Here is a 72089-nt window from a genome sequence, read left to right on the forward strand (position 1 = left end):
AAAATCTCAAAAAACATCTTGTTTAGCAATGCTTTTATCTCATAAGTGCTTCTTAAAAGTAATGCTCAAATAGCCCTTATTCACTTGTGACGGTCATAGTGTGGCATACTTAAATCTTGAGTGTATGGCAGATTATGTATGCATGACTCATATACTTTGATGTAAGTAAAAGTTTGAGTTCGAATAGATAAGGAACTGAAAGCTGGTGCGTTGGGTGTACGACTTTTGTAGTATGTAACGTCATTCACAATAGTGAAATTCATAGCCTAAAACATGGGTAAATGATATCTTCTCATTGGTATTGCATGGTTGATGAGAAGTAAACATGGCCATGGGTCATCTGTCTTTATGATGGATGACTTGATCATTATCTGATAGTGATTGACTTTTCATGGAGACAGATGTAATGGTTACCATGAGATAAAATAAGATCATATTGACTTTTCATAATGGCATTTCGTTAGGGAGAGCTCAATCATTATACTATAGTGGAATGACTTCGTGACTAAATGAGTTTATAATTAATAGGAAAAAAGCCAGAACTTAATTATAAATTATTTGAGCCCTAATTTAATATGTCCAATCGGTCACTTTGTTAGCTCGTTGAAATAAAAAATGAATTGTGTGTTTGTATCAAAATGAACAAAATGAATAGAAATAGATAAATGAGAAACATTCAAGAATAATTATGGTTTTCTCCAAAATAGAGAAATGAAATCATTTGGAAATGAATGTAGGTTTCTTAAAATAGAAATGGAAATATAAATAGAATTGTACATAGATTATTTAGAAATGATCGGAAGAACGAGTTTATGTTTTTGACCTATCTCAAAGCCTGAAAGTGAAAATAAATCATTTGATCATAATGAACATGTTGAGTGGTGAAATATTAAGCATATTTTCTCGGAAATATTATCAGGGGTAAAATTTTCATAATTTTTACCGGGGATAAAATTTGGATGAGAAAATTATTTAATATAAATATATTGAAGTTTATTGTGGGAAATAGAAAAACAGAATCAGGTTGGATCAAATAACAAAGTATTGGGTCAAAAAGTCCGAAAAGTACTCATAATTGGACCAGATATGAGAGAGACCCAAAATCCCCTCATTTAACATGAAAGGGCTGACAACCTAGTAGGAATACTAAGGTGTGCCGTCGACCATACTTCCACTCTAAGTAGGAAGTTATTTTTCTATTTTAAATAAACCACTACAACTCAACAAGGGTTTTACTTTCTCTTCCTATAAATAGATGACACCGATAGAGCTATTAACACAACTCTGAGAGATTGTTACTATGCTGAAAAATAGAGAGAATTTATTCTCAACTATTAAATATAATTTTCTAGAATAACAATTCTACCGGTTTCTATTAAAAAGAGAGAATTTTTGTTTTCACCCCCAAAAAGAAAAGAAAAATTTTTCTAGTTATGTTTTTTGATTCAATTGGTTCGAGCCCACACTCAAAGCAGTTCGTGGCATGAAAATAGCAGAGAAGATCATTTGTTTGAAAGCCAGAAAACATCAGTGATCCACTTATCTGAAAACACAGATACGATTTTAGTATAAGATTTATTGCTATAAATATCAAAAATTTTGTAACACCCTTTACTTGGTCTGGGTGTCGAACTCGAGTAATAGAATGTCACAAACAAATACAAACCATTTTGGTGATTTTAAATGATAATTTTGAGTTTGAATCTAATAACTCAAACCAATAACTCAAAACTATCCAAATGTTCATATTCAAATATACCAATATGCTTCCAATGACACCTCAAAATGTCAAGCCGAACATGTATGCATTCAACCATTCAACCATTTCACATTTAATTTCATGTTAGCCTTATAACCTAGGTACTAGAAATCTCTTTAAAAATTTGGCACCAAAAGCAAAAAGAGGGAAAACATTACACAAAACTGAAATGAAGGGTATACCAAAATGAACAGTATCCCCTCTGGCCGAATTTCCTGAGTGTCAAAGTCCACTTTCGGCACACCTCTCCTCTCCCTTCACTTCCCTTAATTTTCTCCTAAAATCTCTCCCCTTATCCCTCCTTGAATTATTCCACCGATTTCTCCTCAACTCCCCCAACAACTCCATTCAAATTCAATTCAAACTCCCTTTGGCTATGTTTCAGTCCAACTCTACTACCTACACAGCTCAAGCAGCAAAATAAATGCTCCATTGTGCAACCTAGAACTTGAACCTCAGACCTCACAATTACACAACACGCCACCTTGCAACTAGACCACAAGCTATTTTTGTGTCTTATTTTAACCACAATAATTTAAGAACCTACTATTTAGATCCAAGGATTTTATTCACTTAAATAAAAATTTTGCATAAGTCAAGGCTTGAACCCCTGACTTCTCAAACACTTCCAAGCACTCCTAAATCACTTAATAACTGAAGCAGACATTCATTTATGTCACTTCCTTGCACAATTAAATATTTATGTGCAGTCTCCTAATTGTTCCCTTATTTAAAACCTATTTCTTCTAGGCCTAAAATTCAGGCTGTTATAGCCTATATATATATTCACTTTAGTGCTCCTGTTTACACTATGGTGTCCCTATTTGCACTTTGGTGCCCTTGGTTGTACTTTGGTGCCTTTACTAGACCACGATACTCTCTGGTGTGGTATAAGTATCTGAGTATCGAATTACTTTTTCTATAGTTCATCGAGCTAATTTGAACTTGAGTATAGTTGATAAATGATATAATGATACTTGTTGAATCTATGTGAATGGATTGGATTGAATAACCTGATATCCTGTCAAATGTTGAATTACTCTGTGATTTGATATTTCGACGAACTCTTCTGTTACTTGTGAACTGTTATGTTAGGCTTATAACATTATATAATTTGTTTTAATTGCATACTTTTGATTCGATGTAAGTACATAGATTTTAAGTTGTGGAGTTACTAAGCTTACGTAAAGCTTACTCTATTATGTTTCCTACTTTCTTGTAGTTGGAATTTTGCGAAACAAGTTTATCAAATTATCTCAAGAGCTTAGAATATCAAGCTTCAACCTTGGTAGACCTTTTTTTTGTTTTAAAACTCTGTGATGTGGCATGTATATAGGCTTGGTTGTGAATGTGTGTTTGTGTTTAAATGGTGTATTTGGGAAGTTATTGTAATGGTTTATATGTAATGTTGACTTTAAAGGTTTATATGGTTGCTTTGATGGCATGAATGGTATATATGTCTAGATGATGTATTCCTAGTTTTGGGAATCAAGAATTAGTTTGATTATAGGTGATGCTTGAATTAAATGTTAAGGCATGCATGGTAAATAAATTTTTCTAGGTTTGAGATCTATGTGGTCAAGATTGTTAGGTGTTAAGGTGATTTTTGGCATGATTAAGGTGAGAATTGGAATGCTTAATATGAAAAAAACGTGCAATCATATTGTAGGCTTATATGCATGATTGAATTTTATGAATGGAGCATTATGGTATTAAATTTAGTTGAATGTTTTGGCAATATTTATAACTTGTTTTTGGTGGTGCCAAAATGACATATTGTTTAGGCAATATTAGGATGTTATGTGGCATGTCTTGACTTGGTTTTGAAGTATTTTGAACAAGGTTTCAAGTTGTCAATATGTATTTGGAAGTTATCTTAATGTTTGGCTTGATTCAATTACCAAAAATGGCAAATTGTTGTGTGACATGGTTAGCCACAGGACTGTGTGCCACTGGGAATTAGGTTGCATGTAGAAAACACAATTTTAATTTGTGACACGGTCAAAGTTAGTTACATGACCCATTCACATGGCTGTGTGACTTTTGTTGGATTTTTACACTTTGACCCACATAGCCTCAGTGAGTTACATGATCTAGATACATGGCTGTGTGACTTAATGCTACACGGTTTCAACTTGTCACACGACTTGACTACATGGCCATGTGACCCTTATTTTGCATTTTTGTCCTTCTTTTGTGTAAAGTTTTAAATCAATCCTTATTTGATTCCGAATTAATTTTAGAGATTTCGTAAGCTCAATTTAATCCTAGTCTTCTTTGAAATGCATGAGTTATATGATGTGTAAGAATTAATGATTATTTTAAAGAAATTTTGATCTATAAGCACTAGTTTCTATTCTATTAATTGCTATAGCATCCTATAATCTAATTCTGATGATGGGGACGGGTGAGGGGTGTTACATATTTAGACATTATAAACAACTCAAACATATCAATTCATAATGTTTCACATAAACTATCACAAAATCATATTTAATCAAAAATCCATAAGATTATACCAAGTATTCATAATTCATTTCAATCACATTTCTATCATCAATGTATAAAGATGTATCATTTACAATTAAGTCCTTTCAATGACATGTCAAATTGATGACCAAGTTCATTTCATCGCATTTTCAAGTTTCTAATTTCATTTATATCATTTCACTTGATAGAAAAATCTTAGATGAGACCTCCGTATGCTGAATTCGACCCTAGTCCTGAGGGTTATTTGTAAAGAGTAAACTTGGGGGTGAGCTTAAAAGGCTCAGTGTGAGTCTAAGCAAAAATAAGCATACAATCAGTCAATGAGGCACATAATTAATATCCAGTTTATACAATTTATCATGGCATATCAACATATGTATATGGCATGCTTAATGATATAGTGCAATAGTCCGCCACAGCTCGATGTGGTTAAACCACCAATAACAATATGCAGTTAAAATTTCCAGTAATATACAGACAAGTCACTAGTACTCCACAATACTCCGGGGCGCAGATATACTACTAAAAATGATTTTATGGATAAACCACCAGTAGCCCATAGAATTCCTCTGTCACCCAATCAATACCCGAACCCATGCAATGCAATATGACATATCAATCATGTAGCATATCATGCTAATCAGTAACGGTAACAATATCATTGACATACTTAACATGCTTTCAGTTTAACAATTTCAGTGGCATGCTTTGCATGCATCCAATAAACACAGTGATATACAGTGGCATGCTTTAAACATGTATTCAATAATAAATACCATGTCATACCATACAGAGAGCATACAATCATTGGTTTCCATGCATATTCACCTAATCAAAATAGAGCCTTTAAAGATTCGACCTTAACCGTTAATACTTACCTTAACCGACAACTGTTAATCCCACTCATGAACTTTTGGCCATGCATAAATGAACATGTATAATTTTTTAACATGCACAAAACATTATTTTTAGTAGACAATAAAACACCCAATGGTAAGACTCATACTTGATTACGCTAATCTAAACACTATCACTTCTGTAACTCCTACACTTGCGATCTTAATTAGCTCAAACCCAGATCTGTACCGAACAAAGGTTGAATCTTAAAAAAATATCCCCTTAAAACCAATATAAGGTTCGGCCTATAACACCCTATACCTAGTCCAATCGCCGAACTTGAGCTATAAGGTATTATGACAGTTAACTATTAATAACAGTCACAAGTTCAAGAAAAATAATCAATCAATCCATAAAGCATTATTAATACAAATATCCAATGATTTTAAATCAAAACCGAGTCTTAATCGAGCTTACTAAGCTCTTAAACAAACCAAAAACAAATCAGGACTAATTTGAAACATTTTTGAAAAGATAAGTAAAAAATGAAAACAAGGGTCACACGGCAGTGTGGTGCAATCACATAGTCGTGTCCCCAAGGCGTGTAACAGAGTGATCCTATATATACTAGGGTCACATGATCGTGTCACCAGGCCGTGTAACAGATTGTGGCCGTGTGGATCAACCTATACCTAAATTCAACAGCCCACATGGTCGTGCATTGCACCCGTGTATGGTTCACGACTGTGTGGTAGACCGTGTCACAAACTGTGTGCACCTAAACATGCGTTCTAAACCAAGCAACCACACCTAGGTTCACTTATGCTACAAGCCATGCCATTAACCATTTATCAACCTGTTCAAAAACCTCATAAATATGCGAAAACACAAAATGAAAAATACAACCTAAATGTCTAACCAATATTCCATCATTGGCACCACAATTCAAATATATTCATTAATCATTCAAGCATAAACACACTTAACATTTCATAACAATTCAATCATCAAATCAACATCATTTTTCCATGGCCACATTCATTAAACAAATTTCACCAATTAACCAAATACATAAGAAACAATCCAAATTAAGTAAATAGATACCAAGAGAGTTAACGGATAGTGTTATCTCCAAAGACAATCCAATCGACAACTTGAACCCGACAATCTACAACGAAGAAAATGAGACAAGGTAAGCTTGCTTAAAGCTTAGTAAGTTTGTATAATTAAACATGTCATACATGTCATTTAAAAGCATAATAATTGAAACTAACATACAACCTAATAATCCTTGGCATGTTTATGTTCCCTACCATACCCAAATGGTTAGTCATGAGCATATAGCATCATCAAAAGATGTAGATATCAAAATGCACATACCATTCACATTCAATCCATGAATAACATATCATACCATAAGATACATTTCCATTCAATTCATTAATTGTTTTGCCCGAAGAAATATAGAAAATTAACTTTAAATACATGAGATAATTTTGCTCACATAAGCTAACAATCTAGACATTAAGCATTACTCGATGTTTGTTCACACAAGCTATTGAGAATTTGCAGCAAATGTTAGATTCTAGCCATCAGTATGGATATCCATTATCGGTACATAGTACCTGATATTATAACGCAGACACATAGTGTCTAATAACTTTAATCATCGGCACATAGTGCCTGATAAACCCTAATGACATGTCATATGTATCTTAATCATTCACTAAGCTCACACGGGCTTTAAATCATATCCCATATTCTTTCCATCTTTACAAAATTATATCATGTTTAACTTGATCATATATATATTTCATATAATTATACAATTCAATTCATACATATACATTTGCCTTACTTTACAAATCAATCCTTCATTTCTATTTTCATTATTTACCTCAATACACCATGTAAAATATATATACACATATGTAATTTGAATTCAAACAATTAGTAACGAAAATAAACCTAATACAAACTAATGTAACACCCCTTACCCATTTCCATCACCAGATTAGGGTTAGAAAATGTTACAACACATAACAAAACGAAATCATGCTATATCAATTCATATTTCTCAGAACGATATTCATTTATTAATTATTTAATCAAAAACATGTTATTTATATATTATCGGAGTTAAATCGAGCTTTAAACCAGTTATAAATTAGATTTGAGCTTGAATAAGGATCAATTTATAACTTTTAAAACTCTAGATAAAGTATTGATACTGAATAAAGAAGCATCGATATTTTCTAACAAGTATCGATAGAGAAAACATTATTGATACCATTTTGGAATTTTGCTAGGTATCGATATCATTTATCAAGTTATCAATAAAAGTTATAAAGTATCGAAACTAAATTAAAAATCAGTACCAAATCTGCATTTTGCCAATTCTAAAACTGTTTATTTGGTAAAGTATCGATATTCTTAGTTCTAGGTATCGATACTGTTTCCCAGATAATGAAAGACTATAAGTTTAAAAGTTCATTTCATGCCCAAACCTATATCTTAGTTCAATACACAATCATCTATAAACTAAACAAACTTGAACATGGTACATTTCAATCTAGAAGCGCCTAACCAATGTGCCATAAGACACCTCAATCACATTGAACTTAACTATACAAACCATTAATCTAAGTTTGCATATATCCACCAATGTGCACTTAACCTAAAAGGTTAACCAAACCACATCTTTTATCAATTAGGGCATGCCTAATTCATTTCCAAATAAAACTTAAATCAAACTTAAATATGCCATTGTTTGATACCTAACAAAACCTACCATATCCATGTACATCAGTGTACCACAATTGCATAGATCAAAATCATCAACTAGCAAACATTGCATTCAAAATTCAACCATTACCTAATTTAGATCAATATGCCAGTTCCAACATGCCTTCATCACATCCACCAATATGCATATAATGATAACCATTATCTTAACACATTACATACCAACCTTTAAACACATTACAATTCTAACTTAGGACTTCCAATCCATCAACCTAAAATACCCTATATACATGCCATAAGGCCGAAATAACGAATCAAAATTTACCAAGACAGAAGCTTGATAGTGTGAGCCTTGAAGTTGATCGTTTGCCTAGTTTTGCAAAAAGTTAACTACAGAAACAAAGAAATAAGCAGAGTAAGCTTATTTAGCTTAGTAAGTTCATGGTTAAATCTAAACTGACTTACCTCATTCAAGCAATTGAAACTAAAAAACTTAGATTTAAAGTAACTTAACATTCAATTTACAGAATGGTGAGAATTGCATAGGATTAAATTATCATATAACTCATATTCATCATGAATTCATTCACGATAATTTATTTACTCATTCCAACAAGATCATTCATAAATGTATAATCAAAGTCATTCATATATATTCACTTAGGTTCATAAATATTTTTGGTAAACAATCACATATCTTAACAAGTCATTTGAGAATCATACACAAGTTTTGCAAGCCCGATGAACTATAGTAACATAACTCGGATACTCGGGTAACTACACCACACCTGAGAGCATCAAAATGCTATACGAAGACACCGTAGTGTAAACAGAGGCCCGATTGTGCAATCAAAGGCACCGTATTGCAAATAGAGACACCAAAGTTGAAACAAAGGGACCGAAGTGCAAACATAGGCATTGAAGTGCAATCCTTTACAAGTGCACATTCTAATCCTATTGGCATGCCAATCGTATCCTAATCGTTTACTACATTCAAACAGACTTTTTAAACATAATTCATATCACTTATAAATTAGAACATTCCCACTTTATCCATAGACATATTATAATTAAATCATGTCCATTCAGAAATACTATGCATCATTGATAGAGGATTGGAGCAGAGGAAGCAGATCAAGATCGAATTCAAGTTGTTTGACTCGAAAAAAAAAAGATTTGGATGTGACCTGAAAAAAGAAATAAATAAATTTAGAAATAAAGAAAGCAAAAACAATAAATAAGAAATTTAAAAACTAAGAATAAATATTCAAAATAATAAATAAATAGACAAAATTTAAAAGTGGGAGATGGAACCAGTAAACCGATGGAAATGATGGATAGAAGGATAAATCTTCAATTGAAACCTTTGAGATATAAATCCCAACAAACTCAATTAATGGCTTTAATCAACCCTCCAAAAAATAATCCTTGGCAAATTAAATGGTGAAGAATGACTTCCCACGACTCCTGGAAAAAATTCGAGAAGAAAACTACTTCTAAAAATCATAAGAAAAAAATCTTGCACAAAGAAACAAACTCCTAGATAGACCTATCTCGGCCCGAAGGCCCACCCAAAAAGCGGGAGAGTTTGGATAAAAATATAAACCCGAAAAATGAGCTTGGGTAAAAAATAAGGGCACGTTTGGTTCGTTGTAATGAAATAGAGGCGTAATAGGTAATTCAATTGTTTGGTTGAATGGAATGGAATAGAGGCGTAATGGTATTCTTATGTTTGGTTGAATGGAATAGAGGTGTAATAGCATAAGGAAAAAAACTAAAATGACTAGAATACCCTTAGCATAATTTTTTTTAGGTAGATGATTATTGTTATTGTTATTAAATTTTAATAAGATTATTAATATAAATAATAAATAATTTAATCATATTTAATAAAAATTATTATTAAATATAATTTAATAAAAATATATAATTTAATAAAATTCTTAATATTAAATATTCTTATATGAATTTACTAAAATCATAATATATAATACTATAAAATATAATTTAAAATAATTATTATTAAATATAATTTAATAAAAATATATAATTTAATCTAAAGTTTGAATGTGTATTTACCTAGCAAAAATCAACGAACTCTCGTGTAACTATAACCTAATAATATATTATGTATAATTAATATTTCGTGACTAATTAATCACATAGAGATAAATATAGTAATGAAGAATTTATAGTATACGATTAAAATGCTAATAATTTATAGTATACAATTAAAATATTATAAATAAAATAATAGTAAATGATATATAAGATAAATTAACATATAAATAATTCATATATTTAGAAGGAATAAAGATAAATTTAGTGTTTATATTTTTGTAAATTCATATGTATTTTATATATCTTTATTATTTTGTGTTTTTTTTGTTTTTCCTTGAGATTTTCTGTTTATTTTGTATTTTATTTTTGGGAATTTTATATTTTTTATTTATTTTTAATAATTTTTAGATTTTGAAAAAATTTACTGTATTTTTTATTTTTCACCTACTTTCTGAATAGAAGAAACCACATGGAACAACAAAACAAATTCTTTAAAAATAGTTTATTCTTTTTTTATGTATATTTGTTCTTGGTGGCTAAATTCTATTCCAACTGTTCACATGTTTTTTCATGCCTCACTCAGTTCCTTAGTACAACAGCAATACGTAGGACAGATGCATTTAGAAGCAAATTTATACTAAAAGTAGAATTTGGATGCTATAGAATAGATGCCAAAAGATTTACAATTGTAGGTTTTTCACTTCACTTGAATCTAAAAACACAAGCAATCAAGATTTTGAACTTTGCAGAAAAGCTCACCAATCTCACAAATAATTTACAAAGTAATGGAACTGGCATAAAACACACACGTACACACACATCTTGACAAGAAACCAAAACATTTTTGAGATATTTACAAGGGGTTAAAAAGAAAAAACTGTAGTAGTAATTCATTGGTTACATGTTGTCGTCCGTATTTGCGGTCCGGAACGGCCAACAAATCGAGCAAATCTTGAACCAAAAACCTTTCTCCTTCTTTGGTGGTGCTGCCTTGGTATCCCTTTTGGCAACGAGATCAGCCATGAACTCAACAACAGCCTAATGTAGAAAAAAGTAGAATGGGTTAGTAGCTCATAAGAAATCAAACAGGAAAGGTCCCAGCAAGTTAAATTTGTAGCCAGATTAGCATTACCTGAGCACCCAATTTGATTACTTCTCTTGGTGGAACTTCCAAGGGAGTCTCATCAGCTCAGAAAACTCTCAATTTCAACAATAATCTGAAACAATTGGGTAAAACTCTAATCTAGTTGTCACTTATGTTCAACTCTTCAAGCATCTCAAGGTTTCGAATTGATCTTGGTAAGGCTCTTAAATCTGCAAAGTTCTTCCCCACATTCAATTGATCTCAAGGTTTCCCCACATCTCAAGGTTCAAGACTCCCTCTTACTTCACAATGTACCTATTAAAAATTATTGTAACCTACTTAAGTTCCATGTAGAAAAGGAAAAGCACAAGAATAAACTAGAATTAAAGCTGGATGACAGAACATTTGCTTCTGATAGAAATATTGACAACATCAAAACAGAACACATTCAAATTTATGGATTTTCTTATCCCAAAAGTTATAGTTTCAGATTAATATATCAAACCTAGCAGTACATCTCTCAAATCATATATTAATATTCAATATAAGAACTAAATTCACAACTTACACAGAACTAATAACAAAATTTTAACCTACAAACAATGATTTCATGCTCAATTCACGGCTCCAAAATATGAACAATTCTTAAATGAATACAACTGTAAAACAAATGGCCTTGGTTACAACATTTTGGTCTTCCCCAAAAATTTCAAGAACCCTACCTATATATGGTTTTCTAACACAGCTAAACTCCAAAAATTATATACTAAATAAAGACAGGATGCTATCACATTACATGATTACATAATTATGATAAAAAGAAAAAGTCAGCCCACAAGTTGATCATTGCTCTCCCTTCCAAATATTCACTACCCTCTGTCCCTCTTCTTCATTTTATAATACTGTATTTTTTTATTTTTTTTATTATTAGCTACTACTCATTCCCATTCCAAAATTTCAATTTCATCCTTTATAATTTTTTTGTAGGTTTTAATTAATTATTTTAAAAATTAATCAGAATTTTCAAAAAAAAAAATTTGGGGTTAAATAAAAGCGTTGCAACAGTTGTATATATTTCCAAAGGGGTTCTAATTCTACATAGCTTCATACATACTTTTTTCCTTTCTCCACCCTTTTAGCAATTACAAAGAAGTACAAGTCTTTCAAAAGAATAAAATACAAAGTTAGAACTTACATATTAATAACTCCAAACAACATTTAAATTATCATTCTCCACAACAAGAATGCCATAATAAGGCTTCAAGATACCTTTTACATCTTTTTTGAAATTTGGTTTCTACTGAATTTCAAATCCTCTCTTTTAGCTTTATGTCTAAATTTTATCCTAGATTCATCAAATTAAGAAATTAGATTTAAGATCCACAGACTCTAAAATGGTATACAGTAAAACCAATATTTTCAAGTTCATTGGAATTGATTTTGTTCAAACACATTACATGCTTAAGACTAACTGCAGGCAAATTAATATCCAATACCTTCATGCCTACATACATACATGCATACATAAAAGTAGTGAACGGCTAAAATTCCATATCCATTAATAACCTATTTCCCTGCAATCACTGATTATCTACCTGGCCAATAGAACTTCAAAAACATTGACAATATATAGATATACTGATAAAACGACGAATAAGCTACACATTATAGGTATAAAAGATCACAAAATAATACATGAGAAAAAAAAGTGAAGTCTCTAACCTGAGAAGCTTTGACCAGAACCTGAAATGGGAAGAAAAGAAAGGATTGGTACAATGTTGAAACAAAGATCAAATGCTTGAATCCTCAAATTTATAGGAATGGGCTTATGAGATTTAAAGAAAACATGTTATAAAATGCTCTACATTTTACTTTTCTAAAATCGTTTTGAAATTATTTTTTATTCCATTAAGGAAAAATTAACATAAATGAAATGGAAAATTACCAGATTACTGTTTTCTCTTCTTTTTTTTCTTTTTTTCTCCTTGTACAGTTGTTTATCTCGCATGGGTTGCTGTTTTTTTTCTCTTTTCTGGGTTGTTTTTTTTTTCTTTTATGGGTTGTTGTTTCTGGTGAAGTTTTTATACTGAAGAGATGTTTTTGTGTTGCTGTGGGTTAGGATTTGAAAGATGATAAAAATAAATTAACAAACAAACAAAACCCTAAACATAAGAACTTACACGGCGATGCAGCAGAGGACTGTCGATGGCGATGTAGAAGAGGACTTTCGATGGCAATGCGACAGAGGACTTTCGATGACTATGCGGCAGAGGACTGTCGATGGTGATGCAACAGAGGACTGTCGATGGCAATGCAGTAGACGTTCAGAGAAATCTAAGGGATTTGCGGATTTTGATTTGAGGAAAAAAACTATGGGATTTGGGGAAATTTTTAGGGGAAAAAATAAGGGGTTTTGGGAAACTGATTTGGGGATAAAAAATAAGGGGAGCGGGTGGAGGTGATTTCTACGATTAGCTTCTGTTGATGTTGGGAGGGAGAGGGTGGAGGTCGATTAGCTAATAGTTACTTTTGGCAGGAAATACAAATCGGCCCTTAAGCAGAGAATTTTGGGAATACCTCAGTAATGTAATAGGCCCGTAATACCCTATTACACCGAACCAAGCACACGATTGGGAGGGGCTCACGTAATAGGGTTGTAATGGCTATGCCATTACACCCAACCAAACATGGTGTAAGGCTCGCTTAGTTGAGCCTTGGGTAAGCCTTTTAAAAAAAATTGCTTTTTTATTACTATTTTCTTATTTTTTTAATTATTTTGTTCCTATTTTCTTGTTGTCTTTTCATTATTTTGATACTATTTCACAATTATGTTCCTATTATTTTGTTGTTATTATTTGGATATTGTATATCTTTTGTTTGATTTTTAATTTTGTTACCTATCTTAGTGTTATTTAAGTATACGTATTTTTTAAATTTATTTTCATTTTGTTGGGAAACATTTATTTGAATGTTTTTAGTATTTTTATGTGTTATATATTTTTAAAATAATATAAAAAAATAATACGGGTGGGTTAGGCCGAGCTCAGGTTTTAGTATTTTTATCCGGGCCGGGCTTGGACAAAATTTTTGACCCATTTTTCGGCCTAGGCCTGGGCCTAGCACACGGGTCTAAAATTTTGGTTGGGCCCAGCTCGAACCCGGCCCATGGACACCTCTACTCTCAGAGTTGAAAACTTTATTAATGAAAAATAACCGTCTGCTTAATGAACAGTGAAGAAGCCTTTATATTGGTTAGCTAAGTACATCCAAATAAAACTTTAAAGTATACTGAAACTCTAATTAATCTAAACAAGAAGTAGTTTTAAACTAAACTTTCTTGTTTGATTAAGAAACATAAAACTCCTAAACAACTTAAAATACTTAAAGAATATCTAAAATTCAGAATAAATAAATAATAAAACAATAAAACCTAATAAATACAACATTGGACTCATATATAATAAAAATTAAGCATAAAAATCGAACCCAATATGATTTAAACCTGAATTAAAAGCCCGAAACTCGTAATTTCCATAATAATCCCATCCAAAAATTCTGCTCATGCAGTTTTCACTAAAACGGTCAGAACTTGAGCTCTTGAACTTAAAGTTGAGATATTCAAAGTGCGTTTCGAAGGTAAAAGATAGATATTCGAACTCTATGCAGACATCTAAACCCAGAAATATATGGATCCCATTCGAAGAGTTGCCGCAAATCGATTGATTTCCCAAACTTGAAAACTGGCAGCTTTAGTGAATGGAATTTAATAAATTTCACCCTATCCGTGCATATATCAATCATATTTCACAAGTATTTAAAAATTCTCAATTTAGACCTTTTTTACCTTAGCTATCATTTATAGTCTGTCAATGTCAATTCATAAAATCACCAACATATGTATATATATAAACATAATTTAAAAAAAACCAAAACATATGAATTCATTGCAATACACTATGAACTTACCTATTATATTCGGCTAAAGAGTTGATTCGTAAGGACTATTCTATAATTTTCCCTTTTCCCCGATTTTCCTCCGTACGGTTCAATTCTTGATCTAATAAAAATTAAATTCAACTCATCAAATTCAAATTCAAATACATTATCATATTCATTTTTATGCATATGACTTATAAAATTTTATTTTACAAAATTTCCCTAAACTATTACACTTTGTTCAATTTAGTCCCTATAACCAAAGCTATTTAAATTTTCACATTTAACCCCTAATACTCATAACCAATTCTAACATCATCTTGAATCAACCTTCAAACACTTGGAATTTTACAAAATTTACAAATTAAATTTTACATATTTTTATATTAGTCCCTAAACTCAAAACTAACAAAAATTATTTTACAAAACAGTCCTAATTTACAACCAAGTTTTAAAAACCATCATTTAAAACCAAGAACATCTAAAAACCATCAATGAAATGTTTCAAAACCCATAACATTTTTACGAAATAATCTCTGGATTAGATAGATGAAGTTACAATGATCTCAAAAACATAAAAATTACTAAAAACGAACTTAAAGAGTACTCACATGAAAGGGTCGATTGAGCTTGGATGAAATAGCTATGGCTTCTTTCTTTCTTTTGTAGTTTCAGGTAGAAGAAAGCAAAACATGAGGATGATGATTTTTGTTTTTTGTTTTTATTTTTATTAATTTTACTTTTCTATTTTAATAAAAACATAACATTATAAATCACTAAATAAACCATGGACTTACGGTCCATATCAATATAATATGGCATAATTTCAATATAAAACCTCCCACATTTACTAATTAAGCCATTTAACCAATAAAATTCAATAGCGATCAAGTTTTACATCTTTTACTATTTAATCTTTTTTCTTTAATTAACTATTCAATAGCTAAAATTACTAGACTAGAACTCAATTGAACTCTATAATAAAATTGAAAATATTATAAAATAATATTTACTGACTCAATTATCAGAAATTGGGGTTTCAAAACCACTATGATGTTACAACTTACCTAAACGAAACAGCAATAGACACCACATCGAGCACTACTCGACGACTTTTTCTTTCCCGTGGCTATCGATCGGTCGGTCCATTTCTTGATCTATGTAACAACCTAAACCTGGCCTAGACGTTATGGTCAAACCTAAAGAAGTTACATTAACTTGTATGAAAAACTAATTTAAAATCTAGCGTAGAAATCGTGTGATCTGATATCTTAATTTAGCTAAGCTTGTATGAGTTTTAGGAAAATCTCAAGTTTGAAAACACATATTCTACAACATGATCTCTTGAACATTTTACTTATAAAAACAATAGAAACTTTCAGAAATTGCACTCTAACTTTAGTAGTCACATGATTTAAAAATATGAATTTTTGGAAAAAACGATTACATTGTTATTTAGGAGAAAAAAACTCATGTGCAGAACTTATTCATTTTACAGAAAAGCATTTAGTTTGATACTTAATTTTGCCGCGGATATTTTTAGAGTTTTTTTAACTTTTGAAAACTAAATTCTAATTTGTCAAATTTGTATGATTTTGCAATTTTATGTTTAAAAACACCCAAAAACTAATGAACAAATCAAAAACCTAAAAACAAAACCAAATCCAAAAACTTAGTCCAAAAGTCAATAGTCCAAAAATCTTAATTAAAATAATTCAAAGCATCTTATGTTGAAAACCAATCCGAGCTCCGGCACGCCGTCTGGTCCTAAACTTGTTGATTACATGAGAGAATAACAAACAAAGAGTGAACTTTTCAAGCTCAATGTATAACACATCCCAAGCAACAAATCAGAAATACATAAATAAACAACTACGTTTTTAGATACCGATTCAACCATATTCTCATATACAAATTCAGATGTATTTTCATAATTAGATATAGATGCATATTCAGATTCAGATACAAATGCAGACAGAGATCCTTACCCCATTAGCTACAAACCAACTCCATCCAACCAACCGCACCAATTAGGAATACAAGAGTCCATCCATCCAATCACATCGGGTCGTGGTGGTATGCCACTCATAAGGGTGCAGCTAAGCTGCCAGACATATATTACTGTTTAATCACTGAAATTGCAATAATACTGCCATAATACACTTCATGTATCACATATTAAACGCATCCCAATGCACATGCATAAATAAATTAACATATATATTCCATAAAAATATGTCATGCATACTTTTCATACGTAATCGTGCTTTCAGAGTTATAAGAACACAAATCGTACATATATTTTTCACATACCTTACCTGTATAACATACAAACACATATCAACAAATGTCACATTTCAAGTCTTCTTTAAGCAAAACGAACCCCACGGAAGGTCTAATTATGAATTTTGGAGTCAAACGGGCCAAAGTAAAAATTTTCAAAAAATGGGCCTATACGGCCTACCTAACCTGCCCGTGTGATCACACACGCCTATATGCCTCACACGACTTCACACACGCCCGTGTCATACACACGGTCTGACAAACATAGGGATGTTAATTGGGCGAGGTGGGTGCGGTAGGTGCTCCCACCACATCCATCCCCGCCCAGAATTTTCATCCCCATTCCTGCCCCATGACCCGCTGCGAGTACAAAACCCAAAACCATCCCCGCCCCACGACCTGTAAGACTAAAACCATCCCCACCCCACCACCCACGTGGGTCTCGAGAGCCACCTAAATCTGCTATACCCATCCCGGGACCCACTTCATATAATATATTTATAAGCATCAGTTAAATAAATATAAATCAAATATTTTATGAAATAAGAATGAAATATTTGTCCTCTAGACTCCCACCACATATGTGACATCGTTCCAACAGTTACCATTTAAAAAAAAGTTGTCACGACCCTTTAATTGGTGAATAAAATATAACTTCAACACGAGTTTTAAAAAAATCAGAAAATAAAGTCCTTACATAATATCCAAATACACACAATGTCTCAAATACATCATAAATGTCTTCAAATGCAACACAAGTGCAAAAATTAAATACTATTAAATTAATAAAATACTATTAAGATAATTATTAATTTAAGTTTTTATGAATGTTTATTTTTTAAATATGCTTATTATATTATATGGGGCAGGTGGGGATGAGGTTGGTACAAGATCATACTCACGCTTGCCCCACCACCCACGGCGGGCTAATTTTTATCCTCATCCCCACTCCACCACCCACAAAACCTGTACCCATCCCCGCCTAATTAGGTACGAAGTGGGGTGGAACCCCGCGAAACGTGCCCCATTGACATCCCTAGGCACACGGCCATGTGGCGCATACGGTTTGCCACACGATCGTGCGATGTTGACAGTGAGTTTTTTTGGCTTTCTTCCGTTCGTTATTTTTATAAGTTCGAGTCGCACACCTAATCTATTTTTTATGTCGATTCAACACTAGCAATTCTAGAACCTAAAATCATCGTTCAGAACAGACTAATTAGCATGATTTTACCAAATCCAACTCACTAATACGGCATAATCATCGTCAAACGAACTTAATTACTGAAAACCAACCCTGCCACAGTGAATTACTTACCCTTTCACCAACAATAGCTTCAAATTGCAATTAAACTGCTGAAGAATCACCACACACTTCACATTCTTTTTCTATCGAAAACCAAAATAATAATTACTCACATACCTTAAAATAGAAAAGAGCAACAATAACACCATTAACAAAATAATACGAAATCACTTACCTAAATCAGAACACCCCAGCTTTACGCTCAGATTCACACAACGACAATTGTACCCAAAAGAAGTGATTACCTTGGAAAAAACATTCGAATGACAACAATAAAATAGGAAAAAGAAATAGTAAATAAATAACTTTATCACTTGCGACGGAAGAAGAAGTAACAAAGAAACAAAAGGGAGTGAAAATAGAACCTAAAAGGGAAAAACAACAGAGAAGAGATGACAAGAAGAATTTTTGGTAACTCCAAGATATTAACTTGAAAAGAAACAAAACTCAAAGATGGAGAAAGAGAGGGGAAGAGAGTGGGACATTTTTTTAGAAGTTTTAGAAGATAATCTCTCATTTTCTTTGTTTTTAAAAAACTACCCACTAACTCTTATAATTATCAAAATCAAATTCTTTTCTTCAAAGTTTAAAACAAAAATAAACTCCACTATGCACACACATGATTCAAACAAAAGACCTCTAGGTAAGCTAAGGCCCTACTAGTGAACCAGCAAGCTCATTATTACTAATAGTTGAGCGAAATGAATTTTTAAGCCAAAAATTCAAATATAGGGGTTTAGGAAAAAATAGCAAAAATGCAAGCCAAAAGATTCAATCTTAGAACATCTCACACACAGCACAACACTAACCACAAAACCAGGTCACTTCACTTGTCATAATTCCCGCAATCTTTACGCAAAAATATGACGTGACCACTCTTTTTTTTCACTAACCCAATTTCTTCTAACCTAGTACTCTTCCCTCCTTAAAAGAATTTTGGCCTTGAAATTCCCATTGTCACTAGAATTACTTAACCATAAAATCTAAAATTTCACATTCCAAACTGATCAACATACTATCATTGCGCAACTCTAATTTCAATGCAAATCCAGACAATATGTCACTCTGAAACCAAACAATTTTTTTCTAACTAACAAACTTCCCATTCACTACCTCAAATTTTCTTAAGAAACTTTCTACAGAAATATCACTGACGATTTCACAATATCAAAGTCTTAGAAACTCCATGACAATTAAACACTTAAGTACAACCAAACACTTAATCAATGCATGGTACAATTAACATAGATCGCAAATGTACCTGTACTTCTGCCAGATGCATCTCAATCCTCTTGATGCCTAAATGCACAAACTAGTCCCCGATTCTCTTTTTAAGCTGAAGCTTGGATACGACTAGGAGAGTGTTATGAGCAAACCCTAACTCAGTGATTAATGGAACAACATCTAAAACACGTCCTCGTTTTCCTCAAGTATTTTACCGAATGATGCCTACTGCTGAAAGCACAAATCGAAACCTGACCTACACTCACAACTGCCTCAACTCGCTGAGTACTAACTATTCTAACTCGTATCCTAGGTCACGGGTTCAAGTCAACAAAACTAGAACTCCTCTCTAAGCAATTAATCTTTTTCGCTAACTTAGTCTCATTCGACTGAAGTCGCTCAGTCACAAACCCTCAACTCAAAGATACAGATTGGGCCCCAATGACCCTTTGTAAATCGGCAACCCTTGGGACACAACATTGTCCCTAGTTTCCTGATTACCACCCTTAGAAATGAGCGTCTCCACATTTTTGCTAATTTCCAGATAAGGCATGCTGCCCCGAGAAGAGGACTTGGCGTGAGTCACTTAACAACGTCCATGACGTCCTTGCATGCCACGACCTCAAATACTATGTAAACTAATTTTAATTCTCTTTAGTTCAAAAGTCTAAAGTTTAGCTTAGGTCATTAAAAATCCTAACTCTAATGTTCAGCAGAAGTGCTTAGTTATCTTAAAGCCGATAATGTTTTATTCAATAATCTCTAAAGTTCAACAGTCTAACTAAAGTATAAATAACCAGAGTACAAGTAACTTACTTGGATCGGTGTCGGAGTCTCAGATTCACATTTTCAAAACTTTAGTAAATTTTTGCACAAATTCACCTACATTAGATTTCCATAAATTTTCTTAAAAATCAGAAATTTCAAAACACATTATGCACAAAATTTTTAAACCCAAAAACCAAAGCCCGAGTTTTACAACTCAGCTTTGATACCACCAAATGTAACACCCTAAATCTGGAGAAGTTACATCAACTCGTATGAAAAACTAATTTAAAATCTAGCTTAGAAATCGTGTGATTTGAAATCTTAATTTAGCTAAGCTTGTATGAGCTTCAGGAAAATCTCAAGTTTGAAAACACCTTTTCCACAATATGATCTCTTAAACATTTTACTTATAAAAACAACGAAAACTTTCAGAAATTGCACTCTAACTTTAGTAATCATGAGATTAAAAAATATTAATTTCTGGAAAAACTCTTACATTGTTATTTAGAAAAAAAAACTCATGCACAGAACTTATTGATTTTACAAAAAAGCATTTAGTTTGATACTTAATTTTGCAACAGATAATTTCAGAGTTTTTTTAAGTTTTGAAAACTAAATTCTAATTTTTCAAATTCGTATGATTTTGTAGTTTTACGTTTAAGAACACCCAAAAACCAACAAACAGATCAAATACCTAAAAACAAAACCAAATCCAAAAACTTAGTCCAAAAGTCAAAAGTCTAGTGGGCTTGCTTCTGCCAAGTGTGGGCTCGTTGCGAATCAAAAAAATTTTCACACAAATTAGCAGTGGGGTAATTTTGTAATTTTGTAATTTCTCTAAACTTTTGGGTCAAGTTGTAAATCAGAAAAATATCTCTAGAAATTTTTTGGAATAATCTCTTCAGAGAATATTCTCTCTACAACTTTCTCTTGAATTCAAGTGTGTAAATAATGACCCAAGACTCTCTTTATATAGGGAGAGTTTAGAGAGTTCAACTATGATTAAACTTAATCACTTTAATATTAAATTTATTCTAATATTTATAAAATAAATATTAGATTAAATTTAATATTAAATCTTATTAAAATATTAGAATGTTTATCTACAAGATAAATTTTTACTTGATCAAATTTAATTTTTCCAAAAAATCACTTAGATTTTCCAAATTAATTTTGCAAGAAAATTCTTTAATCAAATTCTCTAGTTGAAAAATTCTTTAATCAAATTCTCTAGTTGAACAATTCTCACAACCATTTAATTTAATTCCACATCGAATAAATCGACTCAAGTAAATTATTCCCAAAGTTGTAGAATTTTCTTCTGATTCAAATACAATCCAATCAAGCTTTTGTTGAGCTAGCGGAGGGACCAATCGGACATATACAATTAGGCTCTAGTGATTGCAATTATGTCTAGAAGCATCGTTTCGATAATTCGCAATTAATTAATCATATAGTCAATCCACAAGAAGTACCATGATTAAAAACTCCTTATTGTATACTCTTTACGAAAGTAATTCATCTAACTACTTTGTCCAATGACCTCGTCATGTGTGTGTTACCCTCATATGATATCTTTGATTCCTTTGAGTTAAATCCGCTCACTCAATACGATCCTATTTTATCTCATTGTCACCATTGTGTCTTCTTAATGATTAATATGATCACTGTCAACAAGTGACTATAATAAATTGTTCATTCGAGAACTAGCAACCTGTGGTCGCGTTCCATATTTATCAATCCACACAATGCAAATGAGAGGATATCATTAACTCTTGAATTGAGATATGAATTCCACTTTTGCTAGTAAAGTCATACCATACACATGTCATGAACCCAACATACCGGCTATAGGCTCACTCATCTTTAGAGCATAAGCCTCCACTTATATCAAAGTGCATGAGTTGTATACGTATGGTTAGTAACTAACTCAGGATTTAGGTAAATCACACCATGAATGTCACAAGTGAATTAATTTACATACAGGTTCAGAACTAATTCATCTTAGGTCCAGTCCAATGTATCATTCTACCAATGAATATATCTATGTCTCTACTCGTGGAGTCAACTACTCCGATAGCCAAGACTAGCCATCTCTCCAACTGGAATTATAGACGACATAATAATCCTTCTAAGTATTTGAATCAAATGCTTACTTCGATTCTTTTACGGGATTAGGGACTGATTTAGATTATCTACTAAAATAAGTTGTCTTTCTTGTAATGTAAACAATCTTTACAATGCCACTTATCTTCAGTTTGAATTTTAGACCATCAATGGGCTAATATTTGCTTTTCATAATTTCGCTATGCATACAAAATATAAAAGACATAAATACAAAATACATAATAGTAAAATGTAAAATTAACTCTATTTATTTATTCATCGTTCAAATAAATAGAAAACAATTACATATTTACTAAAATATAGGCACATCTCCCAACATAAGGTGGATCTTGGAGCCTAAATTCCTCTCTATCGTTATTAGTATTACCACAAAAATAAAATTTGAGATGATTACTGTTTACCTTACATGTTTTGTAATCAGGGTGTGTTACCTCAATGATTCCGTAAGGATAAACGACTTTTACCACACATGGGTCGAACCATCTTGACTTAAACTCTAAAGGAAAAATTCGTGGATCCAATTTTTCTAACAGCACTTTGTCCCCAACTTTGAATTGGTTCATTCTCTTTATATTCACATCATGGGGTTGCTTTGTTACTTATCAAAAATGAAGAAGAAGGGTGGAAGAAAACCACTAGGGGTGACGACTATGGTGGAAGAAAACGAAAGAATAAAAAAACAAAGGGAAAAAATAGAGAAAAGAAGAGAGCAACAGAGAGGGTCCCAATAGGAAAGAAAGAATGAGGGAAAACTGACAAAGTGGAGAAAATATAATTTTTATACTTAGGTTATAAGCAAAGGGGTGACACTATTAGGGTTTCTGGGAAAAATACAATAAACAAAAATCATACAAGAGAAGGGAATTGAAGCCAGATCTCAAGGATAGGCACACTACTTTTTAACCACTAGGCCAAAACTCATTCTTATTTAAAATGTTACAACATTTATTTTTAAAACATGGTGTGACACTTACTAATACTTGAAGCAAATTTTGCAAAATAATAAAAATGATGTGAGGGAAGAGATTTGAACTTGGGTTTAACAAAAATTTCACTAACACTTAACAATCAAACCAGTAACCCATTTTTTTATCAAACGCACAAAGATAATCTTAAAAACCATGGAGTGAACACTCATAGTTCACAAACCTAATTCTACTAACTCGATTTTTGGGATGTGACAAAAACAGGCTCAGATACATGGGTAAACTACACCACATTAAATTGCTTGTTCAATCTAACTTATATCAGGTTATCCATCCGGGCTAAACCTATATCACAACACATGAGGTTACTCGACCGAGCTAAACCTTTGTTACATAATATGTGAGAATCTGCAACAAATATTGGATCTCGTTAAAGTCTGTAATAATCCCTATACAAGCGCACACGAAACCCTATCAAAATGTCAATTGTATCCTATCCTTGTACTAAGTTCAAACGGGCATAAATTTCATATATTTCATTGTCATGCTTGTAATTATACATATTTACATATCATACCCTATAAATGGTTATATCTTTCATTTCCATATCATGTAATCATTCGTATTTTCACATTTGTGCCTTGTACTATTACATAATAATCAATCATCACACAATATTTCAATTTAGTCCATTACTAGCCATATATGCTAAATTCAATAATATTTCAAATATATACAAACATACATATATCAAATTAAACACAAGCATACATATAACACAAAGTGATATAGTAAGTTCTATAACAACCCAATTTTTAGTGGTGTCGAAAAAGGCAGTTTCGGAACCCTGTTTCTGTAAATCGGGTCTATAAATATTAAATATGAATATTTACAGAGTTAGTATATGTTGGGAAATGTTCCCATATTGTAGTAAACATGTAAATATTTTTTATGTCACATCCCAAATTTGGTGGATCTGAGAGAAAGACGAATAGATATGAAGGTTATCTGTTTTGGCGCACTTTTTTAGTTAGTCCACCAATGTATAAGCTTCTAGCGAACAAATGTTTGGTGCATAGAGTAAACCCCCCATAGAAGTTTCTCAGGATTTATTTCTCATAGTATTTTTCAATTGAAGAAGGAGTGCGACAAGCTAAGAGTATGCCACGACAAGCTAAGAGTATGCCTCAGAAGTTCTTGTTGAGTATAACATGCCATATAGAGTTATCGCCAACAGGTATAGTATGCCAAGTTTACTCATACGATATGCAAAATGGGTTCTGTAACGTGATTGGTTGGGAGTCAACTAAAGGGATTGACTGGTTAAATAGCATTGATATCAGATTTTCTTTTTTATTTCTTTTAAGTTTTGTAGGAGTTTAAACGGACAACTTCTGTATGCATTTGACACTGGTCAAAATCCATTAAGAGGTACTGGGGGATTGTAATGCCCCAAAAATCTAAGTCTACAATTTTTTCATGATTTGACACAAATTACTTGTTTGCTTTAATGGCTAAGTGATTTGGGTGTGTATGAGAGTGTTTGAGAAGCCTGGGTTTAAGTCTTGGCTTCTACAGAATTTTTAGTTTTGCTCTTAAATGAATCTGGACATAGGCATTTAGGCATTATATATATTAGTGCTTGTTTTATGACACAAAAAGAGCTTGTGGTTTAGTGGCAAGGTGGCATGTTGTGTAATTATGAGGTCTGAGGTTCAAGTCCTAGGTTGTGTAATGGAGTATTTATTTACTACTTGAGCTGTGTGGGTAGTGGAGTTGGACTGAAACACAACTGAAGGGAGTTTGAATGGATTTTGAATGTAGTTGTTGGGGGAAGTTGAGGAGAAATTGGTGGAGTGATTCAAGGAGGGATAATGGGAGATATTTTAGGAGAAAATCAAAGGAAGTGAGGGGAGAGGGGAGGTGTGCCGAAAATGGACTTGTTGCTCAGGAAAATTCAGCTAGAGGGCATACTACTCATATTTGTTTTACTCTGCATGCCGATTTTGGGTGGTTTTCCCTCTCTCTGCTTGTATGTGCCGAATTTTTGCTAAGTTTTGGGGGTACCTCTCGGGTTTGTTTTCTTTTGGCCTTTTTACCTATTTTCTTTTTGGCCGAATACAACTTTTCTCCTCCCTCACGTTTTCTTTTTGTTCTTCTTTCTTTTTGGTTTTCCCTCATCTTTGATTGCCGAATACACCTTTCTCGCCCTTCTGTCCCTTTGAATCTATCTACTCTACCATTTCTTGTCATGCTGCACTACTGTCGATTTACTCTTCTGGTTTTCCCCTTTCTTTCATCTTTTCCTTTCTTTTATTAGTTGCCGAATATTTTTTTTCTTTTTCTTTTTGGGGCTGATCGTGTGTTTCGCATCTCGTGGTTTGATTCCCTTTCTCGCGTTTTGGTAAGGGTAATAGTATAGAGTTACCTTATTTCCTGTTGATTAAGTGCTTACCTAGTTCCGGTTGATGCCTAGGAACTTTTCAAAGGGTCGAAGGTTTGTGATTGCATTTGGATAGGCGAACTTCCCTCTTCACTTGATCAAAAGTTGTGGTAAGTAACGATTGTGATCACTTGTGTTTATTCGATGATTTAATTACGTAAGTGATTAAGTGGAGTTTGTTGGTTAAGTGTAGGTTTCAAAGGCGTGGGAGGTTTTCTCGACAAATAGAATCCACGTGTGTAATCGCACCCCTTGCTGCAAATTGGTAAAAGCCGAAAAGCCAAAAAAGACAGCGTTCGAGGTTATATCAGCATACGAATGCTGCTGTGGTAATTTGAGCCCACGAAATATGGTGTTGGACTGTAGAGGCCTCAATGAGCTTTTTCATGGGCTTAGGTCGTAATTATCCATGTTGGGCCAAGATGGTCCGAGTGGGCTCGTGGGCCCTACACGAATGAAATCCACGATTTGTGGCAAGTCCTGGACTGGGCTATGTAGATCTCATAACCGAGGTGAAATATAGGCTGAACGGGCCGTACGAGCATGTGGCCCCACTTGGGCCGAGTATTGGGCCTTGGGCCCATTACACTGTTATGACCATCTAGGTTACCTGAGTCGCTCGAGGCGACTGCAGACCTTTCGAGAGGTAAATAAATGACCAAAATACCCCCATAGAGTATAATGACTAAAATACCCCTATAGGGTAAAATGATCGAAATACCCCCATAGGGTAAAATGACCGAAATACCTCCATATGGTGAAATGATCGAAATACCCTCATAGGGTAAAATAATCAAAATACCCCTATAGGGTTAAATGATCGAAATACCCCTATAGGGTAAAATGAATGTTATACCTTTAGGAGATGAAATGACTGTTATGGCCTTATGTTGTGTATGACCGATTTGCTCTATAATATGTATGACTATGATTGAGTATGACATTCTGCATACACGTATGATTTATGACATGACATACTGCATGGGGTTGGGATACTGATATGGGGGAAGTATACTGTACTGGTGGCTTTGCCACATTTACTGTTACTAGCAGCTTCGCTGTGATACTATTACTGGCGGCTTTGCTGCGATATTGGTGTGTTGGCTGGGTGGGTCAATTTTATCTCCACATGGTGTATCAGTGGTACGGAGTGGTGTGATGGCTGGATTGGGATGGTTTGCATTATTGCACTGTACTGATACTGTATTGGGCTAAGGCCCAAACTGTTACAGCATTGGGCTCAGGCCTACACTGTTACAGTATTGGGCTTAGGCCCACACTATATTGTTACTATATAGGCCTCAGGCCCAGACTGTTTCTGCATGTCGTATACTATTTGACTGATAGGGGTTTACACACTAAGTTTCGTAAACTCACTCTTTCCTTTCAACCGTGTAGGTAATCCTCAGCCTTAGGCGATTTGGTGCTACGAGGGACTCGGAGGTGGCCACACAACTGCAGTTGATCTACACTTGCTTCTATTTAAATTTAAATTATATGTTGGGTTTGTTTTTGTAATAAGGCCTTTAAGTTTGTTTAAATTTTAATTGGGCTTTTGCTTACTTATTTTAAACTGCTAGTTTAGGAGAAGACGAGTTTTTTTAAATAATTACTATTTTCAAAGAAACGAGTTTTAAACAATAGAATTTTAAAAGGTTCCGCGATTTTAGATCAACTTATTATAACAAAAGCTGACAACAAGGAAAACGTTTTAGCTGGATGATTGTTAAATAATAATTAAGAGGTTTTAAAATGAATGTTCTTCTAACAAGTTAAATTTTCAAAAGACACTTCAATATGACACTCCAGATTTTACCATAACGTCTAGGCCGGGTTTGGGGTGTTACAGGGATATATATATAGAGAAGGGAACATCTAGATGGTTTTTCTTCCTTCAATATTACCCTCTAGTTATTTTTCTTAAACTTAAATGTTCTCATCTTCTTTATTATGCTGGAAGCTAAGGTTTTGAGTTAATCAGTGGATATTCCACCTCTTGATAGCTCTGTATGTTAAGATTCTGAAAGAGTAAGGATGTTATGATTTAACGCCTTAAACCAGATCCGATTCTCTGGGTTAGATCTCAGGTGTTACGGTACCAAAACTGACTTACACTGGGTTTACTCATACAAATTTTCAACCATTACAAATTAAATTAAAATATTCTTCTAACTAATTTTCAATTGAATACACCGTAGATGATTACAATAGTTTTCAAGGAATTTCAATTACATGAACCTATTGGAAAAATCTCATAACTTACATTGTTTCTACCTCGTAAATCAAACTCGATCACGCCAACCAAGCTCACTCCATATTCATAATAGCCTGATAGGCTGCTTTTTTAGCGTAGCCCTGGCATCATCCTACCTGACATAGACTCAAATCAACCTACCTATAATATAACACACAGGGGTAAGCTCATGAGAACTTAGTTAAATAAGCACTAATTACTTGAATTATTTTTACATGTCATATTTGGAAATTCGATTAACCATATCATTGTTCTTTATTCTTCAACTTGTCGCTAGTGAATACCTTCTTGGAATTTCATTCTTCATACCATATATGTCATAACTTATTATGGAACCATGCCTTACACTCCCAATCTTCGATACATAACTCACTTTCTTCACTTTGCACTTTCGTGATTCCTTAACCATCACCATTCCAGAGGCTCATACAAACATCATACTGTTATTCTTACATTCATACTCTAAGCCATCATTTCTTCGAAATCCATGAATGATTTCATCCATACGTAGAAGATACATTCTTTAATTATACAGTTTGGTCCTTATTAGATGACACCTTTTTTTCTTCTAATAATAATTACATACAGATAACCTTCTTGAATTTATCAAACATAGCCCTTACTCATATTTATTCTTCAAACCTAACTCACTCATACTTTGAATTCGCGACATGCTCTAGTGCATTCTAGTTTCTCTGTTCTTATCTTAAGACCATATAGAATTCGCCCCCAATAACTTATATAGAGCTCAACACAAAGAAAAATTGTTAGATTATCTTATTGAAAGTGTAACATGATATGCCATAAGGGATTTTCCTTCAGAGTTCATCATACATACTATCTCTTTAGTGTCCACCACACATACTATCACTTCAGTGTTCACCACACATACTATTCCTTCAGAGTTTGTCGGGAATACCATTTCTTTCTTTCAGGCTTAGCCATAGAGGCATTTCCTTTAGATGGTTACCATAATGGCCATTCTTTTGTATGCATCATGAAGACGTTCCTTCCATCATTTGCCACAAGTGTAATACTTCAAACCCAGCCTAGACGTTATGGCCGTATCTGGCAATGTCACACGATAGTGTTTTTGAAACCTTGTTGTTACATTGAAAACATTCCATGTTATTATCTTTAGTAAACCTTTGTTAGAACTTAGGAAGTCATATTTATTCATTTAAAACATTTGTTTTGAAACATCCCTCACTACGGAAGCTTTAATAAAACAATCTAAGTGATCATGAGTTAAAAATCTACTTTAACTTTTTGAAAATTGAATTTCCTACGACCAGTAGGTATAAATCCATAAAGTAAAATAAATAAATAAAAACCCAAAATTTAAAACCAAAGTCCCAGACGGTCCTTAAATTACAACCCAAATAATCAATAATAATTAAATCGTAAAACGTAAATTGAAAACCATAAAGTCCAAAAATTTCTGTGGTCACCGCTAAGTCCTCCATTGCACCGATCCGTCTAAGTCTGGGGATTACCTGTGCACATTAAAAAAGAAGGGTGAGTTTATGTAAAATCAGTGTGTAATCCCGCAGAAACAAACAAACAGTTAGTATTCACATTGCACAGTTGAACAGTCTTGGGCTTAAGCCCTTTTTAGTATCAGTGACAGTTTGGGCCTTAGCCCATCTCAGTACAGTGTCAAAAATGCAATAGGGTCTTAGCCCATCACAGTATCAGTAGCAGTAATTGTTATGCAGTAGAAAAATCCTACCCATCCAGCATCTACACACTATCTCCATCCAACCCTACATTCCATGTGGGGATATAATGAACCCACCCATCCCTACACTCCAAGTAGTACAATGCGGCACAAAACAGTAATTTGCAGCTGAGCTGCCAGTAAATTAGGCTTAAATCCTTTCAGTACACTTTCTCTAAATAACAACCCCCAACCCAATACAATGCAACATACAATGGATGATATGATATTATGCAATTTCAGTACATATATTCGGTTCAAATATTAACATGCTCAGTACATATATCATTCAGTCAATTTCACACATTTAGGGGTTTAAATAGAGCTTACGGACCTTACAGTAGGTTCACAGTCGACTTGGGTGACTCATGCAACCTTAGAAATATTTCGATAAAAATGGGCCCACACACCCGTGCGTGCTCATGTGGCCCACTCGGCCCAAATTAGTCTTGGCCGTGTCATCCATTTTTAATGTAACCCATGCTAGCTAAATATTCATATATGTTTTCACTATTTACTTATATGTTCATTCAAAGCTGTCTACTTGAGTCATTGTCACTAAATTATTTATATCTTGAGCTACAGAATTCCAAATTAAGATCCGCTTGATGCTTTCAAAACTAGACTCAAATACCTTTCTACCATAAAATTTTTAGATTTTATAGTTTATCAAATAAGTATAGTAAAATCTTCAAATCTATCCCGATTCTGTTGTTTGACAGCTTCAACATTTCCTTACTAAAAATTATTTATCTCTTAGTACAGAATTTGGATGATGTTTCTATTTGTTTCTCCTGAAGGTAGACTCATTAAGGATTTAAACATATAAATTTAAGCCCCTAATTATTTTTTTACAATTTTCGATGATTTTTCCAAAGTTAGAATAGGGGAACCTGAACCCATTCTGACCTTGTCTCACAAAATTCATTATATCTCATAACTTACAATTTCATTGATTACATTGTTTCTTCCATGAAAAAGTAGACTTAATAAAATTTAATTTCATATTTTATTCAACCTCTATTTCCACTATTTTTGATGATTTTTCAAAGTTAGACTACTACTGTTGTCCAAAACTATTTTAGTGCAGAATCTTGATTTCCAAGTTTATAACACCCTTATTTTCTTTATCTACAATTTTTCGCATCATTTTCACTTATTTCTCTTATTTCTCGGTAAGCAGTTTCGAATTTTCACCAAATCCCATTTTCTACATTTCGGGTACACACCTAGTATCGTTTTTGATGTGTAAGCACTCTTAAGCCTTCAGAACCTAAAAATCGACCAACAAATCTCCAGATTAATCACTTAATTCATTTTTGATCAACCAATTTTGGAAGGAACACAACTAAAAACCTAAAAAAAACCTTACCTCGCTTGAGTAACCACGACTTTGCACAATCACAACGTCGATTCAAAACTACTAGCCCCTTGATTAACTCCTAAACACCAAAAAGGAATTCCCCTTTAAGAGATTAACCAAGAACGATTAACAATAGACAAAATTGTTACTTACCAAACACACGTAACCAACGATGAACAACCAAATCAATTGAAAAATAAAGAAAGAAACGGGAAGGGGAAAAATAATGGAAACTTTGGTAGCAAATAGGGGAAAGAATCGGCAAAGGAAGGAAAAAAGAAGAAGAAAATGTCAGAAAAAGTTTTGGTAATTGGAGGGAAAACTAAAACTCTACTTTTTTTTCTGCAACAAAAAGATAATCAGATTATTTTTTGATAACCTCTCCCCCATTATCTCCTAAAATCACTCCTTATTAACCTACTAAAACACAGCTACTCAGAATTTTTCCCCAACACAACTGTTAGACGAAATTGGAGCAAAAATACTGTCTCCACACCATCACAGAGAATTGAACAGAAGACCTCATTCACACCAACACTCCACTTATCCACCAGACCAGCAGGCCCATTCTGTTAATTATTTGCCAACTTTTACTTAAACGCCTACTAACCAAAGATAGGGCTTATTCATAAAAATATCAAAATTTTCCCAAGTCTTGGCTTGAACTTGGGACCTCTCACACACCCAGAACACTTAACCATTGAAGGAGATACACAGTTGTGTCACACCTTCGCAAGAACAAAAATAAAAATTCTGGGGCATTACAACAAGGGCTTTCTTTTCCTTAGATCTCCACAAAGGCTTCCATTTCATAGATTGCCACAAAGGCTTCCATTTTCTAGCGTGTTCACGATAGGGATTCTCCTGAAGTCATATTTCGTGAGGTTTGCTCCTCATCAGCCTAGGTCACGTAGAGAACCCATTAGGTAATAACCTTCATTTATTTCTTTCCATACGATGCCATAGCCCACCAGTTATGGTCTTATATGGTATGGTGCCATGGCCATGGGATTTTCCTTTTTAGAGATCATGTTTAAAGTCCCGATGGACCCCTTTAAACGATTCTGCGAAAGCAGACACAGACTCACTAGCATACTTTTCAGGTATTGACACCATTTAAAACTTATGCTCACTTCATCTCATACATTCAAGACATGCACATATATCTATGCTTCAACTTCAGAGTATTTATCACATACTCTATACTTTTCAGATTCGTACCACTACACATGCAACCCTCATATAACGTTTATATATCAACATATTCATTATACCATCCTTTTTTTGTTTCAGATCGTAGTTCATAGATCTTTCACAAAAGTATCTATAATGAACAACATACGACATACATGAGTCGACTTAGGGATTCACCTAACAACTCCAGATAGCAACATGGACTCCAAATCCATCACTCAATCAGGGATTGCAGCAACCATTGCCTTAAAAAATAGAAGATCACTATTAAAACCCATACAAATAACCTTTACAATCATTTCAAACCCAGATAGCCCCCAAACAAAGCCTTACTCCTCCGTTCACTCATACATATCTACTTAGAGCCATAAAACTTACCTTGACATGGAAATATTACTAATAAAATCAAGGGTTTTCGATCCAGCTTAAAAGGATACTTTTGATTCCTCCAGCCTTATATTTTATTATTTTGGAAAAGAGAGGAAGTGGACTCATTTTAATCAAACTTGAAGACCTATTAAAATAGTCTAAGTCTTTATTAGAACTTGACAAATGTCACATCACAACTGAATTATCTTACCAAAGTCCACAAATTTTGAGAAACCTAATTGAGTATTTCCCCTTATATTTAACTATCATGGTTCACGTTTGGTTAACTCCTAACCAACTTACCTTGTAACTTAACTTGCACTGTTCCATAGAAAGAAGGCGCACCATACCTCTAACATAGACTCAACCCTCAATATTGATTTGCTTGATCACATCTTTATTCTAGCAAACCAAAGCAACCTAGCGTGGACCCCTCATCATCTTAAACACATAACTGTACCTACCCACTCTATACGCCAAAAAGGGGCACTTGGGCGAATACTACTCTGCCAGTCATACTGCGAAAAGACTACGCCAGACCTTGTACCTGCTAGAGTCAGGTGTTACATATAAAGTATGTAAACAATAAATTATGAATAAGAGGACTTGAATGGGGGTCGTCTGTAGTTGAAATGGTAGAAAATTATCTGTAAATGGGTTGGTAATGGTGGTTATATGTTCTTTAAGTAGCTGTTGTTGCTAGTTCAAGTAGGATTTTTGAGTTTGGAACTCTAAGCTACAATATATGTGAGTATCAAGTGAGTCTCTATCCTAGCTCCTGCATGTTAATTGTTCAGATAATGGTATATATGATGACCATATCGCAAATAGCTGGTAAGTGTGTGAAGCATAGTAATGTCTTTGCATGTCCACTTTTGAGGTAGACAAGTTATTGTATGAATAAAATGATGTATGATGTAAACGCATGTGAAATCAGGTATGGAAACGTGAATTTTTCTAAGAGAATATGAACAAGTCAAGTATGAAAATGAATCTGGGTAAGTGTATACTGTGTTGGATAAGCCAACATCCATTTGTGATGCCTCCGGTAGGTTAAAGACATTGCTAACTGGACAGACAGATCACAGTGACAATGAAAATACTCATGGTGATATCTCCAATGAGATAAAGACTAGACCGGTAGATCACAACATAAAGGTATGTATAAGACCATGTGGCTGAGACCAATGGCATTGTATGATAACGAAAACACTCATGGTGATGCCTCTAGTGAAATATGGACTGAACTGGCAGATCACAACATGAAGTTATATATAAGATCATGTGGAATAAACCTCTATGGCAACCTCTAAGATAGCTCGACAGGACAATAAACACATAATTCTCTGTGGCATCTTCGTGATGTGTTCTGTAAGGTCTTTATGGCGTATTTTGATGAAGCTTGTGTGGCTTATTCTATGATATTTATGTTATGTATTCTATAATGCCCTTGTGGCGAAGTCTAGTCGAACACTTCAGTGTCATGATCTCATTAAACTTCGAAACTTATTTGCTAACTGTTGTGATGATAGAGAATTGGTAAGTTTAATGATACATCTACTTGATTAGTCTTATAGCAAATTTTGAATATGATTTAAGTAAACTTCTAAACCGCCATATTAGTCTATCAGAACAGGAAATTGGCATCTTTTTAGTTATGAAAGTTTTAAGTGTTTACTGGACTTGAGTTTGACTGCGCAATTTAAGAAAGTAATCTGAGTTATCTGGTAACTTCCAAATTTGAATGATTTCCACATCATGTATACAGGCCATTTGCAATCTAAATTATTTTTTTCAAGTTGAGCTTTCTCACGTTTTGTAACATAGTTGTCTGGAATTCTCTTAAATGATTTAGAACATTTCATTATCTGTATAAGTCATGATTTTTGGGTTGACCTAAGATACGATCTAATTGGTTTTCTTATTGTTACCAGAATTAGTATAAGAATATGCCAAATGAAATATCAATTAGTAAAGCTATCCGCAAAAAAATAATATATGTGAAAACACCACCTTGGTAAAGTAAGTCTCCATCTGAGTGAGAATCCGTCGAATGAGGTCGTATTTAGACATTCTTCTGATGAATACATTTGTTTTCCAATTAAGGAAATAAGGTCTATATTGAGTGTTAAAGTCTAGATTCAGTTCAAAGAATGACCTGTGAATATATTGATCAATTATGGAAATTGATGAATATGTATACGTCGTTATGGGAAAGTACCAACCAAAGATAGAGATGAAACCCAAAGCCTTCAAGATGATGAATTCAACTATAAATGCTTCAAAATTAAAGTTTATTAAGTTCGTTTGAACTTGCGGGTGTTTGTTTATGTTTCAGGTTCCGCTGTAAGAGTGGGTACGCCATGAGGGACCAAGCCAGGAATGCGCCAGTATAGTAGCAAGTTGGGATATTATGCATACAGAGGACATATTAGGAATATGACGTATAGTTCTTTATGCCACTTAGATTTTTCCTGTAACAAACTTTTAAGTTGTAATGTCTTATATTACTTTTAAAGGTCTGATGTATTTTTATAGATTTTTTTCATTAATTTTTGTTTTGAATAAACTAAATAAGATAATGAAAACTATGTTTAAAAAGAGTTATACATCAATTTTTTTAAAATTTTCCTTAGTGTTCTTGGGTGGTAATATCTGATATATGGACTCGACGAATTGGGTCGAGTAGAAGGTGTTACATTCTATGCATTTGAACGATGAATAAATAAAGTTAATATAACATTTCACTATTATGTATTTTTGTGTTTTTTTCTTTCATGTTTTTCTTTCATAGCGAAATTCTGACAAGAAAGTATTAGCTCATTAATTGTCTAAGTTTAGACATATGATATGTGGCACTGTAAGAACGTTCACTTTGCCAGAAAGACAACTTACTTCAGTAGATAACCTAAACGGGTCTGTAATCTCGTAAAATAATCAGAGTGAGCATTTGATTCAAATACTTAGAAGGATTATTATGTTGTCTACAATTTCTATTGGGGAGATGGCTAGTCTTGGCTATCGGAGTAGTTGGCTACATGGGTAGAGACATAGATGTATTCATTAGAAGAATGATACATTAAACTAGACCCAATTTGAATTAAATCTGAATCATTTGTGAATTAAGTCACTTGTGACGTTCATGGTGTGACCTAAATCCTGAGTCAATCACTGACCATGCGTATGTAACTCATGTGCTCTGATATAAGTGAAGACTTATACTCTAAAGATGATTGAGCCCATAGTCGATATGTTGGATACATGACTTGTGTGTGGCATGACTTTACTAGCAACAATGGAATTCATAGCTCGATTAAAGAGTTAATGATATCCTTTCATTGACATTGTGTGGATTGTAAAAAGTATACAATAAAGAGTTTTCAATCATGATACTTCTTGTGGATTGACTCCATGATTAAGTAAATTGTGAATTATTAGAACAATGCTTCTGAACATAATTGCAATTACTCAAGCCTAATTGTATATGTCTGGTTGGTCTCTCTTCTAACTCAACAAAAGCTAAATAGGACTGTATTTGAATCAAAAAAAATTCTATGACTTTAGAAATAATTTAATTGAGTCGATTTATTCGATGAAAAATTAAATTAGGTAGTCGTGAGAACTGTTTAACTAGAAAATTTTATTAAACAATTTTCTTGAAAATTTAATTTGGAAAATCTTAGTGATTTTTGGAAATTTAATTTTGGTCAAGTAAAATTGAATTAATTAAAATAAATATGATATTTTTCAAAATTAATTTTTAAATCAGACAATTGGCCCAATAGGTAATTGAACTTGAAAATTGGATTTGAGATAAAAAAAATTGGGCCAGTGAACCAAAAAACTAGTTGAATTGGGCCTGATATGTGAAACCGAGCCAATGATCCAACCGATGCCTGCACCGAATCAATTGGGCGGTCACTGGCTCGAACCTAATCGACTTGGGGTGCCATAAGTGTGCCGCACCTACAATGGCACCATCGAACACAACAGTGTCGGCGGCTGCGACGGTGGCATTCCGGTGGCCAATGGGTGGTCTTTTCTTAGTAGAGGAATCACACTCCTATTACGACTCGATCGAATAATTTGATTTTAGATTAATTATTCCAAAAATAATATTATTTTAATATATTTAATATTAAATTAAATTTAATAATTATCTTGATAGTATTTTATTAATTTAATATTAAAGTAATTATCTTAATATTAAATTTAATCTAATATTTATCGTGATAAGTATTATACTAATTTAATATTAAAGTGATTAAGTTTAATCATAGTTGAACTCTCTAAATTCTCATTATATAAAGAGATCCATGTGTCATTATTTAACACACACTTGAATTTAAGAGAAAGTTGTAGAGAGAAAATTCTCCGAAGAAATTATTTCAAAAAATTTCTAGCGATTTTTTTCATATTTACAACTTGATCTTAAAGTTTAGAGAAATTGCAAAATTTCCCTACTAGAAATTTTTGTGAAATTTTTTTATTTGAAGCGAGCCTACACTCGGCAGACGTGAGCTTAAGGATAGCAGAGAAGACTACTCGATCGAAGCATTCATCCTAGACAAATAAAAAAGGTACAATCTTGATTAAGTGTTTATTACTTTAAATAACACAACCAAGTTCTAGTTTTGGAAAAATTTTGAAACTTTGATTGTTTCTTAAACTTATTTTCTGCTGCATTTTTCAAACTCGATTTTCCAACAGTATAAAGGTTTATTAAAGTTTGACCCATCAATTTTGTCTATTAATTATTTAATTTAGGTACAATGACTAAATTGTAAAACTCTTATCGTTGTAAGTTTTTAATTGGACAAAGACCTAAGGACTTAAATGAAAATTAACCAAAGGTCCAAAATGGTTATTAAACCATTTATTATTATAGGTTACTGGATGATGATGTCATGTTATTAACTTAAACTAATAATTAAATTAATTAAATTAAAGCATGATTAAATTAAACTAAGTTAGATTAATTAGTTGTTAATTATGTTATATATATATAAAGTTAGTGGAAAAAATGTTGTCATCTTCCTCACTATACCATTATCGTCCAAATTGAAAGAAAACCAAAAAGGGGAAAAGCTTCAAACTTTTTAACATATTTGACCATTAAATTGACCAATGGTTAAGTCAAACCGGAGATAATTGAGGAAAAGCCAAAATTATCGAATAGTCCTTGGAGATTCAACTTGTTTGTTGTTTTGACCAGGTAAGGTCATATGTTATGAAGGTGTTTAAGTTGTTATGTACTTGATTTGTGTATATGTTCTTGATTTTGATTTAATTGTGGTAAATTGGTATAAAGGTGAGAGTTGGACTAAATTGTAAAGAAATGTATATATGTGTTAAACATGCCCAAGTGAACTTAATAAAGGTTAGGATGCAATTGACATGTTAATAGGTCTTGTGCACACTTGTATGGATTGATTGCCGAGATCCAACATTTTTTGTGGACTAGAAGATACATGTGACACAAGTTTAGCCTGCGCTGGTAACCTGATGTCGTTTTAAAGGTTTAACTCAGACGAGTAACCTAACATGTATATATTTAGCTTGGACAAGCAATCAGATGTGTCGTTATAAAGATTTAGGCTAGACTGGTAACCTGACACAAATATATATTCAACTCAGACGAGCAATTGTTGTATTAAAGATACATGTGACACTTATTTAGCCTGGACTGGAAACTTGTTGTGGTTTTAAAGGTTTAGCCCGGATAGGTAACTTGACATGTATATATTCAACTTAGACAAGTAATAAAATATGTTTTTATAAAGGTTTAGCCTGGATTGGTAACCTGACACAAATATATATATTCAACTCGGACGAGCAAGTAGTGTATCAAAGATATATGTAACTCAAGTTTAGCTTAGACTGGTAACCTAATGCCATTTTAAACCTTTAGCCCAGATGAGTAACCTGACATGTATATATTCGGCTTACACAAGCAATCGGATGTGCCATTATAAAAGTTAAGCTTGTACTACTAACCTGACACAAATATATATATTCAGCTCAGACGAGAAATTGTTGTATCGGAGATGCCTATGTATCCAAGTCTATTTACTAGAGTTCATCGGACTAAGTGGTTAATGTAAAATGAAAATTGAAATGAAATTATATGATTTTGATGTTTAAATGGATAAATGTTGAATTGAACATGATCATGGTATTGGAAGGTTGATTTTAAAATGAATTGGATTAATATGTGTTTAAGATATCATATGGTTTGATTATATGTTAAACTCACCTTGTTGATGTTATGTTTTGCGATGTCTAGCTAATTATGCCAAATTATGGTAGCATATTGTTTTTGATGATATGATAAGGTAAGTTTTTGTTTAATACTGATAATCTTACTAAGTATCGTATATGCTTACCCCGTTTGTTTTCCCCTTTCTCTTGTTGATCATCACCTAAAGTTTGATGTTAAAGGATAAGTAAAGTTTGATGTTTGGATGATTTAGTTGGTATGCCCTAACGACATTAAAATGTTTAAGTTTAATTGATGTTTAGGTAATGAATGGCTTGTTGAAAAGTTGAATATGTGTATTAAGCTTATTTGATATGATTTTTGTGTGTTTTGAATCAAGTGAAGTAAATGTTTTGTGCATAAATTGGCATATTTGGTGGAAAGCTTGAATTAGGTATCGAAAGGCTCAACTTTTACCAAAAAATAGAGTCCACGTCCCGACGACCAACTTTCCTTCTCGCTATGTCGTTGATAGTAAGTGATGTCGCGATGTTGAGTGGCCTGACGCCATAACGTAACAAACAGTTTGGTGATGTCATGACATCGGGCTTGAAATTTTGAAACTTTTCAATTTGGTCTTATTTTGCGCTCAGGTCAACAGAAGAGCTTTCATAAGCTCGATTAAGACTCAATTTTGATTGTTTAACCATAAATGAATATGTTTGGCATTGAATTGACTGTAGTTACTCCAGCAGCGAGTGGAACATCTTGTAGCTTGGACTCGACGATCGGGTCAGGCAAAGGGTGTTACAAGTTCCATATAAACTTACTTGTTCAAAATGTGAGATGAATGGATACTTCAGGGACTAATCCCCAATTTTAGCTTTTCCCCTATTAGCTTTACTTTGATAAAAAACTTGATCTATACAATTGTTTTATATAACCAATCAATACCAAAAATATTCACATTATGCCATGATATGTATGATTCCTATATAATTCTATTTTACGATTCCCCTCATATTTTATTTTTTATTCAATTTAGTCCTTAAACTTGATATAAGCATAACTTTCAATTCCTAGCTTTGAATTAAAACCACATATAATTTATTCTCATTAGGAACCTTATAATTTCTATTTCTAACATAATTTCATGAAAATTTTTGCATTTATTCAATTTGGTCCCTAATGTAACAAAGTTAACAAACAAGTTAAATTAACTTTACAATCTAGTCCTTTTTCACAATCTAAGCTTAAAATCTATCAATTTCAAGCCTAATTCTTCAACAAATCAGCAATGATAACATTCTAAAACTTTAATAGTTTATCAAATTGGTACATGGGCTAGATAAATCAAGTTCCCATAACTTTAGCTAGTTCTTGTCCTCAAATCTATAAAAATTACAAGAAAATGACAATTTCCATACCTAATTGATAGCCAAAATTTTCAAGGGGTTAAAAGCTTTCTTTCCCTATTTTTCTTCTTCTTTGGACAATAATGGTGGAATGAGAAAGATGATAACATCTTTCCTCCACTAACTTTATATGCATAAGCTAATTAGGGACTAATTAATCTAACTTAATTTGGTTTAATTATTACTTTAACTTAATGAAATGGAATCATCATCCACTAACTCCAACTTTAAAATGGTTTAATTACCATTTTGGATCTTTGACTAATTGCTATTTAAGTCCTCAAGTCTTTTGTTAATTAAAACTCTATAGCGATTGAACTTTACTATTTAGTCCTTAAGCCTTAATTAACTATTAATTTGGCAAGAAATTACTCGACCAATCTTCAATATATTTTTATATTATCCTTTTAAATATTCATATTTAATATTTATGGACTCGGTTTACAAAAATGGGATTCCTAAACCATATTTTTTGGTAATACTAAAAGTTGGGTCGTTATAGTTAAAGTGTAATTTGTATTAAATTAGTGGCACGTATACTAAGTCCCGTGATGATATAAAGATTGTAATGTGAATAAAATGTTTTGGTTTCTATTTAAAAATTTGTTTAGCAAAAAATTATGCCATTCCAATTTCAATGTGTTTTGCCACGTTTTTTTTTCCAAATGAGTTTAAATATTTGTTTGTAATGCTTTGATTCATGTTGAAATGATATTGAGGTGTTTGGCCATGTTTTAGAGTACTTTTTAGTCACTTTTTGGCTCCAAGGGCCATGGTTTTGGCACTTAGGCTCAGGGGTATCGACACAAGTGAGGTAGAATGCCTCAATGAGTAGTTTGAAACACTTGTATTGGTATATCTAGGCACTTTTACCGCAAAAAGTACCCCAGACTCAAGCAACTACAATGCTTTGAGTCGTTCTAACTTTTTGAAGTCTGTTTGGGTCCCTAGCACCTCTGACCACCCCTGTGCATCTTCAAAATGATTTTAAATTGCCTCTAAAGGATTTTAATTGTCCCAAACTTGGGTTAATGATTTTATAAAAAAATTTTAAAATTTCAAATTTAGTAAAACTCTTATTTTTCTCAACTAGAAAGACCCTGAATTAAGTCAATAAGCCTCAATCATTTGGTTTATGATTTAAATGGGTCATAATATGTATTCAATAACTCAAAATGATTTCAAAATTGTATTTTAGAAAAATTTTTTAAAGAAAATATATCATTAAAATAATGACTAAAATAATTGTATTTTATTCAATAACGCCAAGGTGATCCACTTTATCCATATCTCTTTTTGTTGTGTCAAAATGTTGTATCATTAAAATAATGCTACGAGCCGAACGGAATAGAGAGCTCGAGGGAATTGGTTCCACATTTACCCTTCCACCCGGTTCAGTCACAATAGTACCCTTTGTTTGAGATGGACGTTGTCCTCAAGTTTCCTATCAAGAAAACTCTTCAAAAGATGGTCTTTGTCTTCCCAGGTTGCAGCCTCACTTGGGAAACCCTCCAAATGAATTAGAGTCTGGTCAATAAGATGGCCAGCTTTTCAACCACTTGTTTATTCAAGACAGCTGCAGGGTGCAAATTTAATAAGTTGGTCGAGTCCATGAGATTGAGTGGTGTGACTTGTTGCTCGAGAATGCCCATGCATTTTTGAAGAAAGGAAACATGGAAGACCGAGCGAATCTTGGTAGTATCAGGCAATTCCAATTTGTATGCTACTGTACCCACCCCACTGATGACTATGAAGGGTCCAAAGAAACGTCGGCCGAGCTTATGATGACATTGTAGGCAAACAATGTTTTGACGAAAAGGTTGGAGTTTAACATAAACCCAATCGCCCTCTTGAAAAACCAAGTCACGAAGGTGTTTATCCGTAAAATTTTTATTTTGAGCTTGTTCCTTTAAGAGATTTTGTTTAAGTAGAGTGAGGACGGTGTCTCTATCTAACATATATAGGTCGTACCAGCAGTGCCTTTTATGTATCGAGTAATTGTCGGTGATAGTCGCCCATAGAAAACCTCAAATGGTGTCATTTTAGCAACTGTCTGGTAAGCAGTGTTGTATTAGAACTCAGCCTATGGTAGCATCACAACCCAAGTATGTGAGGTATCGGCAATGAAGCATTCGAGATACATTTTGAGGTATTCGTTAAGAGCCTCCATTTTTCCATACGTTTGTGGGTGATATGGTGTACTAATTGTCAGTTCCGTGCCTTGCAATCGGTGAAGCTGCTACCAAAATTCTCGCATGAAGCGAGGATCCCTATCAGTGAAAATGGTGCTGGGAATTCTATGGAGACGAATGAATTCAGAAACAAATGTGGACGCCACTATTTCACTCGAAAAGTTACTTGGGAGAGCAATGAAGTGATCGTACTTCGACAGACGACCGACTACTACCATTATAACATATTTACCCTACAATAGTGGCAACCCGGCGATGAAATCCATAGAAATGTCCTTAAAAACCAAGGTCGAAATAGGTAAGGTTTGAAGTAGGCTGGCAGGGTAGAGGAAGGAATACTTCATCTATTGGAAGACTTGAAAATCTGAGACAAATTGTTGAACGTCATGACGCATTCCTTTCCAAAAGAAATTTGATGATAGTACGAGTGGTATCGGCATAACCACTGATGGGGAAAAGTGGAATTCTCGGAGAAGTTGCTAGCGGAGTATGGAATCAGAAGGAATAACCAAGCGACAGTGAAAGAGTAGAAGACCATCTTTATAAGTATACCCGAGAAGAGATTCGGGATGGGACTGTAAACGACTCTGTAAGGCATTCAGGATGAGATTGGTTAGCTACACATACCGTTGTCACCACTGTAAGCTCAGGGCAAGATATAGCAAATAGAGAGGCAGAGGGTATACGATAGAGAGCATCAGCGGCCTGATTATGGTTGCCAAGTTGATATAATATTTCGAAATCATAACCCACTAACTTTCCGAACCATTTCTGTTGTTCAGGATTTTGAAGCACTTGGTTGGTGATATTCTTTAAGGACTGTTGATTGATAATAATGGAGAAACGACGACCTAGCAGGTACTAATGCCACTTTGCTACGGCCTGAGTGATTGCGTACATCTCACGCCGGTAGGTGGATGTCGACTGTAAATGGGGACTTATTTTCTAACTAAAGAATGCAATGAGATGGCAATCTTGAGAGAGGACGACGCTAATACCCACCCTGGAGGCATCGGTTTCCAAAGTGAAGGGTTTGGAGAAATTTGACAGTTGTAATACTGGAGCCGATGCCAATAGTGTTTGTAAGTTGGAAAAGGCAATGCTCACTTGAGTAGACCAATGGAAAGAATGTTTCTTTAGCAGACCGGTTAATGGCCCGCCACCGTAGCATAATTGCGAATGAAGCGACAATAATACCCCGCAAGGCACAAGAAGCTGCAGACCTCTTTAATCGTCGTTGGTAGCGGCCAATGAGTGATAGCCTAAATTTTATCGGGGTCTACTGCAACTCCCTTGGTCAAGATGATAAGCCCCAAATATCCAATCGACTCTTGACCAAAAACATATTTAAACTGCTTAGCGACCAGATGATAATCATGGAAGAGCTGTAAAACTTGCCAGATGTGTGTCACATGTGAGGCCCAAGTCGCACTATATATGAGGATGTCGTCAAATAAAATGAGGACAAAAAGTCAGAGAAATGGCTGAAATACTTCGTTCATCATACCTTGAAAAGTGGAGGGGGCGTTGGTTAAGTCGAAAGGCATCACCGAAAATTCGTAGTAGCTGTCGTGAGTTCGGAAAGCCGTCTTGCACTCATCACGGATCTTGATTCGAATTTGATGGTATCCTGCCAACAAATCAAGTTTGGAAAAATAGTGAGCACCATGTAATTCATCAAAATAATTTATCAATGAAAGGAATTGAAAAATGATCACGAACTGTGACCGCGTTGAGTGTACAGTAGTCAACCCAGAATGACCAAGTGTCGTCTTTTTTTACAGACGAGCAATATTGAAGACGAAAATAGACTATTGCTAGAGCGGATAATCCCTTTCTAGAGCATTTTAGCGACCAATTTCTCCATTTCACGTTTCTGAAAATAGGGATATAGATATGGCCAAACCTGAATTGGGTCTTTCTATAGTAACAAAAGAATAGCATGATCGTGGGATCCGGATGGAGAGAGGCCATATGGTTTAGTAAAGACTTTTACAAAGGCAGACAATAGTTCTGTGATATCGGATAGATGCTGTGGACAAGAGTGTCAGGTTGAGCAGGCAATATTTCCAATCGATAATATTCAACGATGGCGTGTGTGCTAGAAAGTCAGTGAAGATGGATATATTGAACTGGCTGAGCGAGTGGTCATCGTTCCCCTTGCCAACACACCTGGTGCCTTTTCTGTGTAAACTGAAAAAGAGAAGTGGCGTATCCGTAACGATAGGTCCGAGGGTAGCCAACCAAGCAATACACAAAACCATATCCCAGCTTTGTAATGATAGCACATAAAAGTCCACTGAGATTTCTTGACCTTGGATGATAAGCTGAACCTGATGGTTGATGCTTGTGCACACCAAACGTTCTCCCTTACTAACCAAAACAAAAAATTAGGCAATGGTCTCGACTGGTAGGCACAAGTAAATGGCGACGCAGGTTTACACAAAGTTATGAGTGGTACCGCCATCGAGGAGGATTTGAATCGATTTGTCGTGTACTTGTTCCATGAAGCAGAGAGTCGTCATTGAACAACCTCTCCCCAAGGCATTGCAAGAAATGGCTGGCTCGGTGAGAACTTCTTGGAGTTAAAGGTGCTCTGCCATGGCCTTATCGGAAGAAGCAGCGGAATCTGGAGGTAAGCCAGTCACAGGAGAGGAACCACAATCATCATAAAAAAGAAGCAACTGCAGTTTTGATTTACACTTGTGATCCCAAGTATATTTCTCATCGCAATGGTAACAAAGGCCCTGGGAACGACGTTGTGCAGCCTCGGTAGGAGATAAGCAGTGGAATGGTACTTTAGTACCGGCAGAAAGAGTGGCAAGATTCTGTGATGCAGATGGAGTTATGGAAATTGTAGAAGGAGCAATGGTTCTTGGGTTGGGCAGAAGCAGCTTGCTGGTGCCTAAGGAAGGTTTAATGGACCATTTTTCCAGAGCAATCTGTTGCTCATGAAGTTAGGTTAGCCTAATAGCATCCTCCAACTTAGTGGGTTTATGAATCAAAACAACGGTTTTGATATCGAATCTGAGGCCCGAGACAAAACAATGAACCAAAAATAGTGGTGGCAAATACATGGTCCTATTGATAATGGTTTCAAATCGAGCTTTGTAATCCTGCACGGTGGAGGTCTATTGAATTTTTTCCAGTTGTGCTTCCGACGAATCAAGATCCCGTGACTGAAATCACTTGGTTAGGGCCACCGTGAAATGGGTCCAACCTGATAATTGGTTGTTCTGATACATCCAATCATACCATTCGGCGGTACCATCATCGAGATAGAAGAAGCAATTGTGAGACGATCTTATCCATGGATATTGTGGAAGGCGAAATATCGATCCGCTTGGAAGACCCATCGATCAAGATTCGTACCAAAAAATTAAACAAATTGAATCGGGGCAGGTTTATAGTTGCCAAGCGGTGTAAACCCGGATGGGTGCGTCGGAGAAAACTGACCAGGTTTAGAGGACTTCGAAGAAGGTGTTAGGGCAGTCGAGAGACGATTCAAAAATCTTGCAGCATCTATTGGTGTGAAGGAAAAGATTTAGTGAGACATTCAACATCCTTGCAAAGTAAGGATTGAGATTCTTGGACAGATTTGACAGTTTCGTCAAGAAGTTTGAGTCAAGTACCATCCGCCATCTGAGTCGATGGTCAATGAAAACACCAATGGAGTGTATTGTATTACCTACAGCAAGGTGAATATGACAAGAAATATGCAGGCAAATCCAAATAAAATTCTAGAAAAAAAGTGAGAAATGAGAAATGATTACAACTTCGACAAAATGCATAATTGATTCTCTATTCATTCTGTCATATTATACCCTCTCTTGGCCATTATTCCTTTGCTAAGCTGTACTATATAAAAAAGTGAATTTTCGTGGGAGCCTTCGCTAACATGCGTCCCTCCCTGGTGCTGGTTAAGCCTTGTCTTGGTTCACTAGTTAGGCATTTACCCTTCCATCCGGTTCACTCACAACAGTGATAAACAAGACAGAGACTAAACTATATCTAAGTTCATCTGGAAGTTCAAAGAAAAAACGATGGGTTGCTGGTATTTTGAGAGTCCACATATTTGATTCACCTAGTAAGTATTTGGGAATTTAATTGGGTCTTATGAATAGGAAGAATCGATTCTTTCAACTGATTTTCGATCTTATGTATGCGAAATTATCAAGGTGCAAATCCAAACTATTATCCTCCGCTGGTCGGTTAACCTTAATAAAGTAATCACTTGTAGTAATAGCCTTCTACTCTCTATCTCGTGTTCAAGAACTGAAGTCGACGCTTAATTCTTTTAATAGAATAGTTCATCCTTTTGGTGGGGGCATGATCCTCATAATCGAGGACTACACCTAAGTCGATGGGAGCAATTATGCAAATCTATGTAACTCAGTGGTCTCAAAATTTGCTAGTCTCAGTATATGAATGATACGCTTCTTGCTAAATGAACATGGCGCATATTTACTATTTACTAACCCATAGGAGTTTATACAGCGAGTCCTTGCAAAATACTGCATGAGGAAAAGCTTTTTGTAGGTAACGACCAAACCTACTACTCCTAAATGTGGAGGAGCATCCTGCGCGATGGGATATCTGCGCTCGAGGATTAGATATTCAAATCTAGAAGGGGACCAAGTGTCGATAGTTAATCACGATCTATTACTACAACAGTATGCTAAACAGGTTTTTCCAAGTTTGTCAATTGCTAGTATAAGACCATAAGGTCAATTATTATGGAACACTACTATAATCCGCGAACAGTTGCATTCATCTTGGGCATCGAAGATGTCTTCCAAAGGATTCTTAATTTTGAAGTCTAGAGATCACTTTGTTTGGAAATATAGTTATATTGGAACCTTCAATGTTAAGGAAATGTACAGTTTTTTACTTCACCAAAGTCAGTGACCTCAGTCTAACTTCGTTTTTCTGGTTAACTGGTGAGTCTTCTCGAAGAACAAACTCCCTTTAAAACTACTTATTTTTATTTAGAAAATCATCAATAAAAGCCTTCCAGTTAGGTCAAATATACTACGGAAGCTACCTGTCGTAGATAGCACTTGTCTTTGTGCCAGGTTGATCAGGAAACCTTAGACCATCTATTTCGCACATGCACGTTCACCCGTGTTGTTTGGTTTGGGTCGAACCCTTATTTACAAGTAGATAATACTATTGTTCCGCCCTTTAGGAAGATGGGTGAATGCCTTAAGGTGCCAACAAAATGAACCAGCAAATATCATGAAGAAAAAAGTGATTACTGCCTAGCAGATATGGAAATACAAAAATCAGGTATGTTTTTCTAAAGTGCAACCGAACCCTATCAAAGTTTTAAAGTGTCTGAACTATTATTGGTTATCGGTGACAACGACCTACTAACATTATGGTACTTATAAATATAGAAACCTAAGTAAATCAACTACTAGTGTAACGGGCCAAAGTGCAAAGCCCGTGACCATGGCACAAGATGTGCCCCATGGAGGTCTATCGATTAGATGGGGAATATTTAGCCCACGAAAACTGGCCCGATTCTAAGAACTGTTAGAAAAGCCTGTTAGATTGAAGCCTGGTTGGCCTGATAATGAAGATATGGTAACTTAAGTTATTTTTAGCAAGTAGGGGAATCATATCTTGTAGACTTGATATGATATGATGTAATCTTGTAAATCCCCAAAATTAAGGGATAGGTTAATGTCGCTTGTCGATGTAATTTAATCTTAACCGTCAATTTTAGGGGAGCTCAACTATAAATAGAGAGCTTTCTCTCACTTGTAATTAATTCCATTTTACTTGAATTCTTAAAAGTAATAGAATTCTGAGAGCATTTACTCAAACACCTTGTGTGCGTTCTTTTCTATGGCTTTCTATTGTTCTTTGTGGCTTCTTTTGGCATAAGTTTGCTTCCGATATACAAATTGGTGCCTTGGAGGAGTTCTTAAGGAATCCTCACTTGAGTAAAGGCTAACGTAGGCGGGTTTGGACGAACAGATCACCTAAGGTCGCCCAGATTACAAGACGAAATATCTAGCCCCATGATAAGTGGTATCCGAGCTATTGGTTCGAAGGAACTGTTGGGATATCGAAAGAAGTTATCAGTCAGAGTGTGCCAATGGAGACCCGTGGAAGGGCCAGAAAAGTGAGTCAATCGAGGGACTTGTTATCAGCTTTGGAGGATCAAGTCATCACTCTCTAGGAGTCCATGGGCGACGTCAAGAATAGGATCGATGATGTCAATGATAGACTTAATGATGGGTTGCAAACAATGCAAGAGTAGCTCAAGGATTTTGTGTGGGATACTATCGGTTCCTCAGAGAATAAGCTTGCTGGGAAGGACGATACTCTCGAGGCTATGGTGACAACTTTGAAGGAGGAGATCAATGAGCTTAAGGGGGAGCTCAAGATTTTCAAAGCTGCCATAGGTAATGGAATGTTGGCTTCAAAGCCGAAGAAACAAGCAATGGATGTGCCCAAACTGAAAGCGTTTAAAGAGGCAAGGTCTGCAAGTGAAGTGGACAACTTTCTTAGCAATACTTTTGTATGATAAGCATCGAGGATGATGCCACAAAGGTAAATATTGTTGCTATATATTTTACTGACGTTGTTTTGTTATAATGGCGTCTTAGGTCCACTGATGTGAGACGTCATGGTACTGAGATTGGGACTTGGGAGGAGTTTCGAAGGGAGTTCAAAGTATAGTTTTAACCCAAGTATGCTAAGGATGAAGCTCGAGCAAAGTTGTGGTGGCTTACGCAACGAGGCACGGTTAGGGAGTATGTGCGGGAGTTCAGTGAACTCATGCTCCAGATTTTTTATTTGAGCGAGAATAAAGTATTTTTCTCTTTTATGGATGGGTTGAAACCATGGGCGAAGCAAGAATTGCAACGTCGAGGATTTCAGGAAGTTACCACTACCATGATGGTAGTAGAATCCTTAGTGGAACTTGTTCCGAGAATAGACAGGTTTGAATCTTCCATGCCCAACGGGAGGGGCAATTGTGGGTACCATGAGAAGGATGAAGAGGGACATAGCGATTATGGCAATGGTAGTAGAAGCGACAGTAGTAATGGAAAACCACAAAATGGGAAGTGGAGACCTAATAGCCCGAAAGAGAAGAGGGGAAAGTTAATATGCTACCTTTGTAAGGGACCGCATATGAAGAGGGACTACTCAAAGATATCTTCAGTTTCGACTATCAAGAGGAATGATGAGCCCGAAGAGGTAAAGCCTATTGAGGAAAAGACATCGATGTTCAATTTGATGGTGCTTATTCCTAAGAAAAGGAATGGTGGAGAAGAGTTGATGTTTGTAGGCATCAACATTGCAGGTCAAAAAAGGAGTTCTCTTGTCGATACGGGAGCATCAGGCTTGTTCATATCGAAAAAGGCTACGGAAAAACTTGGTCTCTCGATTAAGAAATTGAATAGGAAGATCAAGACGGTAAATTCTAAGGAGGCCTCAACTATGGGAGTAGTTCATAATGTGGAGCTACAAATCGGCGAATGGAAGGGCAAGGAAGAATTTGAGGTAATCCAATTAAATGATTACGATTATGTGCTTAGGTTAAACGTCCTTGACAGAATTCAGGCAGCTCTGTATCCATGGGCTGATCAAATTCTTATTATCACCAGTCTGTTATCAAAAATTGTTGTGCTGGTGCATCGAGATATGAAGGTTGGGAAAAAGGTGTTGTTGTCAATCCAACTAGTCGAGGATGTTTCGTATGGGAGGAACATTGACTTGATAGAACGGAATGCTACGAAAGCCCTTTGGAAGTGTTAGTGGCGTAAGAGATTGATATGAAACATATTGATTCGACTGTGGAGCCGACACATTTGGGAAAGGTGGGTTGTGCATCGGGCTTCGAGGAAATAGGAACGATGCAGAACCGGTCGGGACAAGTAAATACTGCGAGTAAGGTACATTGCGAACACTTTGATAGTGTTTTGATTTCTGACTTGTTGGCTTGGCAAGGTCGTAGGGTCTCTGTCAAAGTTCATAAGCAATGAAACCGATGGATTGTGGGCAATACGAAGCCAAGGTGTGAGAATCGAGGCGATTCAAAATGGAACAAGTCAAAATTGGGGAAAGTTAGAGCGAAGACTTCTTGACAACAAGATGTACCAACGAGTGTAACGGTCCAAGTTAAGAGGCGACAGAAGTCGAGACAAAGGTTCCGAAATAGGGGACAACCCGATTGCAAGACAAGTTGAGAGGAAACCAAGGCAACGAGAGAGTTCCAAGGTGAATCAAGTCAGTGTCATTCGAAAGTCACAACGAGGGCGTTGCGAGAATGGGTGGGGGAGAATGCCACAGGCCAAAGTGCAAAGTCTTTGACCATGGCATAAAATGCGCCCCATAGAGGTTTATTGATTAGTTGTGGAACATTTAGCCCACGAGAATTGGCTCAATTCAAAGAACTGTTGGAGAAACTTGTTAGATTGAAGCCTGGTTGGTCCGATAATGAAAATATGGTAACTTAGGCTATTTTTAGCACGTAGGGGAATCATATCTTGTAGATTTGATATGATATGATATGATATGATGTAATCTTGTAAATCTCCAAAATTAAGGGATAGGCTAATCTCGTCCATCAATGTAATTTAATCTTGACCGTAGGTTTTGGGGGAGCTCAGCTATAAATAGAGAGCCTCCCCCTCACTTGTAATTCATTCCATTGTACTTGAATTCTTAAAAGTAATATAATTCTGAGAGCATTTACTCAAACACCTTGTGTGCATTCTTTTCTATGACTTTCTATTGTTCTTTGTGGCTTCTTTTGGCATAAGTTTGCTTCCGCTATACAAATTGGTCCCTTGGAGGAGTTCTTAAAGAATCCTCACTTGAGTAAAAGTTGACTTAGGCGGGTTTGGACGAACAGATCGCCTAAAGCCGTACGGATCGCGAGACGAAAGATCTAACCCCGTGACACTAGTACGTTTCTAATGTCATTTACACTTTTGTGCTAAATACCCACGAGCACGCTAGGAACAGCTGTAATATCGAGCTTTGTTTAATAGTCAACCATGGAATAGGATTGTATGCAGGTGCCATTGGACTCATAGGGCTAGAACACTCATCCCCTCTCATTACGGGAGTACGTCTTCAAATGGATTCCAAGTTCCATAGCAGACTAGTTCTTCTCCGACACCACCTGTGTAAATTAAATTCTATCAAATTACCCAAGGAACTATCATCACAAATCACAAAAAAATGGGGTTCCATCATTTCTAGGCAAGGCGCTGTTCATTGGAAGTTAGAACCCTTATGGGAAGACATTTGTACTCTTGTAAAGTAGATTCCCCTATCGACATAAAGAGGCACCATCAGATGGATTTCCTCATTTGGAGAGTGGCAATGCAAACATTGGCAACCGGTTCCGATATCCCTTGGCACTGTCCGATTTGCTGCTTCTTTTGTCCTTGTACCAAAAAAAAAATTATATGGTGTCGACTACAATAGTAATTTTAATAGTAGGAATTAAAATTGATAAATGTTATTGATGAATACGTTCCACACCAAAGGCTTTGTAAAACTTTGAAGTTGTGGACCCTCTTAGACCAAGGTTTAGCTTCTTGTTTCAGATTGCTTTAATCGGTTAGTTTATCTTGTCTTGAATTTAAGCCTTGCCATTATATCTTGAATTCAAGATAATTAACCAATTACGTGGGATAGCATACCTAATAAAAAAATTATTTTACATTATATTTGGTTCAAAAAAAAAAACAAAAATCAAAATGTGGGTACAAATAAAAATAGACGAAAATGTAAGTAAATAGGTATTCTACTAAATAACCAAAGCTTTACACTTTTTACTGGAAAAAGAAAAGGCCGCCATAAGATTTTTGAAAGGGACACCTGATACTTGTAGAAGATTGAAGATTGGAGGGATGCATTCGTTTAAGTAATGAGCGCATATTGTTCCGATGGAAATATATATATATATTGATGATATTGTTTGGAAATATAATGTTTTGTTTAGAGTGTCAACTTTGCTGACTTTGAAAAGAAAAGAAAAGCAATTATTACCAAAGTAGAAAACAACCAATGGAAGACTCCTAACTCAAGAATAAGTTGGCACTTAGCATTAATCTCCTAACAGTTGGATTTTGAACAAAATGTTTAAAGACAAAGTAGCATTAGGAAATGGAAGACCAAGATGCAATCTTGCATCTTGGTTGATGCCATTCTATATTCTTGATCTAAGCTCTGACAAGTACAGTGCATGTGCTTTGATGCTGTGAGAATCCTTAGTCTGTGCAATAACAGACATATATCTTTTATCTAATCATGCATTTCTCCAAGGGCTTTGATTGTACAATTTCAACCATTCCATTTCTTAGATAAGTGAGAAGACATAAATGGTTACATTTGGGGTGCACATACAAACACAGATGAAGAATACCTCTATTCATCAGATCTCTCCATATCACAACCTGGGTCATCGAAAAATTCTCGGTCGGTGAAGAAATGCCCATCCTCTGGAGGCTTATAGTCTTGTCCTCTCCATATCACAATCTGCTCCTTTTCAAATGTCACAAGGATACAGGGAACCAGGTCCTATATGAAAATTAAAGTTAGCTGATTAAATTCAATATTGAAAGGCATAACAATTGCACAAGACAGTAGAGGTCCTTTTTATTTTGGTATTCTTCATGTCTGTTTTACGGTCCATATTTGGGGCACGTGGCTGCCCCTCCCAACAGTGTGTCCAAGGTTCGAACCTGAGTCCTCCCTTTGGGAGTGCAATGTGCCTTACTATTGCAGCCAACCACTTTTTGGTAGTAGAGGTCCTTTTTGATGATGAAGAAAAAACACTATCTCATATTTGCCAATTTCCAGTTCCTACTATGATAAGCCTTTTTAACATGCACAATAGCATTGGCATTGAAGCAGTATGAACTCCATGCTGTTTTCCATAATAAGATGCTAATTTGAGAATGCAAGGAACCAAGTGCAAACTAACTAGTAGCAAGTTTATCTCTCTCCACACACAAGAAAGCTCACAAAGCTATAGAAAATGCAGATATGTAAAACTGAAAGTTCAATTGATCTTGAATGTAACGGGGAAGAAAACATGTATATGTTATTAAAAGGATCAGATAAGAAATATAATATTTACCCTGAGTTTGCAGCCTATTTTCTTGTAATCACTTCTTTCAAATCCCATGCAGTCTATACGCACCAGCTCACTGACAACAAAAGCATCTCTCACCATGGGTACTAGACTACCATAATATCCATTCTTGGCTGCAAATTTTATTTGCAATAAGTAATCACATAAAAGCATGCATTATGGCAGAAGCCAACAGGAAGAAACAAAGGGTACCAAGTTTTGTTAGAGCAGGAACAGCCAGCCCTCTCTTTCTCATTTCTTTTGTTTCCTCAATACTTAGACCATCAATAGTAGTTTTAATCAACCTAGGATAAACAGGTTCCTGAGGTTTCCACAACATTAAAGGAATTACAGGCCTTTTCTTGCGATTATAATTCCGGCCTCTGTACAATATAAGTGTACCACCATGCCTCTGGATGATCTTTCCAAATGTTTTATCCTGCAATAGTTATTCAAACTCCACGATGAGAGTAAATATCTGATAGTTATCTGCATAGATAATACTTCAATTCATGATATATGAATGTCAAGTACATAATATTATCGATCAATAGTCAACACAAAACACATGCATGAGACAAAGGAGACCAAAGAATGGGAAACGGATCACATCAGAAAACTTAAAGATACTATATAGAAAAGGAAATCCTTTCCCTTAAAACTGCTTGCAGTAAACCAAATACCTCAAGCTGCTTGCAAACATTCTTCATGTCAACAGTGGGTACCCCGAGACACTTAATCCTCACTGCTTCAGCAAATTTCCAATGATTATGAATATCATTCAGCATGTTATGTGTTAAACCATCTCTCCCTACAGATGAAGACAACAGAAAACCATGCTATAAGATAACCTGTGAGATTAAGGATAGCAAACGCAATGAAAACATTGAAAATAAGTTTAAGGGGATCAATCCAATCACAAGCAAACCACTTAATAGGGAGCTTTGCCATGTATAAAATAGCATTTCTTCTCCAAGAGTTTCAATAGTACATAACAGTTTCCTACATGAGTTTTTAGACCTTTGAAAACTAATCTTCAGTGATCCATTATATAACAGGTCATAACAAATATATCTAAGATTTTCTGAATACCTTATTTGATCATATTTTTTTCTTCTAATTTTATAATCATGACATCAAAGTATATTATCAAGCTCAAATAAACATCAAACAAAACCAACAAAAACGTAAACCCAAATAAAACACCTCAATTGATATTACAAACCAAAGACCCATACCCAAATACAAATTCCAAAAACCAAAAGAACAAAAAAAAAATCACTAAGCTACACTACCAGAATTATTGGCGGAAAAGTAAAAAAGAAGAAAATTTGAAACGTGTACACAGTACCCAAATTTATTTGCCTTTTATTTCTATTTCTCTGACATTTTTCTACCAAAAACTTCCTCTCAGCCTCAGTAAGAGGCGCCCCCTGAATCCTGCCCCTCAATAGCTTCCTCTTTGCCTCTAAATTCGGATCCTCAGTACCCTCCAGCGACTTCACCTTCGGGTCCACAGCAGGGGCACAAACCCCGGTCCACTCACGGTCCAATCGACCTGGTCCGAAAGGGGAGTACTTTGGCTCTCTCAACCCGATGGGTCTCACCGTGGGGCTGCTCTCTGTGTAACTGAACCGAAAATCGAAGGGCAAATCGGAATATATCGGCTTTATCTGATCGAGGGACGATGGGGGTCGGTATTTGGGTTTCTGCTTTTTATGTGAGTTAGGATTGGACTTAGATTTCTGAGGATCTAAAGAAAGGGATGGTGGTGGTTGGAAGGAGTAATGGTCACGGAGTTTTGAGGTGGAAAGGTGGCGAGTGAGGAATCTGACGGTGATAAAGAGCGACGGTGGTTTTTGGCGGGAGAGACGAGTTAGGGTCATGAGGACAGTTAGGGTTTAAGGCAGTTAGTTTCAAAGAAACGAGGGAGAAACAGAGAAGGGTTTAAGTGTTGTCAGTTCGGGGACTTCCAAATTTTCGTAGTTTTCGTATATTTGAATTTAGTACCATAAAGAATTAAATTTTCTTGGTCTAATTATGTTAAGTTATTAATAAATCTTCAAATCCAGGTAAACATTTTAATTAAAATAACATATTTAAACTAATTAATAAAAATTATATAAAGATTAAGAGTTCCTTTGGATGCCAACGCACTACCGTGTGTTGAATATTTTCCCCTTTATTATCAATCTCATTACACTGGGATTGGACTGGACAGCGTTTGGATGTGTTGGCTTCCAGCACAGTGAGGAGTTTCTACTGTACTGGACAGCCTTAAGCTGACTGGTGGTAAAAGCTCCAGTTAGGTGTAGCTGGGGCAGTAGACATTTTTAGATGACAATAATACTCATACTTTAATTTATTAATTTACCATTTTATCCTTAGATGTTAAACTAATTTCTTTCCCAATCTTATTTGTTTTCAGATTTGGGAACAAAACAGCAGTTTCTCCCTTCCTTCTTGCTGGTTTCTCCCTTGTTCTTTCTAGTTTGTCCATCGTTTTTGCTAGTTTCTCCCCTCTTTTTTGCTTTGTTCTTGGTTGTGGGAGCTTAGGATATTCTATTTCTTCAATCAAACTAACAAGTTAGAGATATCTTGTGTTTTTTCCCTCTATTTTCTCATGCTCAACATTTACCCTTTTTCTCAATTAACAGGGGAAGTCTACATTAATTAGTGCACTCTCAGATAGTAATCTGTATAGTGATGCAAGGTATATTTATTCTTTAAAACAGTTTTTCCTCGAAGCTAAATTCTTTATTAAAAGTAAAAGGATGGATGTTTTTACCTAATTGGAGGCAATGGCTTTGTGCAGATTGTTTGCAACATTAGACGGTTGGTTAAAAAATGTTGTTCTTCCTTCAGGGTGAGATGGTTTGCTGTCACTCACTGTTATTATTGTTGTTATTGTTATTGCTTTTCTTTTGAGTAATCTGGTTCTAAATGATATACTGACCTTATCCCATAGGCAGCAACATTTTATCTTTTGATCTTTGGACCTATAATTTAGCATGCTTTACACACTATTTAGTAATATTATTACTAACTATAATTTTAAGTCATACACAATGAAATTACCTAAACATCTAAACTCAAAAACATTATAACTTAAAGCTTGTAGGGCAGAAACCAAATTTCTAAGGCTTTTAACACTTGCTTAAGCAAAGAAAAAACACAAACAAATGCATGTAATTATTCCCGATAACGATCAAATTATACAGTAGATTCAAAGTTAGAACAGAAAAAAAGTGAAAGGAACTCGAAAATAGTACCTTAAAGGAACTAGAATAGGAGTCAAATGGAGTCTCCCCTACTTTAATAGCATCAGTCCCCATTCAATTTATATATCCCTGACTATATATAAACAAAGAACACTAGTCAAGTAATTAAACAGATCAAAAACTGCAAACAAGCTATAAATGATAAAAATTGCAAACCAATCAATCTAGGAAGAAGGAGATTTAATTCATTGACTTGAAATCCAGCTGTCTTCTCAAAGGTAGTAATCTTATGCACAAATACAAAAGCTGAAAATACCTGCATTATGAAGCCCTTTAGAAAGATGAATGGAAAATAAATCAAGTAAAATGACTCCAAAAAGTTATTACAACCTATAATTTCTACTAACAAATCTAGTTCATTGATATTTTGCTTTAGGTATAATTTCCACTAACATTCAAGAATCAGCACTTAGGGGCTAAACTTATTCCAAAAGCTATACATTCCAACAATCTCTTAGGACAAACATGATGATGTTCTAATAACCATAAGAAATTAGAAGAAAATGTGTTCATAGACCATAGTGCAGAAAACATTCACAATAATTAACTGTAAAATGACAACAATAATCTACAACATGCATCTCATATGAAAATATTAACGTTTAGACGGGTAATTGATCAAAGCTTCATGATATCAGGTGAATGTCAATGCCTAAATGTTTAACAATAATCTGCACATGTCTATGTTTTTTATTTGCTTAAATACAAACTTATATTTTCAACACATATGTTATAATATATATATGTATATTTATATATTTTTCTTTATTTTCATAAATGCATTATATATATTTTGTTATAAATTCTATAGTCCAAAATTTTATATGTAAACCCATGTGTATGTCTTTTATTCTTTACAATTTCATGTATATATTTTGTACCTTTTTCTCTTTATATTTTTTTGTTTATTTCCTTCATTTGCTTATTGATTTATGTTTTCATTTATATTTTGTTCATTTGATACTTTACATGTCGTTGTTTTTTATGTACATTAATTTCGTTTATTTCTATGCCATTGTTGTATTTATTATTGTATTTTACACTTAATGTAGCATTATATCATTTTTTACTCAATTTTAAAATTTTCAAAATTGAGATAATACTCGTATTTAGGGTTTTCAAGGAAATTGAGCCCTAACGTATTGGGTTCCAATTTTCTTTGTTAAATCTAACAATCGAGAATTGCTCATTAATCAAAAAATAAAATGAAAAGCTTGTTGTCGGGAATTTAATATGTTGTATCCTAACGTATTGGATGTGACGTATTGATTTCTTGAGACAAAGATTTTTTTTTTAAAAATAATAACAAAGGAAATATTCCAAGTTTAGAATTTTGAGAAATTGTGCCCTAACGTATTGGGCCGCAATTTCTTTATAAATCTTAAACAAATGAATATTCTTTTAAATTTTATTACACGAGTATTTTGGACTAATTCATTTTTGAGGAATTAGAATGTCGTGCCCTAACGCATTGGGTGTGACATTTTCTTTCTCCAAAATGATAAGAGTCTTAATAAGTAACGTTTTTTAAGTTTTTATTAAGGATCATATTTTTAAATTTTCGACATTAAGACACTAATTAATTAACTAGGTACCAATTTTGGGCGTTACGAGGGTGCTAATCCTTCCTCGTACGTAACCGACTCCCAAATCCATTTTTCTAAAACTCGTAGATCAAAGCTATTTTTAGGTGATCCAATCACACCTCAATAAAAGATTGGTGGCGACTCCCAATTTTTGTTTTTTAAAGTCGACAACTAATTTTTAATTTTTTCCAAAATAAAAGTTGGTTTTGACATAGTGTATTTTAAAAATAAAAAATATATATGCAGTGTATTTTAAAAATAAAAAATATATGTAGTGTATTTTAAAAATAAAAAAATATATGTAGTGCATTTTAAAAATAAAAAATATATGTAGTGTATTTTAAAAATAAAAACTATATGTAGTGTATTTTAAAAATAAAAAATATATGTAGTGTATTTTAAAAATAAAAAAATATATGTAGTGTATTCGGTTTATTCAAATTACTTGAAGCATGAAGATCCAATATTTTTCTTGAAAGATACTAATTTTGAACTTAAATCATGATAATAAAAAATTATGGGATTTGTGAAGCAAATCAGGGAATTATCTTCCTTGTGAAGATATAGAACAACCCCAAATGTACAGAGAACTTGAACCAGTTGAATCAAATACTCTAGTGTATTTTAAAAATAAAAAATAAACACAACCAAATTTAAACGAAAAAAATTACAAAGAAGAGAATTTCAAGCCAAAAAAAGTACAATTCTTGCAGCTCTACCATAGATGACTAAAGTGAAAAGAAAACAATAGTTCAAGTAAAGCTTTAAGATGAACAAAGAAAACAATAGTTCAAGTAAAGCTTAAAGATGAACTAAAACATTTAAGTTTTCAATAACCCAAAAAATATGAAATTTAGTTTTTAGAGTCTTCAAAGATAAGGCAAACAAAAAAAAAAACAAAAAAACAAATGTCTTTATTCATTTGAAAGATAGTCATAATCAATTATCCTTTTTATATTTTCGTTATTGTTTACCATGGATCTTTGAGAATTTTTTCTTTAGTGTTAATCTTATGCCTTTCATCCATTTGCGATGTATTATTCTTATTTTTTATGAAAATATATTATTATATCTAATTATATATTTATGGTTTTATGTCGGTTGACATTTAAAATCAAAATAATAATAGATGGTAAAGACACGAAATTTTGTGGAGGGAGATAGTACCTTAGCAACAAAAGCTGTTTGGGATGATGAGCTGACGCTGATATTTTGTGAGCTTTGTGTGAATGAAGTGAATGCTAGTAATAGACCGACAACTCATCTAAGCTCAAAAGGATGGAAAAATGTCATTACTCTTTTTCAAGCAAAAACACAAAAAAATTATGGAAAACCTCAATTGAAAAATAAGTGGGATACATTAAAAAAGGAATGGAGGTTATGGAGGGAGTTGCTTAAGGAATCTACAGGTATTGGATGGTGTCCATCTAAAAAGACGGTCAATGCTACCGAAGAATGGTGGGCTGCAAAAATACAAGTTAGTGTTAATTTTATCATTATTTTAATGCATAAAGTTTATTGAAATTAATAATTTACAATTATAAAAATCTTAGTATAACATTTAACACGTTATGTAGGAAAATCCTGATTTTAAAGGATTCAAGAAGAAATGAATTGAACTACGATTGAATGAGTTAATGTAGCAAATGTTTGCTGGCATTGTAGCCACTGGAGAGAACGCATGGGCACCTTCGTCTGGTGTTCTTCCAAGTGGGATTCCTGTGGGAAATGATGCACCTAATGAGGGTTTTGATGATTCAGATGAACATAGTAACGAGAATGAAGGTATTCCTCCTGATGAGGTACCATCAAACCCTTCTCATGAAATTCCTAATCGAAGAAAGCATACACTTGGGGCTGTACACGGTAAAGGAAAAAATCAAGTTCAAGTAGAAAATCATCAAGAAATACATTAACTACCCAGATTGAGAAATTGTGTGAGAGTATGGCTAGTCCAAGGAAGTCAGTGAATGAAATTATTTTTCCTCACTCTCAATATACTATTTCAAATGCAATGGATGCTTTGCGTGCTTTGGGAGATGAAATTCCAAAAAAAGATGAATTGTACTATTTTGCCACCAAAATGTTCCAAATACCGGTGAAACGAGAAGTGTTTTTGAACTTAGATCCAGATGATAGAGTTTGGTGGCTTCGACGTGAGTATGCTGAACAAAATCCAATTGCATCATTTTCGTCCTTAGTAGCAACATTCTTATTTCCTTCCAACCATACCATCAACCACCTCCACCATAAGCTCTTTAGAATTATTATTGTAATATAACTATACTACTTTTTTATATGTAAAACTAATGTATGATACTTTTTATGTTTGGTATTTTTATGCTATGCTTTTAATCAAGTTTCTGTGTTGTATAGAATGTCACGAAATATTAATTTATTTTCATTTGATTACTTTTTCAGGTTATGGATGAATTTAACAATATGTATAATAGTTTTGATATGAATTATGATACCTCTGAATTAAGTGAAGAAGCTCAACGAAGAATAGCCACAATTGTTACCCAAGTTGAGCACAACAATTATCATGAAGAGGAAGAATATGTGTTAAGCAGTGTATTGGTACACCATGAAACTTATTTCACTGTGCAACCGTGTATGGATTCAAATTATACAGGTCAAATGTGGGTGGACGAAGTATTAAATGGGCACGATGATCGTTGCATGATTAGTTTTAGGATGCCAAAAATATATATTTCACAAATTGTTGCATGATTTGCAAACAAATTATGGCTTAAAGAATGGGAAAGTATCGACGATGGAGAAGTTAGCATTACCATTGTACATTCTTGGAAATAGAGAATCAAATTCAAATGCAACAGAGCGATTTCAACGATCTGGGGAAACTGTTAATTGAATTTTTACTGATATGTTGCATATATTTGCTCGAATGGGAATAGACACGATTAAACCCATTGAAGGTCAATTCGAGGAAGTACTGAACCATATTCGACATGATACAAGATATTGGCCTCACTTTAAGGTAAAATTTACACAATCTTTATATTTTTAAAACATAAATTATTTCTAACTTTTATCTCATTACTTGTATTTATTTTAAAGGATTGTATTGGGGCCATAGATGGAACACACATAAAAGCATGCATTTCGCCTTCTTCTCAAATACCTTATATCGGACGGAAAGGTGAACCAACTCAAAATATTATGGCAGTTTGTGACTTCAACATGTGCTTTATTTTTGCATTTCCTGGTTGGGAAGGAATAGCACGTGATAGTAGAATTTTTTTGCAAGCATTTAGAAAGCAAAAGTTGAAGTTTTCACACCCTCCACCAGGTTGAACTTTAATTTTTTAATTACTTTTTACATAAAAAAATATTAAAATTTTTAATTTATTTTTAAACTTGATATTATGTTTTACTTTTTTATAGGAAAATATTATCTTGTGGATTCAGGATATCCACAAATGACAGGTTTTCTAGGTCCATATAGGGGGGAATGATATCATTTACCTGATTTTCGTCGAGGTAATCATCAAGTATCTGGAAAAAAAGAAATCTTTAATCATGCCCATTCTTCATTACGCTCTGTGATTGAACGAACATTTGGAGTGTGGAAAAAAATGGCCAATATTAAGAGAGATTCCAAGTTATTCATTCGACAAGCAAGTTTTAATAGTTATTGCAACAATGGTTTTGCATAATTACATTCGAAGACATGCTTGATCAAATGATGAGGATTTTCGAGAATTTGAGAATATACCCGACATGCCAGTCTCTTCAAGCCAGTTTGACAGAGGTGAATCGAGTTCTTCTAACAGAGAAAGTGACCTTGAAATCACGATGTTAAGGGAAACCATTGCAACTAGTTTAATGAATCCATATTTGTAAAAACATTTTGTATCATAACCTAATTTCTAGTAATTATGAAACTTGTTATGTCTTATGTTACTATATTTTTTTTATTAAAAACCATCCGTTTAGATACTTCAAAATTTGATCCAAGTATAATGTTACTATTTGTGAAAATAATATTTATCATTGTTATAAAAAATATTTAACTATAAAAAAATTAAAAAAAATTATCATTTTATCTAATAAATAATTTAAATTAATTATATAATTCATTAAAATATTGGAAGATACATTTTAATATTTTATTAAATGAATTTATATATTCACATATTTTAATAATTTTAAAAAAGTAAAATAATTTAAATAACTTCTATTATATATCAATTCTAATCTGATGTCCTTAATAGTCATTTTTTATTTTCACCTCACCGCTACAGCTGCGTTTGAATCCAAACACACACTCCACCATTGTTTCTAATCTCACCGCTACAGTATCCAATCTCACCGCTACAGTAACTAATCTCACCGCCACCGCTGTTTTTAACCTCACCGGAGGTAAACACACCGCCCATCCAAACTAGCCCTAAATCTCAAATTTGAGCATAGTACAATGATCAAATTTGAAATTTGATCATTCTATATAATTTTTAAAAAATAAGTAAAGGGTCAGAATTGAAATTTAACTATTATATTATATCTAAAATTTAATCATGATCTTATAATGTCAAAAAAAAAAACTTAACTACGTGTCATAATAAAAAGATCAAAATCTTCCACGCCCTAGGCTAAATTTACAAGTTGTACCTTGCCAGTTAGTCCATAAGGGTCGAACACCCATGTCCCACGATCATACAATTTTGTTACATGAAATGCACAAAAGACAAAGCAAGCCATTTCTAAGAGAAATAAATGAATTCCAAAAATCTTGGGCAAATTCGAAGAAGGTTTTCATGTGTGCTCATCATAAAAAATTTCTAGATCCCAATACACTAGATAGCTACCAAGAATCACAAGCCAAAAAAACACAATATGTGTTTTGGCCACACTTTGGTAACTCCCCTAGGATTTGTTATAGTCCCCTTGTAATACTCCAATCGTCCCATGATTTAGTTATTCCTAAAGGAGTAATGAAAGGTATATTCTTTCTTTCTTTCTTTTTTGTATTACCTTCCTTGCGTATGTATAAAATCAAACTCGTTCGATTTCTACAACAGGTACTAATCCTTAAGTTTTTTAGGAATCCTTCATCGGTGGTTGTGAATGATTGATTTTTCTCAATCTTTTCAACATTGTCTCCGTAAGAGCAAGTAAAAAAAATTGAGAAGTAGAACCATTTGATTTGATTCGTTCTCAATAGCCATGAGTTGATCATCTTAAGGTGACCCTTTTGTCGATAAATGCTCCTATTACACTCATAACCTTTGATATTATAAAAAAGATTAAATTTTAGGCATATAGGAAATAAAACTAAAATTTGACCTTTATTATATAATCTTACTAGTTTCTATCACGTGCGATGCACGAGTTGCTCGTTTCTTCTATAAAATTGTTATCATTTAAACATTGATTTATTAATTAAAATTATTCATGAAACAATAAAATTGATATTACTAGTTAACATCGAAGCTAAAATGTCCAAAATAATTTATGGCATATCTTGAGACATGGAGTCCTCTGTCTCAAGACATAACCTTGAATTTTGACAAGTAAGTTCGAACTAGTGTCCTAAATTAGATTTTGACTTAGCATGACCCCTTAATTAGATCAAATAAGATCTTAAGTTTTATAAATGCATGTGAATGATTTTATTAAATGATTTATTTGTTATGTTATTGACAAATATAAATTAAACATGGTGTAATTATGTTGAAATAGTCTGAGTTGCTTCGGCAACTTAATGTGATGTCACACATTCAGATTCGACGATTGATCGCCTATAAACGAGTTTTCATTTATAGTAAAAATATCATACCAAAAATATAAGAAATTCAATCAACAGTGTCCACAAACGTACGGGTCAAATTTTAATATAGTAAAGTTTAAAAGGAAACATTGGTAAGTATTTCGAGGATTGTACCCAAGGGATTACAGATTGGAGAAACTATTATTAAATTAATTACAGAAAATAATTAGTAATTTAATCGAGTCATGAATTAGTAGTGTGAATCCAAATTAATATATTAATTAAACTATGAAATTACTAAACCTATATTAATCTAATGGACTTTACTATTCCTAGTGTCGACAACGCGAGCCTCTAGCCTATGATCGATTAAATCCCTAATTAATAAACTGAAGATTAATTAATTTCAAAATTTGAGTTTTAATATGAATTAGCTATTAATTAACTAGTATTACCTCCCGGGCTCTACTAATTAATTAATCGATTGGTTGATATTTGATTACCTCTTGACCTCACTTTCTCAACCAGCATAAACTACGATTTACTATGTTAAACTTATCTCCTGATCTTATCTAACATATGATTGCTTCCTAGGATTGTCAAGCTTAGGGTTTAAGAACACATAATTTATACCAACTAATCCTATTATAAACCTTTATTCTTTTGTTAATTAATCCACTTGATGAATTAATCAGTTCAATAAACGAATCATGCAAGATATGAATAAAACACAAGATATTATTCTAATATTCATACGATCATTAGTTGATCAAACTAAAAAAATATAAATAAAAGAATAAAGTAGAAGAGTAGAGAGGATGCTCATTAATAATATATTAAGGTACAAATCCAAAGCAATCTCCGCTCGCGATTGTCTTCACATCGGAATAGAAAGTTCCGACTACACGAACATAAAAAGGAAATACAAAGAAAACTTAATAGGAAAAACTATGTCTCTAAGTCTGTACCACAATTCCGGTGACCTTAAGGTTGCTTATATAGGCAACGAGCTACTTGGTGACCACTCAACCCTAGATACACTTAGATAACAATTAATACAATATTATGATAAATGCTAGGGTCCCAATATGGAAATATCCTCAAAAGTGTCGTCCAATGAATCATCTTTATTTTGGCCTACCATCATCGCGTCGTCATGACGTGGGAAGACTCATTGTCACGACATTGCCACCGTGAAATCCCTCCTATATTTATTGCGTTGTTGTGACGAGAGGAAGCTCCTCGTCATGAAATCAAGTGCTTTCCCAGCCTTAGCAGCTTCGTTGTGCTATCGGGCTCCCATGTCTCACGACTCGATCATCATCCCTTATATTCTTGGACCTAAACTGACATCATACACAGTAAAATAGCCCATTAGTCACTCACGAGGCCCGAGTCGGCCTTATAGGTCATCGAAATAGAAAAAAATGCATAAAATTTTTTATTTTATTATTTTATTCCTAACCTATTAATATTGAAAATGTAATAATTAATTATAAAAGTGCTAGAAAACAAGCTTGTCAAGTGCGGAAATAACCTAAAATAACTACTACATTTGACGTCAGGTCAAATACCACCACATTTAAATCATTGCTTGTCCTCAAGCAAACAAAACAAAAACAAAAGTAAAACAAAAGAAACTAGAAAACAAAATAACTAAAAATAAGAAATAAACATGAAAAAGATAAAATGTACTAGAACTAGTAGAATACATGAAATTGAATAGAAACATATTAACAAGATAATGTAAGTAAACATATAACTCTAGGATGATATACAATTGACTCATAATTTTTAAAATTAGATGGGTTAGTTCAATAAATTAGAAAGCACACAAATAAAAGAATATTAAGTACAGGTATCCATCAAAATAGATATACAAATATACAATTATGTTCAAATGAATATAAGTGGTAAAAAAAATAAAAAAATTGGCATAAATGTCATCTATATAGAGTAATACCTAAGTCACATAGTACTTCTCAACTTGTAACGTTATGTGGCTTAGGTTGGTTCAGAATTTAAAGAACAGGCTCGACAAAACGACTAAGCACGAAAGTAGTTTGGGAAATTATATTATCCCTTATACTCCCCCAATATTTGAATAATCTCTCCACCTTATATTCACTTCCCTCACATTCCTTATTTCTTAATTTCCAAGGCCTCATATAGTATCTATGAGTACAATCATCTGAGCTCATATTTTATTTTATTTTATTCTTTTTCCAACTCACTTTGTCTTTATTTTTCATTGAAATTTTCTCAATTGGCATTTTGCTTTATTTTTCTACAAGCTTAAGAAAGCTTATACTCACTATACCATACAATTCATTAGTTTACTCATTTTCTTTTCTTTTCTTTTGAAACCACTGTGATATATCTACCTAATCCCTCAATATCAATGGTTGGACGTCTAAATCTGTGCAGGGAACAAGAAATAAATGATCAAATAGAATATATAATAGGCTTAAGGTTTCATTTTTGGTTTATCAAGAAAATGGATTCATGCTCAAAATAGGTACTAGGGAAAATACTTACGAGATAGCTTTTTTTGCTCTAAAAATTTGTCTAGCAAACAATGACTTAGGTTGTCCCAAGGTAATTCGGTACATAGACTAAATCGGCCAATTCTATAAATTTTTACAACCTATAATTCAATTAAACATGCATGTTATTTATATATCTATTTATCATGTGGTATACTTAACATCATAAATATATGCACAATGTAATAAATTGAAAAAATTAATCTAAAATTAGATAATTTACACTCAATTATTATCAAACTAAATTTAGAGCTTATTCATAAAATCCTATTAACATGCTCAAGCACAGATGATCTGCCGTAATTTGGTGTAGTAGATTAAACTAGTTTTTGCACTTGAAGAGCTTGAATTCAAGCATTTTCATTATGTTTTAATTAAGTTTTCATAATTTATTCTAAATGCTATAAAAAGTGTATTATGAGTCTTTTATTGACCTTAGAGGTCGGATGTGGCCTAAAGGTGAGCTAATATACTTAGTAGGTGTGTAGGAGATCATCAAAGGGCGCATAAACTCAATACAGGTCACTATGTTGCAACACGGGAAGTTTGATGTCGCAACATAGGGAGCAGAATACAAGAATATCGAGATTGCCTTTGGTGTCACGACACAACCATGGGATGTCACCACACACCCCTAAGGTAACCTTGAACCTCAGCATACTGCCTTCAATGTCAAGGCATGGACACTAGGGTATCACAACCTCAGTTCTGTATGGGAGATATTTAGGAGCCAAAGGCATTTTGGTTTGCACAATCAAATATTTAACATGAGAGCGTCAGCTGACCTAGGGTTGAAGACGATGACAACCCTAACTCTATAAATAGGCTCATTTAGCACTTGTTATGGACAGATTTTCAAACTTAAGAATTTTCTTTGTAATTTCAGTTTTCAATTCTTAGACTTTAGGTTTATTTTAGTTCTTTTTGTGTTCTTCGGAAACCGTTGTTTTGCACACGCAATCAAATGCTAGTGGATTTTCTACACTTTATCTATCAAATACAAACATGATTCCCTAAACTCTATTCTTGATTTGATATTCATGTTTCTCTTTAGATTCAAATTTATTATGTTCATGTGATCCATGGGGAACTAATCCTCTTATAGGGGATTAACGAGTGGAAGTGTGATTAATTGATTCTTATGTAGGGTTTTCTTAGCGGATCAACTGTTTGGGAGATAAAGAACTTGAACCCTAGGCTTGACGACCCTAGGAAGTCATTTAGGTGAGAATTAACCCAAAATTGTTATGGCCTACCCGTGAACACCTTAGCCCCAAACCGGTCTGGACTATGAGGTCGAGAGATCAGTAGTTCTTGTAGACTCATTAGTTTAATGGAACATCGAGAGATACTGCTAGGGTAATGACTAGTTGATTGAGTAGAAACCTAAAATAGGAATTAGTTATGACCACCAAAGCAAGCTAATCACCCATGCCTAGAGTTGATTAAAGTTTATAAATTAAGTTTTTCGAAGTTCTTTATATTTAGGTTTTTTTATTTATATTTCATTATTTATATCTAAAAAAATTTTCTTTTATGTTTTATCGTACTATAATTTATTTAAATTGCTAATTAGATCTATTTGTGTTTAGGTTAGAAATTATTTAATACTCGCCTCCCTTGGGTACTATTCTTAGAGTACTTACCTACTTTGTTGTAACTATATTACAACCTAACCCGTATACTTGCGGACACCACTTTATTCTATATCGCTTGTACAAGATTCTTACTTTGGACATTAGTACATCTAGAGGTAGACAAGTTGTTGGCATCGTTGCTGAAGAGGCAATGTCAGTATATTGATTTTAATTTTTTGCATTTATTAGAATAATTAGGAAATTTATAAATTATAGATATGATCATCAATAATTTTTATTTATTTATTTATTCATTTTACTAAAATTTTTCTTTTCTTCAAGAAATTCTCAACTATATACACTTGAAAATAGGAAAGATTTCGGTAAGAGTAGCTACAAAGAATAATCATGGATAAATTCGATTACATGTGGTCCAATGATGAAATAGACTATAACGATGAAATCTATAAAGAATGAGTTTATGAAGAATGAAAAATTTAGGAAAGCCAAATATTGCTAATGTTAGGATTGAGCTAGCTTAGAGAGGAAGGCTTAACAGACCTACAGGACCATGACAAGGGCACAAATATGAGTATAATTTGTCATCAAGATGAACAAAATCAGTATAAAAGCATAGATGAATAGGAAAACCAAATAGTAATAGTACTTAGGGAAGGTGAAATCTTGAGTAGCTAGGAAACCCCAAGTTGTGAAAGTAATCAAACAGAACCTAGTAAGTTCAAAGAAGAAACAATATTATAAAAGGGTGTCCAAAGTGAGACAAAGCCAACAGTAGAATTGGAAACTAAGTCAAACATTGAAATTGCTCTCTTGACAACATCAGTTTCATCAAAATTGGAGGATAAACAACACCAAGCTCTAAATGACGAGGTAAGTGTCTCGACCCTATTTCAAACTTTCTATGAGATGTTAACCTTTATGGAATTGATAAAGGACTCACTAAAGCTTTCAAATCCTATAAAAGAATCTGAGAATTACATAAAGGAAGACTCATTCAACGTGGATAAATTTTTTTAAAATAATAATATTTAATCAGGTACCCCAAAATTTCAAAAACCCAGGGAATTTTACAATATTAATCAAGTTAGGGACCATATGTATTGATAGAATTTCTAGTAACTTAGAGGCTACTCTTAACCCAATGACCCTACCAAGAAATACGAACCTAGAGTTAAGAGAATTAGAAAGTACCCTCTTTTTATTAGAATCATATGATAAAATCAACAACCAGTAATAAAACTATCAAAAGAGGGCTTAATTGAACAACGTAAGTATAAGATGTGGAATGAATATATAACTTTAGACTTCAAGGTTAATTTTGAAAAATACCTAGTGTTGGAAGATTTTCTAGGTCCTATAAGGATTATTAGTAACTTTGAGAAGAGAAAAATTAAAAGTGCAAATGAAACAATAACGAGAATACTTCACAGAATCAGGGCTACAAGAGGTATTTAGAACTACTAGGTTATAGAATATTTACAAATGTGGCTAATTACTTTAATCTACGAAAGATATTTTTACTGATAAATGTAGGAAGAAAGAGCAGATTCAAGGAGCAGGATAAACAAAGAAAAGTGGAATGGCACGACGGATGCTGGACTAATACCGACAGAAACAAAACCAAAGTGGCGTCCATTGTACACTAACAAAGCTGACGAATGAATCCGTCAGCAAAACTTGATATTCTTATTTGGATTTCAATTTTATGTATATTATTGTATTTTTAAATAACTATTATTTTAGACTTTAATTTGTATAAAAAATTTTGTTTAACAAAAATCGAGACGCATTGAAAATAGGAATATTGGACGAAAACAGAGTCAATGTCGCAACACAGCACCCTTGTGTCGCAACACCTCTACCAAAATCAGAAGAATCGAGAAAATTATCTCACTATTGTGGCACAGAGGGAAGTTTACCTAGGTTTTCCAAATTTCAGAGTGTGTCGCGACATCGGCATCCTACGAGGGGTGTCGCAACACAGAACCCCTATGTTGTGACATCACTACAATTTTTGTAGGGTCGACCCGGCCCGATTGCGCAAACTGTTGGCCTTTAACTTCACTGTAACCTATTTTTAATCTTCAAATCCCCTTTTTTAATTCTAAACACTCTTTTAACCAAACCCTAAACCTCTCTTAACTTCTAAACTCTCTCAAATCATCTCAAAATTCTTCAAAACCTAACCTAACCTTTTCTTCTTCTTCTTTTTCTTCTTCCTTTCTATTCTATTTTGCTGCAATCTTTTCTCGTTTTATTTGGTGCAAGTTTGACTACAATCTCTAACAAGGGAAGTCATCACAATCTTGGGAAAGGGAACAACAACATTTCAAAGCCAATGTTAAGAGTTCCAACTTGAATATATATTCTATTGCCTTTGAAATAGATTGTTTGCTAATTTAATTGTATTCCTAGAAAAAATTATATTGAGAATGCCTCCCAGGAAATCAAGAAAGACTAAGGCACAAGAAAAACCTATGGTTTCGGACCCCTTAAAATTTCAAAACCCAGATGTTGAAAAATATTTTTTTGATTTATGAGGAAAAACTTTTATTCAAGAAAGCCATCGATGGTTCTATGTAATGAGATTTGGACATTGGTCTGATATCATTGATGGGGGTGATTTTGTCACTCTTAAAGATAATGCAGTTATCTTGGTATTTCAAGAGTTCTATGCCTCTTTTCGGGATCAAAAGATGAGGAGACCGTATTATGAAATATGAGAAACCGTTACAATATGAGGTAAAGAAGTACGTGTTACTCCTCAAAAAATATGTGAATTTTACAATGTCCCATACTGTGCAATGGATTTCCTAGATAACACTGATTTAAACACATTTAGAAACATAGAAATGGATGACGTAAAATGTTTAACTCAAGGGAGAGGCATATTGAACCATAAACTGAATACTAAATTATCGACTAATTTTAATCAAGAAATTATGTTCCTAGTGGCTAAGATGTGGATGCAACTTATTTGTACTAGAATATCCCCTTCTTTGAATGTCTCTAATATAAATACTTTTCGAGCTATCTTGTTGTACGGTATTTTGCAGAAAAACAGATATGTGTCTGGAGATGAATACATCAAAACATGAAGTGATGCATTAGTAGACAAAAAGTTGGGGTTTTCTTTCCTAACCTTGTGTCAAATTTATGCAAAAAGGCTAAAGTTCCAATGGAAGATCATGAGCAATTCATGAATCCAACAAAGAATTTTATCGAACACTCCATGTACACTAAATATGTTGAGCTTCAGAGAAAGCAAATTGCATATTTGAACCAAAGAACAAAGCATAAAATAAACATCCCCGCATCATTAAAGAAAGCAAGAACAAAGAATCAAAAAGAAATAACGAGTGAGACGACGAAGTTAGATTGGATGATCCATTAGATACAACAAACATGACCAATCATTCAAGAGTTTGCAGGGTAAAACAATATCAAAAAACCAAACTACCTTCCAAACTTGGATATGTCTGGATCATTCAACACTAGATTCGATGAGCCAAAGAATGATGAAGAATGAGAGGAAGAGG

General features: G+C 33.9%; 1 protein-coding gene and 1 long non-coding RNA gene across 2 annotated transcripts; both read right to left on the reverse strand.

Annotated features, from left to right (window-relative positions):
• Window positions 1-10571: 10571 nt before the first annotated feature.
• Window positions 10572-13551, reverse strand: LOC107954593 (uncharacterized). The gene is made up of 4 exons (XR_001699613.2): window positions 13157-13551; window positions 12699-12719; window positions 11025-11291; window positions 10572-10930 (listed from the first exon to the last, which is right to left on the reverse strand). It is a non-coding gene; the product is annotated as an uncharacterized lncRNA (long non-coding RNA).
• Window positions 13552-52752: 39201 nt separating this feature from the next.
• LOC107954592 (CRS2-associated factor 1, mitochondrial) lies at window positions 52753-55816 on the reverse strand. The gene is made up of 5 exons (XM_016890191.2): window positions 55157-55816; window positions 54489-54616; window positions 54019-54244; window positions 53812-53939; window positions 52753-53249 (listed from the first exon to the last, which is right to left on the reverse strand). The coding sequence occupies exons 1-5, from the start codon at window positions 55689-55691 to the stop codon at window positions 53097-53099; spliced, it is 1170 nt and encodes a 389-aa protein (XP_016745680.2). The 5' UTR covers window positions 55692-55816; the 3' UTR covers window positions 52753-53096.
• Window positions 55817-72089: the final 16273 nt, after the last annotated feature.

The sequence above is a fragment of the Gossypium hirsutum genome, chromosome D07, assembly GCF_007990345.1.
Source record: "Gossypium hirsutum isolate 1008001.06 chromosome D07, Gossypium_hirsutum_v2.1, whole genome shotgun sequence".
In the NCBI taxonomy this organism is placed as follows: domain Eukaryota; kingdom Viridiplantae; phylum Streptophyta; class Magnoliopsida; order Malvales; family Malvaceae; genus Gossypium; species Gossypium hirsutum.

Coding starts and splice junctions, on each gene's coding strand:
- LOC107954592 (XM_016890191.2), bottom strand. CDS start 55,691: ATGACCCTAACTCGTCTCTCCCGCCAAAAACCACCGTCGCTCTTTATC. Junction 53,940..54,018: donor TCCTGCTCTAACAAAACTTG/GTACCCTTTGTT, acceptor TAAAATTTGCAG/CCAAGAATGGATATTATGGT. Junction 53,250..53,811: donor AAATAGGCTGCAAACTCAGG/GTAAATATTATA, acceptor ATTTTCATATAG/GACCTGGTTCCCTGTATCCT.